We start from the raw sequence: 51566 nt of genomic DNA on the forward strand, positions 1-51566 counted from the left end.
CATGCTTAGCGAGGAGCCTGACACGGGGCTTGATCCCATGACCTGAGCTGTAATCAACAGTCAGACTTCAACTGACTGAGCCACCCAGGCGCCCCATCAGGTTGGGAATTTTATTTTATTTTATTTTTTTTAATTTTTTTTTCAACGTTTTTTATTTATTTTTGGGACAGAGAGAGACAGAGCATGAACGGGGGAGGGGCAGAGAGAGAGGGAGACACAGAATCGGAAACAGGCTCCAGGCTCCGAGCCATCAGCCCAGAGCCTGACGCGGGGCTCGAACTCACGGACCGCGAGATCGTGACCTGGCTGAAGTCGGACGCTTAACCAACCGCGCCACCCAGGCGCCCCAGGTTGGGAATTTTAAACAACTATGATGACTATGCTAATGGCTCTAATGGAAAAAGTGGACAATATGAAAGAATTGATAGATAATGTAAGCAAAGAGATGTAAACTCTAAGAAGGTAAAGGAAATGTGTGAAATCAAGAACGCTGTAACACAAGTGAAGAATGCCTTTGATGGGCTTATCAGCCGACTGGGCAAGGCCAAGGCAAGAATCAATGAGCTTGAAGTTATGTCAAGAGAAACTTCCAAAACTGAAATATGAAGAGAAGGATGAATGAAAATGACAGAACAGAATATCCACAAATCCCGTGACTGTTTCAAAAGGTGTAACATATGTAGAGTGAGAAGACCGGAAGGAGGAGAGAGAAAGGAACAAAAAATATTTACAGCAATAACGACTGATAATTTCAAAAATTAACGAAAGACAACAAATCACAGATCCAGGAAGCTCAGGGAACACCAGGCAGGAGAAACACGCACAAAAAATCTCCTCCTGGGCATATCACATTCTCATTGGAGAAAATTAAAGACAAAGGGAAAATCTGGAAAGAAACCAGAGGAGGAAAAAAGAAAAAGAGCTTTCATAGTAAGAAGTAAAGATAGAATCACATCGGATTTCTCCTCAGAAACCACGCAAGCAAGAGAGTGAAGAGAGATATTCATGTTGAAAGAAAAAAGCCACAAACTTAGAGTACTGTATCTAGCTACATTTTCCTTCAAAAGTAAAGAAGAAATAATAAAGACCTTCTCAGACAAACAAAAATTGAGGAACTTCGTTGCCAGTAGCCCTGCTTTGTGAGAAATGTTAAAAGAAATTCTTCAGAAAGAAGAAAAATGACATAGGTCAGACACTAAGATCTACATTAAGAAAAGAGCATTAGAGAAGGAATAAATAACGGTAAAAAAAAATTGCTGTTTCATATTCTTAAAACTTAAAAAAATTGTGGGGCTTGAACTCACAACCCCAAGATAAAGAGTCACATGCTCCACCGACTGAATCAGCCAGGCACCCCTTCTTTTTCATATTCTTGTTTTTAAGTTTATTTATCTATTTTGAGAGAGAGGGAGAGAAAAGTGCAGGAGGGGCAGAGAGAGGGGGAGAGAGAGAATCCCAAGCAGGTTCTGCACTGTCAGCGCAGAGCCCCATGTGGGGCTCAAACTCACAAACCGTGAGATCATGACCTGAGCCAAAATCCAGAGTTGGATGTTTAACCGACTAAGCCACCCAGGCGCCCCATCATATTCTTAATTAATCTTACAGATAACAGTTTGTTTAAAATAACCATAGCAAAAAATAATAATCATCATAGCAACAATGCATTTGGTAATTATAGTTTATCAATAAGTGAATGACAGCAATGCTATCAGAGATGGGAGGGAGAAATCAGAAATATTCTAAGGTGAGGTGCTATGGTGTTATTCTAAAGAGAACTTGGATTCACTGTAAGTGTACACTCAAGGGCAAACACTTAAAATAATTTTAAATCAAAAGTATAATTGATATGCTAAGAGAAGAGAGAAATGGGATAATATAAAAGGTTCAGTTAAAGGGGTGCCTGGCTGGCTCAGTCAGAAGAGCATGCAACTCCTAATCTTGTTGGGATTGGGAGCTCAAGCCCCACGTAGAGATTACTGAAAAATAAACAAACTTAAAAAAAAAAAAGTCTGAGTTAAAGCCAGACAAGGTGGGAAAAGAGTGGAAGACAAAAAGAGAAACAAAGAGCAATAAATAGAAAACAGTAACAGGGGCGCCTGGGTGGCTCAGTCAGTTGAGCATCCGACTTCAGCTCAGGTCACGATCTTGCAGTTCGTGAGTTCGAGCCCCACGTCGGGCTCTGTGCTGACAGCTCAGAGCCTGGAGCCTGCTTCAGATTCTGTGTCTCCCTCTCTCTCTGCCCCTCCCCTGCTCATGCTCTCAAAAATGAATAAATGTAAAAAAAAAAAAAATGGTGTCAGGAACCTGAGAAAAATCACTTCTTACTGAAGCAACATCACAGTTGACTGTTTAACATTACAGTTTTTTGACAAGGCAAAAGGAAAAGTCACTGTGGAATAGAGTTTTCATTCTCTGGCAAAGGAAATATGTACATTCTTCAGAAACAAATTTCTTTGGGACCCATATGGAGGGATTGAGCATTTTGGTGGCTTGGATACGAAACATTGAGTAGAATGGATGATGTTTTCTAGAATACTTTCCCATAGTGGCTGGGTGGCTCAGTCGGTTAAGTGTCTGATGACTCTTGATGTCAGTCCAGGTCATGATCTTGCAGTTAGTGAGTTTGAGCCCCACATGGGGCTCCGTGCTGATGGAGTGGAGCCTACTTGGGATTCTGTCTCTCCTTCTCTCTGCCCCTCCCCCACTGGTGCCTGCGTGCTCTCTCTCTCAAAATAAACATGAAAAAATGTCAAAAGAATAGGAAAAGAATACTTTCCTTAAGAGACAGGCAAGTCAGATGGATATTCATTTTATCATTTTTCCTTTTAAGTGTATATATTCCTTTAATAAAATTAAGAGATAATGAAGATCTTTTAAAATCTACTGTTACAGAAAGATTTCAGTCTTCGCTGCCACTATTCACAACGCCCCAGACATGAATACTACATATTGGGGCTCTTTTTTCTAGTAGTTACCTCCATAGCTTTCGGTGATGTGCTTTTGCTACGATTTTTTGAAGTTTATTTATTTTGAGAGAGAGAGAGAGAGACAGAGAGAATCCTAAGCAGGCTCTATGCTGTCAGCACAGAGCCCAATGTGGGGCTCGATCTCAGGAACTGTGAGATCATGACCTGAGCTGAAATCAAGAGTCAGCCACTTAACCGACTGAGCCACCCAGGCACCTTTACTATTTCTTGATTTACCAAAATGAGCCACACCCACCGGCTTCCTTTCCTGTTCTAATGAGTGAGGGTTTAACTCACTTCTATCACCAGTCCCACATTCTAATACAGTCCCATTATTATTCTTAGCTCCTCTCTTATTTATATTTGTAATCTTACATCTTTAGTTTTGGTTTTACCTCATTTTACAGCAAGCGAAGTGTGGCCGTGGGCTCGCGAAACCATGATGTTGTCAGTGCCTCTGTCTGGAACTCACCGGTCCTACTGTATTTCCCATCACCCTGAAGGACGGCGGGATGGACTTTTGAAGATTTGCTTCTGGTTTCAGCTGGGTGAAATCACTTGGTGGAGCTAGCGTAATGTCCCGGGAGATGCGGGATGTGCTTTGAAGCAGCCACTAATGTGTAGTGAAGTTTCTTTCCCCGAGGCAAAGATATCCAAAGACTTCAGGAATCAAGGGGTAGAAGTGGGAGGAGCTTGTTTCACTGTTACTGTTCTAATGACCTACCAGTAAAGTTTCAACTTCCCACCCCCACAGCTTTGGGTTCTGCTGGCTTAGAGGTCTTGCTTGGTTGCCACAGGTGGCAAGGGACACGCTGGTTCCACTGAACAGGAAGCTGAGACTGCCACCTGGTGACTTTGTCAGGCAAAAAGGGGGTTGCTGTACTGGTTGGGTGGCTGGGCTTGATTATCAAGCGTAAATCGGTTTGCTACTCCAGAATGGGGGCAAGGAGGAACACCTGCAACCCAGGAGATTCTCTTGGTAATCTTACCTAGGGCTCCCACGTTCTGTGGTAAAAATGACGGAAAACTATAGCAACCTAAAACAGGCAGGACTAAGGGGCGACTGGGTGGCTCAGTCGGTTAAGCGTCCGATCCTTGGTTTTGGCTCAGGTCATGATCTTTCGGTTCAGGGGTTCTAGTCCCTCATTGGGCTCTGCGCTGGGAGCCTGCACACTCTCGCGCGCGCGCAAAATAAATAAGCCTGCTAGGAATTTACCCAAGGGATACGGGAGTGCTGATGCATAGGGGCACTCGTACCCCAATGTTTATAGCCGCACTTTCAACAATACCCAAATTACGGAAAGAGCCCAAATGTCCATCAACTGACAAATGGATAAAGAAGATGTGGTTTATATATACAATGGAATACTACTTGGCAATGAGAAAGAATGAAATCTGGCCATTTGTAGCAACATGGATGTAACTGGAGAGTGTTATGCTAACTGAAATAAGTCATACAGAGAAACACAGATACCGTATGTTTTCACTCATATGTGGATCCTGAGAAACTTAACAGAAGACAGTGGGGAGGGGAAGGGGGAAAAAAAGGTTGCAGAGAGGGAAGGAGGCAAACCATAAGAGACTTAAAAACTGCGAACAGGGGCGCCTGGGTGGCTCAGTCGGTTAAGCGGCTGACTTCGGCTCAGGTCATGATCTCACAGTCCGTGAGTTCGAGCCCCGCGTCGGGCTCTGTGCTGACAGCTCAGAGCCTGGAGCCCGTTTCAGATTCTGTGTCTCCCTCTCTCTCTGCCCCTCCCCTGTTCATGCTCTGTCTCTCTCTGTCTCAAAGATAAATAAACGTTAATTAAAAAAAAAACAAAACTGCGAACAGCGGCGCCTGGGTGGCTCAGTCAGTTAAGTGTCAGACTTGGGCTCAGGTCATGATCTCGTGGTTCGTGAGTTCGAGCCCCACGTCGGGCTCTGTGCTGACAGCTCGGAGCCTGAAGCCTGCTTCGGATTCTGTGTCTCCGTCTCTCTCTGCCCGTCCCCCACTTGTGCATTGTCTCTCTATCAAAAATAAATACAATGTAAAAAAAAATTTAAAAACAACAACAACAAACTGAGGGTTGATGGGGGTGGAGGAGAGGGGAAAGTGGGTGATGGGCATTGAGGAGGGCACCTGTTGGGATGAGCACTGGGTGTTGTATGGAAACCAATCTGACAATAAATTATATATTTAAAAAAAGTATATTTCAGAAAACACTGAATTTATAAAAACAAATAAATAATAAAACAGGCAGAACCATTTAAAGCACAAAAACTTCCAGAATAAAGGGGCACCTGGGTGGCTCAGTGGGTTGAGCATCTAACTTCGGTTCAGGTCATGTTCTTGTGGCTCGTGAGTTCAAGCCCCACATCGGGCTCTCAGGCTCTTGGGCTCTCTGCTGTCAGTGCAGAGTCACTTTGGATCCTCTGTCCTCCTTTCGCTGCCCCTCCCCCGCTGAGCGCATGTGCGCTTTCTCCCACGCTCTCTCTCCCCAAAATAAATAAACATTAAAAAATTTTTTTTCAAGGATAAAGATCTAGGTCACCCCACCAGATTACCCGCCCCCCCCCCCCCCCAGTATGACTGGCTGAGGTGCTTGCTGGGGACAAAGAGAAAGGGTGGTGGAAGAACACTCATCTTGTCATGTGACCAATCACAGCCGCGAGCACAGTTGTGGCCAAAGATGTCCTGTGTCTTACTTTGATATGGACTTTTGTACCTCATACTTATCTTTTTCTCCTCTCTCATTCTCATGCTACCAGGAAGTATTAATGTATAAATCATGGCTATTTCTGTAACTCAATATTAGGCTACAGGATAGCAGAATCCGAATCAGGAAACAAAGGCACATTTATTCAGAGATGGACAAGGGGGAACTTTGGGTTTCTTCTTTCGGTTCGGCTGTCGGAAGGATAGCTGAATCATACAATGTGAAAGCATGGTGCTCCGAATACCTTTACTTGGAAGTTAAATGTTGAAAAGGAGGTGTTTGGATGCAAAGCTGAGCTGACCAAGGGGTAGATTGTGCTGCGCTGGTTGTGGTTAACCCGGCGCCAGCACCATTCATTTTTAAGGCTGAGAACTCTATTTTCCAGAATCCCCTTTCCCTTAGGGTTTTGGGATAGAGCCAGCCAGAGAGAGAAAGTTGTAGGAGGTTTGGAAGATGGAGGTGAATCAGTCACAGTCAAGTATGTGGGTAAACAAGAGATCCACACTGGCTTCCTGGAGCACTACCCCTTTCATCACTGAATTCTGAGATGGTCTGTGGAAGCTTCTTGGAGAATCTTGAGACCCACCCACCTTGGTGCTTCAGGCTGAGGTCTTTAGCATGAGCTTCTTTGCTCTTGCAGATAGCTTCCATTACCTCTGTTCTTTTGGCTCTTCCCACACTCACGGAAGTCCCTGATTCTTTTTTTTTTTTTTTTAAGTTTATTTACTTATTGAGAGAGAGAGAGAGGGAGGGAGGGAGAGAATCCCAAGCAGGCTCCGTGCTGACACTGCAATGCAGGGCTTGATCCCATGAACCACGAGATCATGACCTGAGCTGAAATTAAGAGTCGGATGCTCAGCCAACCGAGTCACCCAGGTGCCCCTGATTGTAACAATTTTTTACACAACTTTTTTAGTTTTTAAGTAATCTCCACACCTAATATGGGGCTCAAATCCATGACCCCAAGATCAAGAGTCAAACACTCTTTCAGCTGAGCCACCCAGGTACCCCTACAATGTAATTTTAGAACTTTTTTGTTCTTTTAAAAGAAACCCTGTACCCATTAATGGTCACTCCTCACTGCCTCTCTTGGCCCCAGTCCTAAGCAACCAATAATCTACTTTCTGTCTCCATAGGTCTGCCTGTTCTGGACATTTCGTAGCAATAGAATTCACAATATGTGATCTTTTGCAAATGGCTTCTTTCACTTAATATAATGTTCTCAAGATTTACTCTTGGGCACCTGGCTGGCTCAGTCGGTAGAACATGTGACTCTTGATCTCGAGTTTGTGAGTTCAAGCCCCATTCTGGGCATAGAGTTTCCTAAATAAACAAGCAACCCAGTAAATAAATAGCTTTTAAAAAGATTTACTCATATTGTAAATATGAGTAATTGTAATTTACTCATATTGTAAATACTTCGTTCCTTTTTATGGCCAAATAGTATTCCATTGCATGGACATACAGCATTTGGTTTATCCCTTCATCACGTGGTGGACATTTGGGTTATTTCTACTTTGGGGCTATTGTAAATAATGCTGCCACGAACATTTGTGTATCTGTTTTTGTGTGGGCCTATGTTTTCAAAATTAAAAAATATTTTGTACTGAAAAACGATACTTTCCAAATGAAAAGACAATCTACAGAATGGGAGAAAATATTTCCAAGTCACATATTTGATAAAGTGCTTACATCTAGAATATGCAAAGAGTTCTTACAATTCAATGATAAAAAAGTTAATAATCCAAATTAAAAATGGGTGAAGGCCAGGGCACCTTGGTGGCTCAGTCGGTTAGGCATCCGACTTTGGCTCAGGTCATGATCTCGCAGCTTGTGAGTTCAAGCCCTGCATCAGGCTGTCTGCTATCAACACAGAGACTTCTTGGAATTCTCTGTCCCCCTCTCTCTGCCCCTCCTCCTCTCATGCTCTCTCTCTCTCAAAAATAAACATTTTTAAAAAATAAAAATGGATGAATGGATAAAGAAGTTGTGGTTTATATACACGATGGAATACTGCTTGGCAATGAGAAAGAATGAAATATGGCCATTTGTAGCAACGTGGATGGAACTGGAGAGTGTGATGCTAAGTGAAATAAGCCATACAGAGAAAGACAGATACCATATGTTTTCACTCTTATGCGGATCCTGAGAAACTTAACAGAAGACCAGGGGGGAGTGGCAGGGGAAGCAGAAGTTACAGAGAGAGAAGGAGGCAGACCATAATAGACTCTTAAATACTGAGAAGAAACTGAGGGTTGATGGGGGCTGGGAGGGAGGGGAAAGGGGGTGATGGGCATTGAGGAGGGCACCTGTTGGGATGAGCACTGGGTGTTGTATGGAAACCAATCTGACAATAAATTTCATATTCAAAAAATAATAAAAAAAACAAAAAATAATAAAAATAAAAATGGGTGAAGGAGTTCAACAGACATTTCTCCAAAGAAGATACACAAATGACCAATAAGCACAAGAAAAGATACTCAGCACCTGTTAGTAATCAGGGAAACGCAAACCAAAACCACAATAAGATACCGTTTCACAGTCACCAGGATGGCTGTCGCCAAAAAGACAAACACTACTAAGAGTTCATGATATGAGGCAGAGCTGGAACCCTCACAGGTTGCTGGTGAGAATGTAAAATGTTGCAACAGTGTTTGGCAATTCCTCAAAAAGTAAAGAGAAGGCTCAGCAATTCTGCTCCTAGGTACATAACCCAAGAGAATTGAAAATATAGGTTCCAGGGGAGCCTGGGAAGCTCAGTTAAGGGTCCAGCTCTTGATTTTCGCTCAGGTCATGATCTCACAGTCCGTGGGTTCGAGTCCCACACTGGGCTCTGTGCTGACAGTGCAGAGCCTGCTTGGGATTCTCTCTCTCCTTCTCTCTCTGCCCCTCCCCCTGACTCTCTCTCTCTCACACACACAAAATAAACAAACATTAAAAAAAGAAATAAATGGGGCACCTAGGTGGCCCCGTCAATTACGCGTTTTACTTTGACTCAGGTCATGTGGTTCGTGGGTTCAAGCCCCACATCGGGCTCTCTGCTGTCAGCATGGAGCCCGCTTCGGATCCTCTGTCCCCTTCTCTCTGCCTGCCCTCCCCCCCCCCCCCCCCCGCTCTCTCTCTCTCAACAATAAATAAAAAACATAGTTCCATACAAAATGGATACATAAATGTTCATGGCAGCATTATTCACAATAAATAGCCCCAAAGGAGAAATAACCCAAGTGTCCACCAAGTGGTGAATGGATAAATAAAATGTAGTATATCCACACAATGGAATATTATTTGGCCATAAAACGGAACGAAGCACTCATATACACCACGATATGAGTAAATCCACTCTCCCTATTTTTTCTTTTGGCATTTGTACTTTGGGTGTCATACCTAAAACACTATTAACTAATGCAAAGTTATAAAGATTATTCCTCTGTTTTCTCCTAACAGGTTTTGTTTTTGTTTTTTTTTTTTTTTTTGAGAGAGGGTACAAGCGAGTGAGGGACAAAGAGAGAGGGAGAGAGAGAATCCCACGAGGAACAGAGAAAGAGAGAGAGAAGCAGGGCTCACCCAAAGCGGGGCTCAAACTGACGACCTAAGAGATCATGACCTGAGCCACAGTCCGATCGATGTTTAACTGACTGAGCCACCCAGGCGCCGCTCTCCTCTTTTATACTTTCAGCTCCTCTATCTGGGTCTTTGATCCTCTCTCTGGCTCTAAGTTTTTGGACAGGACCCTTCCAGTGCAGTGATCGTGTTTTTCCCCCAGTGATTTTTGTTCAACCTTAGGCTGAAAAGCCCCTTCCCTGACCTCGATCCTTTCTACTCATGTACAAATTAACTTATCCAAGGCATTCATATTGTGATTCCTGAGGTGTTAGGGGCTGGATGTGTATATAATAGGTACAGTATTTGTCAAACAATCGTATTTATTGGGCAGCTGCTGTGTGCTTGCACGATGCCAGAGCTAGAAAGGTGAGTAAAATATGATAGTTGTCCTCAAGGAGCAAACACACAAGCTGGAGATTCATGCAGAAGTATTTATTTATTCAGTACTTTGTTTTATTTTAAGTAGGCTCCATGTCCAATGTGGGACTTGAACTCAGGACCCTGAGATTAAGAATCACATGCTCAGGGCGCCTGGGTGGCTCAGTCGGTTAAGGACCTGACTTCGGCTCAGGTCATGATCTCGTGGTCCGTGAGTTCAAGCCCCACATCGGGCTCCGTGCTGACAGCTCAGAGCCTGGAGCCTGCTTTGGATTCTGTGTCTCCCTCTCTCTCTGCCCCTCCCCCGCTTACACTCTGTCTCTCTCTCAAAAATAAACAAACATAAAAAAAAAAAAAAAAAAGTCATGTGCTCTACCGACTGAGCCAGCCAGGAGCCTCTGTTCAGCACCTTGAAGTGCCCAGCACCAAGCAAATAAGACATCCCTCTTTACTTTTATTTGCTGAATGGTGGCAATGAGTGCACAGGAGGGCACTAAATCCAGTCCAGGAGGAGGGGAAGTGGAGGAGGCAAGGTCTCTTAGAGGAAGTGATGACTGGCGGTCTTCCAGGATGGGTGGCAGTCGGCTGCTGAGGAAGGAAGGAGGCTAAGCCGACCTTCAGAGACGTGGCCCGAGGAGCAGAATGTACACTTCCTCAGTGGGCACCAAGCTGTGCGTGGGGAAAACAGCGCTCCTTCCACCCAGAGAGGGAGGGTGGAGGAAGCAAGTTCCGGGCCGTCTGAAGCCATCCCAGGCAGAAGGCTCGCTTCACCCACTTTACTGCATTGCCTAGAACACAGACCCTTAAATAATAAGACGTCAGATGCACAAACTCAGAGCCTCCCGGATGGTGTTCTGTACAGCAGAAGATGCAGACGTTCATTGTGGGAAGTCCACCGTTCTCCAGATGGTTTGGGGAGCTTTTCACCTGAGCATCACAAGAAATAAATTGAGTGCATGCCGGGAAATGCCATGTCTGCTGCACTCAGGCTGTGGGGGTGCTGCGTGGCAGGTCCTATAGGTCCAATTCTCCCTGAAGCGGCTGCTCTCCAGAAGCTGAACACAGCTAAAGGCAGGCTAAGGGAGGTGGCTGCAGATGTATAATGGTGCGGAGACCCAAAAGGGACGGTGAAAGCAGTTGAACGGTTGACAACTTCACCTTCCCCTACCGCCTGGTGCAGTAAGAGCTTGGCGCCCCCAAGGGCCCACCTTACTCTATGGCTGGAAGGCATTTGCTCCCTTCTCTGGCTTCTTTGCATTTTTCTGACCTCTTGGGGCAGCGGTGACTCACATGGATGTTAAAGTCAGTGGCTGTTCTCACAGCTGGAATATTGGTTGAGAGGGAGTAGGACTTCTTGATGGGGAGAGGAGAGGTTGGGAAACAATTTGATCTATTTCGGTCCGTAGATGTTTGAGAAACTTATGCTAGGAATTCTGGTTTGCAGAGTCCAAAAAAAAAAAAAAAAAAAAAAAAAGCTAGCGAAGTTTTTAAAGTGAAAGCTACCCGAGTCACGTATCATCTGAGGGCTGCTCATGCAGAAGGTCTGATCTACTCTTCGACATCAGAGGGGAAGTACAGGTTCCTCCCAATTCCAGAGCCTCTGTCCTACGTCACCTATACCGAGCAATCAGAGCCTGAGTGAGCCACCTGGGGTCAGCGGTGGGGCCGGGTGAAGCCTCGGTGTCTGATGGATTTGGTCTTGAAAGGCAGTGGGGCCAGCATGGGCTCCTGGGAACAATGTCACCTGAGGGCTTGGCAAGTCTGAGGCGCGGGAGGCAGAGCAGAGCCTCCAGAGATCGTGCACCTGTGCTTCCTGTGCTGAATGCCACCAGAAGGGGTCGTGAGCTCTGAGGTGTCTGGATTTGGCCCTTTGGCAGCATTTGGGGTGGTGGTGGCTGGTGGCGGAGGCGTGAGGAATTGGAGGGCCAGGCCAGTTAGCAGGATGGGAAGCTCCAGGAGGCGGGAATGAATGGGCGGCGGGAAGCCCGTCTGAGCCCGAGCCAGGCCCTGCAGCCTCTGCCCTTGGATGTCACCTACCCTTCCAGTGTGCTGTGGACAGAACTGCTGCGGGCACTGCCCACCCGCGGTCCCCATTCCCCCAACTGTGACTCCAGGGCTCCTCCGCCTGTACCTCTGCCTCTGCTCTCATCCCATGGCCCTTTCTCAACGCTGCAGCTCAGAGCTCTTTGTAAAGTAGCTTGGGGTCACAGTGAGGGTAAGGTCCCGTTGCCCTCACCTGGAGCAGCAGCCACGCCGGACCCCACTCTGCTCCCGCTCCTGAGGCGGGAGCCACCGAACGCTGTGGGCTGTCTGACCACGTGCCGCTGCTCCCCAGACCCCGACCGTTGGAACCATTCCCTTCCTTGACCTCACTGTTCGTTATGACTTCCGGACTCTGCATCTACTGAGTCCCAGGGAAACGGAGGGTCCTGTCTGTTCTCTCTGGGGAACACAGCGCCCACCCGGCACAGCGCAGGGTATACACAGCAGGTGGCTGTTTTACAGCTCATGGGTGAACGGGTGGAGTGTCTTGTTTTCGCATTTTAGGGTGTTGGAGAATGTTTTCAGGTGAAAGAAGGGCACAAGAGAAATGTGGATGAGGAAAGCCATGGGAAAGTGAAGGGTCACGGGGACACCCATCCTTGTGGGCAGGGTGGACACCGTCAGGGGGAGCTATGAGGGAGGTGTGCCGGGGAAACGGCGCCACTGAGATCTGACCCCACACCATCATCTCCGTGTGCTCGTATCGCTTTCCTTGACTGAATGAGTCTGGGAAAAAAAGTCACTCACTCATCTGTTCACGTCCAACTTGTAGAAATACGATCTTACTTCCATCGAATTTGACAAAAGTAACAATCCTGCCCAGGGACAGGAGGACATTAACACTCACGCCTGGCCAAGCACCCCAGAGGCACTCATGTGGGGCCGGAAGGTGCACGGTTCGGTTCCCAGCTGCACACACAACCCTCGGAGCTTCCGGGAGTCACAGGAAATTTGACTCACATCCTGGGGTTGCCAGCTTTTTGTATTAAGGCCACCCCTGGCGTGCTGAGTAGAAGGCAAAATTCTCCCAGCATAGGGGCCTCTGCGTGGCTCAGTTAAGTGACCCACTCTTGATTTTGGCTCAGGTCATGATCTCGTGGTTCGTGGGTTCGAGCCCCACGTGGGGCTCTGTGCTGACAGCGTGGAGCCTGTTTGGGATTCTACTAAGTAAAAACTTAAAAAAAAATTCTCCCAGCTTAGATACAGTTCAGGGCCCATGCTGGCTGAGGCCAACTCTGGGCCTGGTTCCCGGAGCTCTCGGAGGCCTGCCCTCTCCCGTCATGGCCACTTAGGGGTTTATGGCTGCCTTGGTCTGTTGCTGCTGTAAACAAACCCACCGTCCCCCTGGGAAGGACAATGGTGCCCTCAGTGGTCTCTGCCAACCCCAGCTGTTTGGGAGACCTGCGTGGAGGCTGAGCCCCGGGACCACAAGACTCGGGAGCAAAAACAGCTTTATTCAGATCTGTGGTCAGTTACAAACTTGGTTTGTTTTTTGGTCACAGGCCCCAGAATGCCATTATTCTGAGTTCACATCAAAACACAAAGCTCAACATTTAGTTTGGAAACTTAAAAAAAACCCAAAACACCCAAAACAAAGGTTTGGTTTCAAATCGTCGTTGAGATGTTCTCTCTGGTGCGTCCCCTGTAAGATGAATGCATGTGCTTGAGACCCTGTGGGGACGACTTTCGACAGAGAACATGAAATTGTTGTGTAGTATGAACATTCACATGTCATCAAAAAGTTAGTGTCTTTGCACTCGATTTTACCGAAGGTACAAACAATGCCTTTGACCATCTTTGGTTGCAGCACCAGACGATGCCCAACTCCCATGGCCCAGCCACATCCCCTCTGCCCATGGGACAGGCGAGCCTGTCCCGGATGAGGCAGTGACGCTGGGCTGCCACCAAGCAACGTGCTTAATGGCTTGGGGGCCAGGAGGGAGCCGGAGGTGAAGCACTGTCCCACTGAGCATCTGTGCTCCTGGAGGATCTTTTCTTCTAGAAAGTGGAGCTGTAGGGCCCAGCCCCAGAATTGCTGGCAATGCGTGAAGAATGACCCTCACTTTGCCAAATGCGATGGCAAAATCTAGGTTTAGAGTTAGGAATCAGAGAACCATCCTCTAACTTTCTCAGGAACCTCTAGGGTTTTGGAATCTTCTCTGGAACCAGACACTGAGGGACCGTCCCGCTGTCGGCAGGGAGAGGAAAGGCACACCACCTTGCCAACCTTAAGGATGGCGAGGCCCCTCCTGGGCAGCACTGCCTCCCAGGCCTCACACAGCTAGACCCTGGGGCGTCAGGTTGGAGAAAGGCCTGGAGGCCCATTTCACTGCAGGGCCTGTGGCTGAGGGAAGCAGGGAGGACCGAGTGGCTGGGTCCGGCCCCGTCCTGTGACACTAACAGGCCCTTTGATGTCACTCCCTTCCTTGCCAAGTCTGGACCACACCCTTCCGGTTTCATCTCCTCTTACGCGTCGCATGGCTCCGTGGCTGCAGGAAAGTGGCCCCCTAGCTCGGAGGTGGCCTCTCAGGCTCGAGGGAGAGGCTGTGTGGCCCTCTTGCTGGCGGCCCTGCATCGGCACCCGGCCTGAGGTCAGAGATGGTGCAGCTTGCTGCGCTCGGTGAGCAGCGTCATGGCCACAGCGTAGAGGAGGTAGCCCAGCACGAGGAGCAGGGCGCAAGGGAGGGGCCCGATACAGAACAGGGAGGCCACGAAGAAGGCCAGAAGCAGCGAGAGCAGCGTCCGGTAGCTGCCCAGGAAGCGCAGGCTGAGCCGAGGGCCCCGGGGACGGCGGGCCGCACACCCTCGTGCCACCGGGCTCAGCAGGTGCCTGTCCGCCAGCCCAGGCTCCGTGAGGTGGTATCGACAAAAGCTGCCGAGGAAGTCGGCACGGGAACACAGGGCTGCCATCGGGCCTGCAAACTGGGCAGAGACAGAGGCACAGGGAGTGGGCGCGGGCAGGGCCGCACGCTGCCCCGGCCTCTCCCCGAGGGTGGCAGGACCAGAGGCGGGGGCGGCCCTCCCGCGTGCACTCACCCTGCGGTTGATGGCGGAGGACAGCCGGAAGAGCACGCGGACCAGGCTGGCGATCTCATAGCTCCGGATGGGCTGCAGCTCTGAGTCACCCTGGTACTCGATGTCAAACCTTCGCAGCCCATTGATGATCTAGAAGCAGCAAAGGAGGCGAGCCCCGGGTGAAACCTGGGCCGCGCGAGCAGCCCTGCCAACACACCTCTGCGACGCCTCCCAAGTGCGGTCTCCGCTGCCGGGCCTGCCGGGGCAACAGGGCTCGGAGGCTCGGCCAGCGGGAGCCACGGCCACGCCGCCAGGAGAGCGGAGCCCTCCGGGGTGTGGCCCTTACCTGGTACCGGCCCAGGGGCGTGAGGATGAGCCCGTCCTCCCCCACGACACAGTCTGGGAGCTGCTTCTTCCCATTCTCATCTTGAGTTGTCCCCAAGGCAAGCGTGAGCTGGGTGAGCTGAGCCTCGCTGAGCTGTGAGGGAGGAAGCCCCGTGAGGAGGCAGTGCCGCTTCCTGCTACCTGCCTTCACTCTTGGGGTGAAGGGAGGAGACTGGCCCCCCTGGGCCTCTAACGGCGACAGCAAGGGGACCCAGACGTGACATTGTGGGCACGGGCTGTATCTCCCACGGGCTGGGCAGGGGATGAGGGCCGCGGGACCGAACGCCAGGAAGGGGACAGCTCCCCCGGCTCGTACTCGGAACATCTGGCACAGGTACTCCAGGGCCTTCTCCAGGTACTCGTCTGTCTTGCGGACACTGTCCTGCCCCATCTCGTCCAGGTCGTTGGCTGCGTAGGAGCCGTTCGTGTCTGTGGAGCAGAAGCCCAGCCACGACAGAAAGGGGCGGCCGGCCGTGCTCTCCCCGCACTGGTCAGAGATGGACTTGGCAGTCTGCTTGGCCTGCGTGATGAGCTGAGCCAGGCGCAAGACCTGCGGGGCATGGGGGCAGGTCAGCCAGCTCGGGTGGTGCCACCGGACGCCACCCAGCCACCAACAGGCTGGCAGGCAGACCTGGGGGCCCCCAGCAGGCCAGGAGGAGGCCAGGGTCTTTCAAGACTAAGACGTGCATATTCTACATTTGTGTGTGTGTGTGTGTGTGTGTGTGTGTGTGTTTATTTCCTGTGGAGAGACACAGAGGCAGACTGTGAGCAGGGAAGGGGCAGAGAGAGAGGGAGACACAGAATCCAAAGCAGGCTCCGGGCTCCAGTTGTCAGCACAGAGCCCGATGTGGGGCTCGAACTCAGGAGCCCTGAGATCATGACCTGAATGAACCAAAGTCAGACACTTAACTCACTGAGCCACCAGGTGCCCCCAAGACGCCCATATTCTAAATGTGAAAACTTTCTAGCAAGTGCTGCCTTTATCATCAGAAAAAACGTAGACCGCACTGAAAAAAGAAAAAAAGCCAAGGTACAGCAGCGTCCACCAACACCCAACCTTCCTCCTTCCGTACAACACGTGTGCTCTCCCTGGCCCTGCTGTTGCCACGGCTTCGGGACGGCCGTGCGGCCTGGGGGAGCCCCAACTCACCAGCGTCCGGACCTCGGGCCCAAACATTGGGGTGTACTTGCAGTCCTGGCCCTCCAGGCTGTAAACGTGGCTCTTCACCTTGAAGGAGGCGTCTGTGACGGCTGGGGGCCACGAGGACAGGAAGCTGCCGGTGAAAGTGGGAGCTGTGAAGAGTCGGTGCTGGCGGTGTGGGATGACGAGTTCTGGCTCCAGGAACAGCTGTTCCCCTGGAAAGCAGAACCCGACTCTGGCTTCAGCTTCCATGGCACCAAACAGCCAGCAGCCGCTGGCTGGCTTCCTGGGTGCCGCTGAGGCTTCCGAGGGATAGGGACCGAGTGGCACAGGGGCCCAACTCCTAATGTTCCTGGAGCCCCCACCAGTCTCAACAGGAAGGCCGACATGCACAAAAGAAAACCAGAGAAGCTAACACCCGATAAAGCCATCTAAGACACGACACGGGCCAAGACTGCTTTCTGATGCCACCAAGAGTCACCAGGGAGACACAGCTCTGAGCTCTGCTTCCCCCGCCCAGCACCCCCGCAGCTCCTGCCCGGCACGCGTGCCACAGGGAAGGCAGGATGCCGCTAGGCTCCGACGTCCACCCCGCCACCGTGTACCAGGAGTCCCCGTGGCACCTCTGCCAGCCCACCCCGAGCCCATGAGGCACATGCAGCGTCCGTGGGTCCCTCTCTAAGTGCTGCTTCCCTCTGGCTAAGGGCTTACCTTTCTGGATCATTTCAGCCAGGTTGGGCTGGGCAAAGACTTTGGCCACTCGGAATACCATGAGCGCGTTCTTGGGGCTGACCAGGTCGGTGCGGAGCGCGCGGCTCAGGAAGCCCACAAAAAGCTTGGTGTACATCAGCAGATTCTCCTGCACAAAGGGTGCCCTGGGGACCAGGCAGCGCATCAGGGCCCAGAACTCCCACTGGAGGCAGGACCACACCAGTCTATGCCCCCGCCTCACTAGCGCTCTCTTCCTTGGGTTCCAGGTTCTCCCCTGCCACGACCTCATCGTGGCTGAGGGACCAGGGGTGGGGGCGAGGGAGGAGGCACAAGGGAGGCAGGGAAGACCTAGGCCTCCTATAGACGGCACAATCCTCTGTAGGATGCGGCCCTTCCCGAGAGGGCCAAAGCCTCCGCAGCAGAGGCTGGCCTGGGCACCAGAAGGAGCACAAGGAAGGCAGTCGTGGAGAGCAGGCGCTGGCGGAGGCTGGGGGGTTGGCCGTGAGGGGGGGAGGGGAGGCGGTGGTGGCTGCTATGCAGAACGCTAGTAAAGACGGGTCGAGGGGTGCTTGGGGGCGAGTGCAAACATACATCTGAGGGGAGACAGTCAACGGCAAGGGGACAGCACAGAGGAGTCACCAGCTGTTTCTGTGGGAGATCAAGCCCAGGGCCCAGACAACAAAGCACAGTCAAGGAGGGAGGGGCCTGTGCCCCACCTGGAAGCAGGTCCCCCTAGGGAGGACAACGGGCCGGGGCTCACCATCTCTCCGACACACACCGGGCCTGGCAGTCGCTGCTCTGAGCCTGCTTCTCAGGTGCATACCTCCAGGGCTGTAGGTAGCTCAGCCACATCTCCAGGACCTGGTGGGACACGTGTGCCCTGAGGGCCTGGAGGCTGGCATTCTGCTGGGCTGTGGGGCTGGGGCTTTGGTCCAGATCCTTGGGTGGCCTGGAGCTCGGCTCCCGGCAGGCAGCTCAGGTGAGGAGGGGGTGATCCTAACCGTGGGACTTCGGTTCTCCTGGAGGCGTTACCACGTTCTCTTCCCACCCGCCACTCCGAGAGGGAGCAGGAGGGAACTCCGCATCCCCTATGATGTTTCTTTTTTCATCTTTAATTAAAATGATTTTTTTAATCTGCAGATAGCTGACACACAACGTTACATGAGTTTTAACCCTTGTGCCAGCCCTTCGGAAGCGAGTGTGGAACGTGTGGAACACAGGAGTGCTTTCCCCAGCTGAGGGAGCCTGTGCGGCTCAGTGGGGCTGGGAACCCACCCAGCGTGGACCCACTGGGTTCCAGGTCAGGGCAGACAGCTTTTCTGTACCTGGGGGTTGGCTCTGAAAACTCAAATGAGCAGAACAATGTGACCCACCAATGTGACCCTCTGCGGCAATAGCTGATTCCTTCCTGCATCCGCCCCACGGGACCTCCCTCATCAAGCACAGAGGGCAAAGACAAAGAAAGCAAGATGGGGCTGACACTCACGGCTCTGAAGGACGCATCCAGGGGCCAGTGGCCAAAGCAGTGCTGCAGGAAAAGGTAGAGTTTCTGCTGGACAAACCTCGGGACGGCGGCCCTGCAGGGGAGGGGAGGTGAGGAGAGGGTCCCCTCATAGGTGAGCCAAGTGGCTCCCGGTTCCAAGGGCCAGCTCTGCCGGGGTGAACACTGGGCACCCCTGAAGGTAAGGCCTCCTATTTTGGGCCCCATTTTTCACAAAGAAACCAAAGTTCAGAGAGATTAGGGAATGTCCCAAGGACACACAGCACACAAGCGGTTGACCTAGTATGGCTCCTGTGACCACCTCTGCTTGGGTCACCACACACAAGTCACCTGCTCTGCTGGACCCAGTTGGCCTAGGAGTCAGGCCACCATCCTGGCCCTTTTGACAGAAGGACTGGCGGAGCAGAGAGGAAGAGGAGGGGGAGGGTGCAGCATAGAGCTCAGTCTCCCATGACAAATGAGCCACTTTGCAGTGAAGGCACTCCCAGCCCATCGGCTTTCCTGGGCATTCTGAGTGCGGTCAATGTAGATCTTCCACTCTGCCCACACTGGGGAGGGGACAAGACAGGGCAACAAGATGGGGCCTCTTTCTGGCCAGCCTGGCTCTTTCTACTGAAGACGGCAGGCCTGGAAGGAAAGGCCGTGGCAGCCAGGCAGCCCCCACCCGCCTGTGGAGCCAGAGGAGGGGTCGGGAAACAGACCCCGGAGGGGTCAAGGTGATTTCCCACCTGCCCCACCCTGCAGACGCCTCACAGGCCGACCCCATGCCCTAAGGATAGGTTACTGTGGGCAACGAGTATGTGCAGTAGGAGGCAGTGGCAGCCAGGGACACGGGAGCCCTGTGCATGCCCTGTACCCACCGTTTGAACTCCTCCAGGGGACTGGTGGCGTGAGAGTGGGTGGAGGGAGAGACCTGCTCAGGCTTCAGGCTGTTGGAAAAGGCGTGCAGATGCTTTAGCAGCAGGCGCACCACCAACACGTGCTCCTCCGTGGGTGTGAACGACTCCTGAGGTTGAGGGGGAGCTGTGTCAGGACCCAGACTGGTCCCAGGGTGCGGCCCCCAGGCCTGGCCATGTATGTCCCGCCCAGGACCACTTCTCCCCGACAGGATGTGTGGGCCACCCACAGGGCCCTCCCTGGGCCTGGCACGCAGCAGATAGGCCTCGCATGCCAGCTCTGAGACCTGCTAAGAGCACGCAAGACAGGGCGGGACGGCTTTGCTAAAGCAGACCTGAATGCTTCCCTGTGTGCTTCCAACCCCTTCTTTTACCCTCTGTGGTTGACTCGGGTCATTGCTGCCCGGCCAAGTCCTCAGGGGTCCCCCCCAACTCCTGGCCAGCCAGAGGAGGAGCAGGGGGCGAGGCAGGCCAGTATCCCACCCTGGATCCGGACGCAGGGTCTCCTGCCTGCCTCCCAGGTATATAAAGACAGCTCGCTGGGGCCCATGGCTTCCCTTTTCAGGGAGAAACACTCCCAAATTCCTTCTCCTGCTGTAACCCTCACCCTTCCATCCACTTCCTGTCCTGGACACAGCCAGCTGGGGGCTTGGCGCAGGGTGGCCCTTCCTCCATTGCTAACAGCCCTGCCGTCAGCACAAGACAAGAGCGCTTTCTATCTTGTCAGGTGAAATTCTCATTCACAAGATTCAGGTAGGATCTTTAAGACCCAGCCCCGAGAGGAAAGCCTGTCTGCTGGCTCTTCTGTGACGGAATACAGGATGGAGTCTCCAGAGTGGCAGAGGATGGCACCGGCAGGATACGCTGCCTCCGGCTCCCAGCTCTGGGGTGCCCAGACGCGCTCCTCTCCCCACACTCACCCCCCAGGCCTCTGGGACCTCCACAACCTCGACAGAGCTTTTGGCAGCCTAGTCCAAATCCTGAGCAATGTTGAGGCTGGCACAAGCCGTGCCTCCTGGCACAGCCCGGGCACCCAGTCACAGCCCCACCACTGCCCGCGGCACTGCCTTCTCCGCTCTCCTTGCCATGGATCTGTCTCCACAGGCCTAGGCAACACACCACACGACTCGATATGACTGCGGGGGAAGCTACGGGGCTTCAGGAGGAGATTTTCTTCTGCTTATCTGTAAGCTTAAGCGATGAACTTGCATCATTTGAACAACAAAAAAAACGTAAGATATTTTCACAGTAACGGAGGATCAGAGGGCACTGTTGCCAGGCTGTAACTCCCCCCAGGAGCCTCCCCCTTTCTCATTCCTGGCCCCTCGCCGACCCACCCACCATCTCCCTAGCGGAGGACAGAGCGTTTGCACTGAACCGGGAAGCTCCTTGGGCTATCTTCCCTCTGGACAGAAGCCAAACCTTTCTTCTCACTGCCCCCCCCCCCCCCCCCCCCCACCTCGAGAGCCAAATCCCCACAGGAATCCAGCCACCGCTGCTGTAAGTGGGCCTCCTCCACCCGCATGGCCGTTAGGGACACTTTCCCAAAGCCAGTGGCATTTCTCACTGGGCCCAGCCCTTCTCAGCTCAGCAACCCTTCCCATGGTGGGTGGGGGGAGGGCTCTTACCCCTCCTGCTGTGCACATTTCTCCAGGGACGCTGCTCTTGGCCAAGTGAGCCCTTCCCCAACACATGCTGGAGTGGTACCATTTCTGTGCTAAACCCGCCCCTGCTGGCCCTTCTGGATCATTCTCTTCCCTCTTCTCTGTGGCTGCTGCTTCTGAGTGGGAACCCTGTGTGCACTCACCACCCCATCCCAGCAAACGTGATTTCTTACCGTGTGCTCAAATATCAGGTTAAATGTGGTGTGCTCCCACTGAGGGGGAACTGGACAGAACCCTGGCCTCGGGCATGGGATCTAGATGCATGCTTTCTGCCCAAACTTCCTGACATTCATCTCATGAATCCATGAACTACCAGACTCCATCTGCCCTCTAACAGCCTGTAGTCCTGCACTCCATCTACCGACCTCAAGACTTCAAATCCGTCCACACTGATCATCTCTGCCTAAAGCAGACCAGTCTCCGTGAGGCCCTCTCTGGCTCTCGCCTACCTCTGTGGGAGCACAAAAGTCCACAAGAGGCCAGGCCCCAGCATGCTCAAGGACCAACAGCCTCTCCAGGCTAGGGGACGAAGCCCTCGTCCTCCCTGCCCCTTGGCCTCACACAGGCTTGGGATTGACAGACCATGCCACCATGAGCCTTGGGCTTCCCTGGGCTCAGTCAGTTCCTAGGTACCAGGCCCGCAAAGCCAGGTGAGTCAGGCCACTGCGAAGGCCACACTGTTTCCGCTCCCTCAACCCAGGGCCAAGCACAGAAGCCACCAACTCCCAAGAGCCTACCACATTCCAACTGGCTTGGGGCTTGGCCAGGCAGATCTGGTGGCCCCACACCCCAAACCCGGGCTAGTCTACCAAGCTGAGGGCTGAGCCAGGCTAAAGACGGATGCCTGCCACCATCCCCAACACACACTGGCCTCACTCTGCTTGGAATTGGCCTGAATCACCCCAGTGGGTCCCCGGCCGGACCCTCGCTTTACCACTGCACTGCCATGCGCTCCATGGCTCACACCACAGGGCAGGGGTGAAACAAAACAATATGAGAGCGGCCAGTACTTGGTAGGCGTGGAGGGCCTGGAGGCTGGGTTGGGCAGGGCTGTGGAGGGCGCTGGAGACACTGAGTCGGTAGTGCAGAACCTCCAGCTGAGAGACAACAAAACAGAGAAGCCAAGAACAGGCAGGGAGGGCAGAGGACAGGGCAGGGGACAGGAGGGGAGAGACCGGGGAGGGGACAGCAGGGAGAGAAAGACAAAAGTGAGCCCAGAAGTAAGGAGAGAAAACAAAAAACAAAAACAAAAACAAAAGCACGTCAGTGACAATCCAAACAATCACAGCCCAGCAGCCTCAGACCAATGGGACACCACCCTCTCAGCCGCCCAGACGGAGCCCTTCCTGGTGGGCAGACTAGAGCCAGGCCCAAGGGGTGCTCTTCCACCTGCCAGGCAGAGGGACAGACAGACCCTCAAGGTCACTTGGGCAGCCTCCTTCATGTCTCTGGGGCCTGAAGTTCTCTCCAGCTCCCTGAGGTCAGCCTGACTCACTTTCCTTCCAGAGGGTCCTGCCCTCCCCCAACCCTGAATGCTCCGTGTGCAGTGTGTGCACACTGGAGCCCACCAGGATCCCAGGAGTCTTGCTGGGACACACTGATGGCCACCGAGGCCCTGAAGGCCCTGAGGCTCAGAAGAGAAATTTTTGAGGAGCTAGTTCCAGATGGAGACCTCTTTGCTCAAGAAAGAAAAATTTGTAACTTATTGGACTTCTCTGTGTTGTCCCAAGAAGAAATTTACCAAACTGATATATGATGAGATCAGTTCCTAGGTGTCAAAGATCCAATCAGCGACCCCTCCTGAATGGGGCTGATTCCCAGGGTGGCACAGAGGCAAGCAAGGTTTAGCTCACCAGGCCTGACACCTTCCACATCCCACATTCCCGAAATCGTTAAAGGTAACGTGAACACTCATGGGTTCGAATCCTGGGAGACCCACCTCTCGTACCTCACCAGGACTCCCCGACTCCAGACACACAGAGCCCTCCGTCAGTCCCGACGGGCCCCAGGAATCTGGTCATGGCCACACACACCCAGAGGCAGCTGGAACCCTGAGGCTGGGACAGCCTGGGCCATGGGGGATGACAGCAGAGCTGGCTTAAGCTGTCCACCCCCACCCCACCTCTGCCCTGCCCCGCTGCAGCGACAAGGCCTGCTAAAGCAGTCCCCTTTAGCCATGCACAACCCAGAGCCGGCCCTGGCACACATCCTGCCCTGGGAGGGCCATGCCTCCCACCGCGTACCATGCTTCACACGGGAGAGGTCAGAACGCATGTGCCAGACCTTGAGGAGACAGGCACAGCCACAGACGCGCAGAGCAGGGGCAGGAAGCAGCACAGCAAGGAGGTGTCTGCCCTTCATGGCCTTCCTCTGGGCCAGACCCGGGCTCAGCGACAGCTCTCAGTGAGGAATCAGGGAGCACACGGTTCCCCTGTTGGGGGTCTGCCCAGCCTGCAGGAACACAGTGCAGGCCCCACAGTGTCCTGCAGGAATATGCGGTCTTTACCGACCATCTGACTCTCCTGAAGCCCTCCCTGCCCAGTAAGCTGAGGCAGAGCAGAGGCCCGGGCTGTAAGGAGCGAGCATACACTCTGGACCCAGGCTAGGCATGGAAGCACCATGGGACCTCTCAGAGCTGCGTTTCCTGCATCTTTCACATCAGGAAAACTGACCCCAAGGCTAGGATTTCCAAACGGCACAGCACAGGCCTGGGCAAATGGTAAGGAGCCTCAGGTGAAGCAGACCTCCATGGCTGTCCTTCTCCCCTTCCCACACACCAGGTTTTCTTAGGTTTTGCTTTCAGCCTCAATGGGAGGCAAAGACAAATAGGAAACAAAACAAAACAAAACAAAACACCTCAATGGGTACCTGGTGGGGGCTTCCCAGTCGCCCCCTGACTACCAGTCATTCTGAGCAGCTCTCCCCCGCCCTGTGATCTGGCCAAGAGGAAGCAAACGTGAGGAAGAAGGGGAAGGCTCCCCTGCTCCGGCAGGGACGGCCCACCCTCCTCCCTCGTATAGGGCTCGGGATCCTCACAGGAGACAACCTAGAGGACCTCTGTGACTGGCAGATCTGCTAAAAATGACAGTGAATGTGCTCCCACTGGCTCAGAAGACAGAACGAGCAGATGGGAAGGCAATGCAGCAAAGCAGCCCCTGCCTCTGCAAAAGCCACATGCACAGGGGCTGAGTGAGCCCCCAGGGCCCTAGCGGGAAGCCTGGCCCCTGACCCCCGTGCACCAGCCAGGAACATGCAGCCAGTCCACTGTGGAAGCAGCAATGGCAGTGCAAGCACTTAGTAACGCGAGAGGCCCAAGACAGAGTTCTGGCTTTCCCTCTGTTCCCTGTGATGTCAAGGAGAGATTTGGGTCACTCTGCACTTTAAGAGAGCAGTGGTTGGGGGCTGCTCCCCAAATGGGTACTCAGAAGGGCAGCAGGGAAGCAGAACTGGTTGCCAACACTTTGCAGAACCACCACCACTTGCTGGAATCACAGAGGGAAGGTCACAGGCCACTCTCATGAATTTTAGCCTATAGAGTGTTAATTCGTAAGGAATCTCTCAAGAATTCTGTCTGGCGTTGACAAAAGCAAAGTCTGAGGAGCAAACACAGAAGTGCACAGAAGCCACAGATCACACAGTTGGTTACAGGCCCCAGTTCGCACGTTTCAGGCTGTTTCATGGAGCGTGAACCTAGGTGCCCACCCTGCCTAATAAGAGGCGAACAGAGCTGTTGTACTCTGACGAGTCCAGTAGGCTGCCGGCCCTGGGAACGTCCCAGGGACACAGCTGCCTCCACGCCTCTGCAAATGAGCATGCTGCCCTGTGAGGGAAGAGAAGGGAAGAAGAGGAGGAGACAGGCCAGGCTGCATGCAGGGAGGCATCAGCTCCCACCCACTGCAGAAAGGGCTGCCTGCCAATGCTCTGGGGGAGGTGGAAGGCAGTATGGGCACCAAGGTGAGCGAAGTCGGCCGGGTGCCACCTCAGCAGGAAAGCAGGACACGCTGTGACAGCAGAGGGAACAGGCCCGGATGTGACTCCCAGAGGCATCCGCAGCTCTCCTGGCCCCAGAGCACGAGCACCACAACCTCAGCCATTCCGGCTGCCAGGGAGGGGGCTCTGGAAGTAGCATGGGGAGGACCCCAGAGAGGACAGGCCTCCAGCCCGCAGGGTGCAAGCCCACCACAGAATGAAACCCACCTGCCGTCCGGCATCAGAGTAAGGGGTGATGGTGAGTTTCTGCTTCCCACCATCCAGCCCTTGACAACGAGCTGAGATCAAGGACAAGAAGCAGCAGGTGGACCAGGCACACCAGGGCCAGAGCAGAGGGGATGAAAAAGTGTGGAACCTACCTTGGCATGAGGGGACTGCATTTTTTGGTACATCTCCAAGGAATAATGATGAAGCCACATTTCAACAAAAACCTGCAAGAGAGCACTGGATGGTCAAATGGTTTCCATCTAAGGTATCACAGCCATTCCAAGGGCAGTTCTTTTCAACCAACAGTGTTGGGAAAACTGGATATCTACACGCAAAAGAATAAAGCTGGACCTTTACTTCACACCACGAATAATAAATAACTCAGAACGGATGAAAGGCATACATGTAAGAGCTAAGACTTAAAACTCTTAGCAAAAACTGTGGGCAGAAAGCTTCAGGACACTGGACTGGGCTATGATTTCTAGCTCTAAAAGCACAGGCAACAAAAGAAACCAGACAAATTGGACTTCATGAAAATTCAAAAATATTTTGCACGTCAGAAGACATTATCCACAGAAAAAGGTCACCCACAGGATGGGGGAAAGTATTTCCAAATCGTGTATGTGATAAACAACGGATACCCGGAATATAAAGACAACTCCTAAAACTCAACCACAAAAAAATAAAGCCACTCAATTAAAAAATGGGCAAAGGACTTGAATAGACACTTCGCCAAAGACGTACCAATGGCCGATAAGGACATGAATAGATACTCAAATCATCAACCATGAGGGAGGTGCAAATCAAAACCACAGGGAGACACCACCTCACATCCATGAGGATGGCTATACTAAAAGACAGAAAATGATGGGCCTTGGTAAGGTCGTGCACCGCTGACAGGAATATAAAATGGTACAGCCACTGTGGAAAATGGTATGGCGGCTCCTTAAAGTATTAAATAGAACTATCATATGACCCAGCAATTCCCCTTCAGGATATATACCCCAAAGAACCGAAATCAGAGTCTCCAAGAGATATTTGTACATCCATGTAGAAACAGCTATTCACCATAGCTAAAATGTGCTAACAACCCAAGTGGCCATCCATAGATGAACAGAAACACAAAAAGGGGAATATCCACATGACAGAACATTATTGAACTTTGGGGCACCTGTGTGGCTCAGTTGGTTAAGCATTGGACTCTTGATTTCGGCTCAGGTCATGATCTCACGAATCATGAGATCAAGCCCTGTGTCAGGCTCTGCGCTGAGAACGGGGCCTGCTTAAGATTCTCTCTTGCGCCCCCTCTGCCCCTTTCCCCTGCTCGTGTGCATGCGCTCTCTCCCTAAAATAAAACAAACAAACAAAACCAAACAACAACAACAAAAACGCTACTGGGGCAGGGGTTTAATATCCAAATGATGGTGATCACAGGAAACATCTCCAGCAACGTGGGAACAGGTTGAAAATGTCGAAGGCGGGGAAAGCTTTTACACGGATCCAATGGAAACTGAGCAGTGCTCATATTACCATGAGAAAGACAAAAGTCTTTGGAAAGGGGACGCTGGGAGGAAAAATACTGCCAATGACATACAGGTTAGACACATGGGCACGTTTCTTCTAGTCTGATTTCCCACACGCCACAGCAGGAGAACACCAACAATTCAGAACCACTTTCAGGCTGAGGACAGTCTTTAGGCCTCTGCCCCTGGGGGTGGAAGGTGGCCAGGCAGTTTATTTTGAAACAGAAGATGAGAAGAGCCTCCTCGCGCTCACCTGAAGCAGAGTTTCTGACCTCCAGATCTCATGGGAGGCAGGGTCTGCATTCACAGATGTCTGATGAGAGATGTGTCGCTTTAGGAGGCTGGTGTGGTGGAGGCCATAAGAAGCGAAGGGCATGGTTGGTGTTCTGAGGGAGACACAGGAAAAGGCCTTCGTTAGGGGATCCTGCTGGCACAACCGGGGGCAATCTCAACATCAACATCACTGGCAACAGTAACCATTACCACTTGTTGAATCATAGAACGACCCCCAAATCCATACAAATCCATATCGATACACACAATCAACAGACAGGAAGAAAAGTCTTTCCTACCACAGAATGCCCACTGATAACTATAGGATGAAACCAGACAGCTATCATCTGGCAACCAACCAATTAATAACTGATTTGGCTGACGATTGTCAAGGGACACGAACACCACTGATAATTACAGAGTCTCAGTAGATCTTCCCAACAAATCCCTTTTGCTAATTAATTTAGGCACAAAGGACCCATTTAATTTTATGGTAGGAAAACCTGGCCAACACGCCCTTGGCCCAGCGATCAAGACAATGTTGCAAGCACACAGACTCCACGGGCTGCTGGGTCTAATCACTAGGAAATACCAGAGAACTTAAGATAAGGGCATTCTGCACACCTCCAGGCTGCACGCTTCAAAGGTGTTGAGGTCAGGAAACAGGGAAAGACTGAGAGAGTGTTCCAGACTGGAGGGGGACCAGAGCCAACCACACACAGAGAGTGACCCTCCCCCAGATCCCAGCCAGGTAGCAAACATTAGTGGGGTAGACAGTGCAGCCCGAATGGGGTTTGAGAATTAGATGGCAGCCGGGTAGCAATATTAATTCCCTGACTTGGATAGAAGTGCAGGAGGCTGTGTAGGAGAATGCACTGGCTCTTAGGAAATACACTCCAAAACATTAAGAGGGAACAGGCATTGTATTTATAACTTACTCAAATGGCTCAGAAAAAACACATACAGATAAAGAATGAAATGATTCAGAAACGTAGGTGAAGGACTTAAAAGTTTTTTGTTATTGTGGCAAGTTTTCTGTAAGTCGGAAATTCTATGTTAAAACAAGCCAACAAAATCGGGCCCAGAGAACAGCTGGGCAGCTGAAACCTGCCTCTGAGAGGGTGTGAACCTGGCCAGCCCTGGTCCTTCTTGGCCGCAGCATTACTGATGCCGGGGCAGCCTCTCCCCACCTCCGTGCCCCCACCTCCTCTTTTCAATCCCCCCTCCTTGGGCACATCTGTGCACACATGTGAGTTCTGGGTCACAGCACGGCACATGTCAGCAGATGTGGGGTGGGCCTGAACCTGCCTCCCAGGGAAGAAGGTACACCAGCAAGACTGAGGAGGGTGAGGAGCACAGCTGGCAGCTCCCAGGTCAGGAGCGTCTCCTGGGGAGAGGCGGCCAATGAGCCACTGGCTAAATGCACCCCGCCAAGGCCTCAGTTCACCCTCGAGTTGAGGCTGGCTCTACACTCCCGTCCTGCACGGTCTAGCCACAGCCCAGCCTTGGACTGGCACGAAAGGCTTTTTGCCCCAGGGCCTCTGGCTCAGGCCAAGACCTGGTCCTGCAGCCTACACACATTCTTCCTGTTCTTATTCCTCCACACGTCAGCCCTGCTGTGGCCTGCCCACAGCCCCTTTCTCTCCAGCACCACCTGCCTAGTGCCATCAATCGGCCCTGGCAACACACCGCTTCGGTGTGGGGCTTGGATGCACATGTGGGGAGGGCTGCTGTGGGCAGAACACAGCCCACTCCCAGACCAAAGCCAGCCCTCGTCCTTGTGGCCACAGGACCTAATCACTGAAAACCCACACAGATGTCCTCCTTTACCCTCCTCTCCAGTCTGGGCTAGGGTAGCTGGGGTTGAGATCTCAGGCATAAGAAAAGTTGGGACACCATGAACAAAGAGTGGCACTACTGTCCCTATGAGCAATGCCTGCTGACCAGACCACCCCCTCATGGAAGAACCAGGCCTTAAAGGCTAGCCACAGGGCTGGGCCACCCCAGGCCAAGGGCCAGGGCAACCAGAGAGCCTTACCTGGGAGCGGGTGAGGGGTTGGGCCCCCCAGGACTGGAGGAGAGTGCGGGGAGCACACTGCCTTCTGTGGGCAGGAACCATGACAGGTATCTGTCCACGAGGATGAAATAGGCACAGTCTGAAGTTCGTATGTGGAGAGTCCCAGGGAGTGGCTGGAAAAGCAAATCTGCATTGGTGTGTAGCTCTGGGTGCCACCCTGGCTGCTAACCCCAGCAACCGCAGGGCTCAAATCACTGCACATGAGCCCTGGGACATGGGCCATATCCCAAGGGCCCGAACGCAAGCACCGTGGGCAGTGCCAGGAGCAAAGTTCCCACCACAGGGGGCTAGACCCCACAGTCCTTTTCGGCACATGGGAAGATGAGGTACAGCAAACTTCCTGGGCACCTCTGCCCTGCGCCCATGCCCAGTAAGCACTTCCTGTGGGAAGCCTTCCCGACTACCACTCGAGGCACCCAGGTCACCCCACATGACCTGTCAAATCCGCCCACCAGCCTGTCATCCTCACTAAGTGAGAATGGCCTGAAGGGCGAAGGCTGGAGGAGGATGCAAAGGAGGAGCTGGAGAAATGAGGTGGAGAGGGAAGAGAAAGAAAGTCCTAGGCCACAGCCCCCACCCTTCATGGGGGCTTTGGTAAAGAGCTGCTTAGGGGCATCCCTTTCGTACCTTTTGAGTGATGAGGCTCAAAGCAAAGAAGAACATGTAGTACTCGAACGGATCTGATGGCAGTGTCAGGGGGCAAACAGGCAGGGGTTGTTGGACCACCCTCAGCATTACGTCTTGGCCACCCATGGCCTCCCCACCCCTGGGGGACTGACAAAGGATACTGAGGGCCAGGTTCAGGCCGAGGCCCCCCGTCGGGGGGAACTGGACCTTGTTGTGGTACAGGGGGCTGTCGGGGAGCACGCGCTCCTGGATGGATGCCTTCACGGGGCCCTGCGGAGAGAGCGTGTTGGGCTTGTGGACAGGCTCTGGCAGGGCGCCCCATGCAGTGCAGCCTTTGGGAGGGGTGCGGTGGAGGCCACAGGCACTCAGACCCTGCCTGGGGGAGTGGTGCCGTCCTCTGGGTAGCACCAGAGCAAGAGGGCCTCCACTCAGAATTGTTCACGCCATCCTCAGGAACACCCGCAAACAGCAAGGGCAGCAGCTGTTTGAGTTTCTGAGCCTTGTCAAGCACTTGACGTTCCCCGTCTTCTTTGCTCCTCAAACCCCCGGAACAAGTCATCCCTTAATTCTGCCCCCTGGACCGGAGACTCAGAAAAACAGCAACTGGTCACAAGGCCCTGCCTGCCACTCAGCCAGGTACAAACCAGGAGTGTGGCGCCTTCCCCATGGGCAGAGTTTGGAATGATCTTTAAAAAAAGTAACCACTGAAGTTCTATGTGCCACGCCCCCTGGGCCCTGAGCAGACACCATGGTGCCGTGCCCACTGACGCAGCCCCTCAAGCCCTGCCCGCCTCCCCCACGGCCGCAGCCGCTGTGCAGGGTGCTCTGCCCGAGCACGGCTCTCACCCCACGGCTTACTTACAGGCAGGTAGGAAACCGGAAAGTCAAACTTATAGTCTTCGGCCTGGAGCTTATAAACCAACTTCATCATTGGGCCACTGGAGATGAAATTAAAACAACAAAAACAGGGCAATGAACTGCAAACCATCTTGCTTTGACGGTTTCTGAGTTTTGAGAAATTCAGTGCTTCAAGAATGGGACCACCATGAGAAAACACCCGGCCCCTCTCAGGTGACAAACCTACCTACCCGGGGTCTAGAAACTCCATTGCAATGCTGTACTCCACAGGGCTCACTCGCCCCTGTAAGCAGCGGAGGTTCCAGCCAACGAGGACACCGTCCAGGCTGCCGAAAATGCTCTCTACCAGCCACGGGAAGATGGCGTGCAGCTCCTGAAATGGGTGTGCAGGGGAGGCTGCGGGCAGGCTTGCTGAGGACCGGTGCCCACTGCCGGGCTCCATGCCACGTGAGCCTCCCACCCAGACCAGCCCCGTGCCACAAACTGCCACCTTGTTCATGGAGCGTGAACACATGAACTGGAAATTTCTGGAGTGACTGACCACCCCTGATGACATTCCTGTGATCATCGGTGAGAATCCCTGTCCAGGTCAGCTGCCTGGGCTTACGCTACTATTTGATAATTCTGGGTGTGATTTAAATGTATCTTTTCAGTATTTTCATCAGGGTTTCTCAACCTTTTTGAACTGGATGCTTCCTTGTTGGGGCGGGGTTTGTCCTGTGCATTTGGGGATACTTATTAGCACACTTGGTCCCTACCCACTTGATGCCAGTAGCACCCTCCCCTGTGTGACAATCAAAAATGTCTCCAGACGGTGCTAAGAATCCCATGCAGGACAGAAGCACCTGTGGCTGAGAACCCCTGGCCTACATGCTGACATGTTTAAATGTGTCCATACACGCGACACTTACGATACTGGGTCAAGCCTCTGTCCAGGGCAATGCTCAGAGGTAGGAATCAGGGGCTTATATAAGAACATTTTTCAGGGGTGCCTGGTGGCTCAGTCGGTTAGGCATCTGGCTCTTGATTTCCACTCAGGTCATGATCTCACAGTTCACAGGATCAAGCCCTGCACAGGGCTCTGCCTGGACAGCACAGAGTCTGCTTGGGATATTCTTTCTGTCTCTCTGTCTCTCTCTCTCTCTCTCAAAATAAATAAATAAACTTAAAAAAAAAAAAGTTTTTCAACGAGTAGGAGACATGCCCCAAGGAGATGCTAGCAGAGCTGTACCTTTGCTGGAAAATCCTCAATGACTTTAGCCAAGTCTTGGCACCGCTGTGCAAAAGGCTTATTTACAGAGTCAGCTTTCAGGCTAGCCTAGAAGATAGAACAAACCAAAAAGATCATGAGCATATTCACTTGGTGGCTTTTGCAGTTATCCTGGCTCGAATCAAAACAGAAATCCAAATGATAGGTAGGAGTCAGACATACCACCGGCCTGGTTCCCCGGCACCTCGTGCCTGTGTCAGTGGCCTAAAGGACACGACTAGGAGACGCCTTGGCTCTCTACATCGCCAACTCTCAGGCTTCTTCCCTGCACCCTCTGTCAGGCATCCCCACTTATAGCAGAGAACTGCACATTTGCATGACCGAAGTGACTTCCACACAATCCATAAGCAGGGGGTCAGCTCCAGGGTCAGTCCCACAACCAGAAGAGGATGCTTATGCATAGGACACCCCTCAGAGACCACAGGGTACTCACTGAGTGTATACACGTGAACTGGAAATTTCCCATGTGATGACCCTCTGTGATGACCCCACTGTGATCATCAGTGAGGATGCCCAGCAAAATGAGAGTGACAGAAGGCCTCTTAACCAAGCTACCCTTTATTCAGTAGGTAACAAACCAACTAAACTCACTACCTTAAGAAACAAGGCAGGCAGGTGAGAAATGATAGCTTTAACCAAATGTTGACACTAATCATGAAGGTGATGGACAGGCTAGGAAACTCAGGACAAGAATGAAGGAAATCTACCCAAGGTCATGGGGTATGGATTCAGATCAGGAGAAAATATCAGAATGTGAACCAAGAGGGCTTTGCCCAAGGATACCTAAGGCCTTAGCCACCTCTAAATGAGGGTGGTGTCTCAGTCAGAGGTGGAAACCTGGGCTGTTGCAGCCACGCAGGGTGGGTAGGTTAGCAGCATGCCTGGTCTCTACCCAATCGATGCCAGAGGCACTGCATCTGTTGGCTCTAGAGGGTGCACCATGGAAGGATGTCCTTCTGAATAAATGTTTACGAGAAGTATCTTCTGGGACCTGAAATTAGGAATCCTCACCACTGATATCTGCCTCACACCTAACTTCTTGGTGTCATGTTTAATACTTAGAGTACAGTCCTGGTTGCCCCCAGCACAGCAGGGTCCCTGTCCCTCCATTATCCAGGGATGACAGTACGATTATTAGAATATCCCAGAAGTGTGTAAAGGTTTATAAGACATGAAAATTCTGATGTATATCCTTTCCCGTGCTCCTCCCCAGACCTCAGGAAGCAGTAAAAATGGCATGTGAATCAGCTTATCTTGTAGGTAAGAAGCTCCTCTTGTAGATAAGAAAAACAGGGCTCAGAGGTTGAGTAAACCCAAGGTCCTACACCATTAGGGGGCAGAGCCAAGTCTAAGGGTTCTAATCCCAAGTCCAACGTTCTTTTCCTCACATGCCCCTCAGAAAACCACCAGTGCAAAGTTCAAGTCAGTGGATAGGACTCTCAAGTCCCTCAGCTGTAGAACCATCATCTCACTGACCCTCACGTGGGCAACTGACACTTACCAGGAGGAAGCTGGGCTGCTGCAGGTGAGGGAACGCCATAGCAGCCTCCTGGGGAACGTTGAAAACGGCCACCTGAGGAAACCACTGTGAAAAAACCAAGGCGAAATCTCAACATCTGCCACACGACACTATACTACAGCACAGCCTGTGCTGCCAAGTTTCACGTTTTACAAAAACGCTGTTCTGATGCAGTACGTGGTGGCCAGCTTCAGAGCCAGGTTCGCAGTGGCGAATCTGTAAAGCTTGTACAGCACTTGCTGTGTGGCACGCCTGGTTCTAAGGACCCTCCACGCGTTTCCTCATTTAATACTCAGTGGTAGGCAGAATTTTAAAGATAGCCCTCCAAGAATCAACCAAATGCTCATGCAGGTCCTGTGAAGGAATTCTGCAGATACAATTGAAGTCTCAAGTGGGCGGACCCTAAGCAGTTCCCATTGCCAGCCAATAAGGAAATGGGGACCTTAGTTCTGCAGCCCGAAGGAAGTGGATTCTGCCAGCAACTTGAAGAAGCTTGGAAAGATTTTTCCTGAGAGCCTCTAGGTAACAGCAAAGCCAACCAACACCTTGATTTCAGTCTTGTGATATCCTAAGCACAGAATCCAGCCAAGCCCTCCTGGACTTGACTATAGAACTGTGAGATAATAAACGGACGCAGTCTTAAGCTGCTAAGTTTGTTAAGCAAGAACAGACTATACTTCCTCACAACAATCTGCTGGGCCAATACAGATAAAGAACTAGCAGCAGAGAGGAGGTAACTCACTTGCCCTCACTCAGCAGAGCCAAGACTCTAATATACTCATCTCCTAACACATCTCCCACAGAGACAGGTGGGTGAATCTCCCGAATGTCACCTGTGCTCTATGAGAATGAATGGAGGGGATGAGCAAGCTGGAGGAAGCTTTCAAACAAGCCATCAGAAAATCAGGAGCAACTCTTTAGATTCCCTTCTCTCTGACCACCCAGGTCAGAAACTGAAAATATCCAGACTTGAACAGGAAGGGAGCCTGCCGAGTCCCACTGATGATGGCTTTCCTGGCACAGCTGTGCCCACAGCAAGAGTAAAGGTGCTGAGGTGGCAAATGAAAGTGTATGTGGATGGAGGAAGACTAGATGCAAGGAGGCTGTGAGGCAGTGGAGTTGAAGGGAGATGTGCATCTCTGCTTCTTGGCAATATAAGCATCTTCCAGGTTTTCTTCAATTCTTGATATTAGCTATCAAATTCAGGTGTCTTTTTTAAATGGTTATTTATTTATTTAGAGAGAGCACATGAGCAGAGGAGGGGCAGAGAGAGAGAGAGAGAGAGAGAATCCCAAGCAAGCTCTGCACTTGAACCCATGAACAGCAAGACCGTGACCAGAGCCAAAACCACGAGTGATCAATCAATCAAGCCCAACCGAGCCATCCAGGCACCCGCTATCAAATTCAGTTTCAAGGAAAATGTAAACACTTTGCTCCTGAACCAAGTGGCCAGGAGAACACTGATTAAGATGACCAAAGCAGAAGGATCAAAGCAGCATAAAATCTTGGCCTGTTTGCAAAGGGCAGAGCTTTAGAGATGATGGGGTGGAAGCACCTCCTTCTTAGACGAAGCCTGCATAGGCAGCAGCTTAAGAACTGAGGCCCAGAGGCACCAAAACAAGGAGTATTTCCAAGAGAGGGCAGTGTCTCGTCTGCTCTGTTCTCTAACGCTGCCACAGCCTGGCTGATCCATCACACCCTTGTCCGCTGTGTACCAAGTGTTCCCTTCATCCGCCACTTTACACCCACTTTCTTCAATGGCTGCTTCGGATCCTGTTGGAGTTTCTTCTCAGAGAGGCATCGCCAGTCATTCCAAGCGAATCACACTACTGCCAAGGCCTCCCTTTGGTTGCGCTCTGAGAAGCAGAGTATGTTCCCAGAGTATGCTCACAAGTATCCTGTTAAGTGAGCATGGGAGCTCCATATTACAGAAGACGAAACTGAGGCTCACAAAGGTCGGTCCACACAGGGAGGAAGAGTCAGGCGAGAATCCACACCCGGCTCTTCCTCCCACACAGCCTGTGGAGCCCAAGGCTCAACTTTCACTTGAACCTCTCCTTCCGCCAACCCGTCAACGAACGTTAACCAAGCACCCACCAGGACCGGGTGTGCGAGGCGCGCGAGAAGGTGGCACGAGTGCGCAGCCCAGGAAGACGGCATGAGCGCACAGCCGAGCCCTTGGCTTCCCAGCCTGCCCGCCCGGCCGGGGGCAGAGCTACCGGCGCCGGGCCTAAGGCCTGCGGCTCGCGTAGAAACGGAAATGACTTAGGCGGAGGTCCGGAAGGGGGGGGGGGCGGAACGCGGGGGCCGTCCCGCACGCGGCCCCAACCACTCACCTGTGGGACCCATAAAGTCGCCCGCCTAAGGGACGGAGACCGCCATTCGGCTACCCGGCGCCGAAATGTCGTCATCAAGCTGCGCTTGGCGTCACGCCTCCCCTGGCCTGGCGGGAAACGCACCGCTACCTCTGCGAGCAGTTACCTCAAAGGGCGCGTGCGCAGAGTGAAGGCCGGCGGGGTTTATGGGTTACACCTCCGGATGCGCGTGTGCAGCGGGGGCAGCTGTGTCCCTTAGCCCAGAGTTCCGTGTGCCCTGGAAGGAGCGCGCGTGCGCCTGCTAAAGAGAAGCCGTTTATTAAGGTCCTGGAAGCGCGCCCTCTAATGGGGAACTGGAGCGGAAAAATCATACACTGTGCATTGACTGACCTTCTTACGATAGACGTTTATTGAGCGCCTTCAATATGCCAGGCACTGCCCTGGGTGCTGCTGCCCAAGCGAGAACGACCAATGCGGCCCGACCCTGATGGCCCAGAAACGGGTTTCTGAGGTCCGCCACGGCATCCCCTACGCCTAACACGTCTCCCTGTTGTGGGATCATTGAGTGCGACCCTCAAAAAAGAATTCTTGAGGTGATCCGTGCAACTTAGTAAGTTCATTTAGGTAGCACGATACAGGACTTTGTGGGCCGAAAGAGCTGCATTTTTGCTGTATGAAGCTAGTGGTTATATGCTTAGTGTTCAGGGGGGAGAGGACGTGCAGGCAGTATAGATCATAAATGTCTTCTTGCAATTTCTACTCCTAAAACTACTGTCACAAGATTTCTCTGGTGCTTATCATTCAGTTCGGTATTAACTATCGATGAGACATACAGGCAGTCATGAGACCCTTTAAGAATGTAGCAACCAGTACTTATTTGATCCTTATCAAAACTATGCAGGCTATCAGCTTTCTGAGCTAAAGATGAACATTTTTCTGCTTTTATCCCTCATCATCCCGCAGGTAAATTCTGCGGATCGAACGACGGAGAGGAGACAAACCGGTTTGCGCCCTCTGCTGTAGGGCTGCGGGGCAGGCCAGGCGGTAGCGCTGCAGGGAGAGAAGCGACCGGCGGAGCCAGTAGAAGGCGCTGTGGGAGCTGCCGGAGGGGCCCGGCGGAGGCGGGGTCAGAGGAGGGAGCGCGGCGGGGCGGGGCGGGGCGGGGCGCTCGTCTTCCCGCTAGCCGGGTACATGGCGGCCCCGGGCGCGGGCCCCGGGCCGGGAGCACCCCCGGGGCTGGAGGCGGCCCTGCAGAAGCTCGCGCTGCGGCGGAAGAAGGTGCTGAGCGCCGAGGAGATGGAACTTTACGAGTTGGCGCAGGCGGCGGGTGGCGCCATAGACCCCGACGTGTTCAAGTGAGCGCGCGCGGGTGGGGAGTGCGCGCTCATCCTACCCCCCCAGACACCCCTGCTCCCCCGCCCGGGCCTCTGATCTGGAGGAGCCCCCCACCCCCACCCCGCCCTTTTCGGACCCCTTTGAGCGCCCAGAGTAGAGTTGGGGTCTTGAGGGAAGTGGCCTTCCTGAGCCTGGGCGAGGAAGGCTCACTGGCCACCGCGTGTGTTCTCTCCAGGATCCTGGTGGACCTGCTGAAGCTGAACGTGGCGCCCCTCGCTGTCTTCCAGATGCTCAAGTCCATGTGTGCTGGGCAGAGGCTGGCGAGCGAGCCCCAGGACCCTGTGGCCGTGTCTCTGCCCACATCGAGCGTCCCGGAGACCCGAGGTCAGAGCTGGGCCCGGTGCTCCCTGCCCCTGTGACTCAGGAGGCGGGTGGCAGGGGAGGCACGTGGGCGGTGCCAGACACAAGGTGGGCTTGGTCCTGAGTGGCCTGGCCTTACTGTGCGTCTTGTCCCAGGACCCACAGGGACTGCCCAAGGGCTCGCCTTTTGGTTTCCAGTCCCCAGTTTCGTTTCTTTGCTACCCTTTGCTACATATGCAAGTCCAGATCAGGTGGTCGCAAAGTGGGTGTCCAGGGTGGCCAGCAGGCTAAGCCTCATGTGGGATTCTGCCTCCTTCCTTGGGTAGAAATGCTTTCATTCCACAAACACGGGAACAAGGTGGCTTTGGTTCCTGTTCTCACGGTGTGTACAGCCTCCAGGAAAGTGTTCAGGGAGCGGGGCAGGCAGAGGTCTTACTGCCACCCCTTAGCCTATACCCCATCTGGGCCCAGGTGCTGCCCAGGAGTCTAGCCAGCTGAGCGTTCTTCCTCGGATTGCAGGACGGGTCATCATGGCAGCCCCTGGCTGCCCTAGACACGCAGGGTGCAGAGGCCTGAGTGGGCACCGCACTGGGCTCAAGTTTGAGGGGCCTCCTCACTCTCGAGAGGCATGACTGGGGGATAAGCAGGTGCCCATGACAAAGGTGTCACAGTGGAGCTCCAGCTGCATCCTCCTGGTGTGTCGCATCTGCTCCCAGTTTCAGAAACAACCTGAATGCTTGGCCAGAAGCATTCGGGCACTCACAGACATCCTGAGAAGGGGCCGATGTTCAGGTGGGGGGCAGGCTGGGTCCCTGTGGGAGGGAGTGCCAGGGCCCTGGGTACCCACGCCCCCTTTCCTGAGAGGCCCTGGGCACTGGAGCGCAGGCTTCCTTACTGATCCACGCTCTGTCTGCTCTCTTTGTGTCTCTCTCTGACCTCCAGAGGCCTCCTTTCTCTCTGCCAAGAGCTGTAGTCCCCCTGCAAGGCCCTCCTTTTCCTCGGCCCCGCGGCCTGCGGCCTCTCCGGTTCTGCTCCACGGCCCAGCTGCCACGCACTCGCCTCTCTCTCCAGGGCCCCCCGGTTCCCTCCGGTTCTCTTGCTGCCTGTTCTCTCCTTTTGCAGGTTGCGTTTACTGGTTTATCTCTGGGGGTTGGTGCTCTTTCTTGTTTCTGTGGAAACTGCTGTGGCCCCTATTCGAGAGTCAGAGCAACTTGGAGATGAACTGCCAGGGCAGGACCCTATGGGCCATCCCTGTTACACAGCTTAGGGATTGGGGACACAATTTCAGATCTTGGTTTATTAGAGACCACTTGCAGTACTGCTGGAATGGGACCAACGCCCCCTGCCCCCAGAGGCCAATTCTGCCAGGTGTGACTTGTGCTCTGTAGAGGTGCCCTCACCCCGAGAGGAGGGCAACAGGCCGAGGGGCAGGAGAGCCTTTACTTTGCTGTAGAGAGGGAAGCCTTAGGTGTGAGAAACACCTTGGTTGCTTAGATGCTGTCACCTGACAGGTAGCCTAGAGGGTAAGATGTGATTGTCCTTTCCTGCCTGTTTCCTGAGCTGAGGGTACCTTCCAGGCATTGCCCGGTGTGGTGAGGCTGGAGGCCCAGAGCCAGGGGCGTGTGAGGGCCTGAGATCCCACAGATGCCCTGGCTGTGCTCTCCGTATCCTTTCCCACATCACCTACCTCGCTGTTCTAGGTGCCACCTGAAACTCGGCATGGGGAAGGGCCAAGGGGCAGGTCAGGGTAGAGCCAGTAGACTACAAGGCTGAGTTGAGGAATCAGTGGGGAGAGGGAGGGAGAAACTGGGAATGGAGCCCTCCTCTTTCAAGGGGGTGTTGCTGCTTGCTCACCCAGTGACTGGGTGCCAGGCTGGCTCTCAGCGCTGAGGGCTCAGGGGGGCTGTGAGATGGACAGGTCCCCCTTCCAGTTTGGGAGATGGCTAGATACACCAATGGTGACAGAGACAGGAGGAAGCCAGTGTAGCCAGCCTTGCTGGAGCAGCGAGGGTTACGCAGGCTCAGAGTCCTGTTGCCCTGCAGCCCTTTGAGGTAGGAGTAGTGGGGAGCGCTCCAGCCTGAGATGCGGGCCCAGGTCACTGGTGGGAGCAGGCCTGAGCTTGGAGGGGAGAGGTGGGAAAGGGAGGGCGGAGAGCCCAGAGGTGGAGTGGGTTTGCTTTGGTGCTCAGAGCACTGACATAGAGGGGCTCGGAGAGAGGTGGGGAAGAAGCCCCAAGCATAGGGACAGGAGTGGCGTGGAGTGCTGGGCCCCACAGGGTTTTCTCAAGTGCTTATGCCTTGGGTCTGCTGGGTTGGGCAGCCAGTGGCCAGGATATGAGGACATAGAGGTCCTGGGGAGATGCCCAGTGAGGGTAGAGGGCAGCCTGGAGAGGGGGTTGGTGGGGAGGCAGTGGAGGGGAGTGGGGCACATGAGGGGCCATGCCAGGAGTGTGCTGTGGCCAAGAGGCAGAGGCCATCAGAGATCAAGAGCTCTGAGGCCACATGTTGCAGAATCTGTCTGTCCACACAGACCTTGGGCAGAATCTGAGGTAGAAAAAAATGAGGAGAGTTGTCAGAGTGATCAGTTGGGGGACTGTGGTGGCCTAGGATCATGATGGGGGTTTGGGGCTGTTAGGGCTCGCTGGCCTTAGGTTTCCCACAGAATTGGGGTGGCAGCTGCTGCAGACCAGGGGCTGGAGGCCCGCCCAGGAGTTTGATCTGGTAAGCTGCAGCATGCACAGCATCCAGGTGGCCTGTGGGGACTGTCACTGACAAGCTCATCCATTCCTGGCTCTACTAGGCAGAACACGGGGAAACAGAAGACCCTAAGAGCACAAAGAGGGTAAATGCTTGTCATGATGAGGGTGTGGTCACCAAGGAAAAATAAAATTCGGTCGAGTGTTCTCTGCTGAGGTTTAGGGAAACTGTATGCTTTAAAAAGATGTTCCTCTGGAATGTGTAAGATGAAGTTTGGTATGCAGAAGCTGTGAGCCCTACACAGCTGCGCTGTCCAATACAGGAGCCATGGGCCCCCCAGGGCTTGCGGCTGAGACTCACTGCAAGTTTAAGTATACACCAGACACCCAGATGCCAGAGAACTGGAACAAAAAGAATACCTCACAAGTAATTTTCATATCGATTACATGCTGAAATGGTAATATTGCACATTTTAGGTTAATTAAAATACATGATTTACATTAGTTTCCTGTTTCTTTTTACTTTTTTTTTTTTTTTTAACATTTATTTATTTTTGAGAGAGAGAGAGACAGAGCTCAACTGGGGGAGGGGCAGAGAGAGAGGGGGACACAGAATCCAAAGCAGGCTCCAGGCTCTGAGCTGTCAGCACAGAGCCCAACACAGGGCTCCACCCCCCAAACCATGAGATCATGACCCGAGCCGAAGTCGGACACCTAACTGACTGAGCCCACCCGGCCCCTCCCCCACTTTTTACTTTTTAATGTTGCTACTGGAAAATGAGTTACATGTGGTTCACATCATATTTCTGTTGGGACAGCGCTGCTCCAGAACAATTGTACTTTGCCTGAAACACTGAGTCAGGGCTGTATGTACCGCATGTGTGCAGGAGAGGGTCACATCTCCTAAGAAGCACAGGCCCAGTTAAGGGTCAAAAGTGCATGTATGCATGTCCATGGTGCACATCAGTCTTTGTCATTATGTCTGTATGTGTTCTGGAAGCACTGATTAAGCCACTCCTGTGTGCTCAGCCAGAGAGGGCGGCAGGACTGGCTGGTGGGTGTAGACCTTCTGGTGGGCTCTCGAGTAGCAGTGATAGGTGGTCCTGGCTGCACGCTCACCCTGGCCACCAGACCTTGCCAGCCAGCCTTGAGGATATCAGGGCACTTGCTATGCTGCCTCACCCCCTTGTTCTTTTCCTTCCTCACACACACATCCAGTGTCCGCTTACGGCCCCTCACTAATATTTGACCGCAGGGGCCCCACCGGCCCATTTGAGCACGAGGGAGTGCTCCCACCATGCAGGAGAAAGGCCACTCCCGGGGAACATGGGCAAGATGGGAGCAGCTTCTCACATTCTGGGCTTTTTGTCAACCCTTGATCCCCCCGCACCTCTGCCAACAGAGCTTGCAGGGGATGGGGAGTTGGGATCACATGGGCCACACCAGAGTTAAATGGTTCAGTGGGTCCCGCTGGGGCGGGCCAGCTCCCCAGCTGCAGGGGGTGTGTTTAGGGTTGCCTTTGGGGTTTTGCTTCATCTGGGGTTGGGGGCGGTTCGGGCAGGTATTAGGGGTAGGAGGAGCACCAACTTTTTAACACCGTGAGCCAGGCTGTTTTTAACCTTCAGTGCTCATTGTCTTTGACACCCGTGAGGGCTCCTCAGGCATCGGGCCTGGGGGCATGTCACTGCCACCCACCCTAGCCTATAATCACCCTTGGCTCAGTCCTGCCCTCCAATCCATCGGACCCTAACTACCCCATTGCAGGGAGCTGGGGCAGGTAAGACCGGTTGCAGAAAGTCCCCTGCTGTGTCCAGGACAGAGCAGGTCTGTCCACTGACAGGCCCTCACACCATTCTCCTCAGACCAGAATGCCTCCCCAGCTCTGCAGGAGGCCTAAGTGGGTCTCTCCACTAACTGAGAGCATGTGATTCCTGAAGGTTCCAAGAATTGCAGAGCTCGATAAACGGTTAGATGGTTTTCTTAATGGCTCAAATTTACATTGGTGTCTTATTTCCAGGGTTTGTCAGCCTCATCAAGGTTAAAAATGAACATTATTTGCTATTTTCTCCTTTCCTCTCGTCCTGGAGTTTCCAGAAGGGCCCTGGTCATTATACTGAGGGGGAGAGGAAATTCAGATATATGGCAGGGTGAAGAAAAGCTGCATTCAGACCCGGGCCCACGTCTGAGACCCACACTGCCATTTTGAGGGTGGCCTATGCTTGAGCTATATTTTCAGGTCCTTCAGGGGCCCTGGGCCTAGTCTGTAGGATGCCTAAGCATGCAGGGGTAGGCCAGGTGCTACAGATGAGTTATGCCAGTCTGGCCAGGCCTGGAGAGGGACATGGCCTCATAGCTGACCAGCAGGTTGGGAGCTGTAGAGTGGCGGGGCTCGTGCACTCACAGGAGACAGGATCCTTGCCCACTGACCAGTCAGCGGGAACCAGAATATCAGAATGTGTAACCGGAAAAAGGAAATGTGTGGTGACGGTTCTCTACTTTTGTTTTTTCCATGAACCACTGGCGGGCTGAGTTGGCCCAGCTTCACCCCACCACATGCCCTTGGCCCTCTGTAACGTGTTATTACATCTCCATTGAATCAAACCTGTGCAAGCCCAGGGAGGCAGGGCAGGGGAAAATCTGAGCTGTGGAATTCCAAGCAGTGGCACCATGGTAACCCTTTCCACCCCACTAGGCAGCAAAGACCCCCTGTTGTTCCCTGGGGAGGAGCTGTTCAGAAATGCTCTTAGGAAGGGCTGTCCTATCTCTAGGAGTCCTGGGGAGAAAGTAGTGTCAGAGAGGATGGAAAGGGAGTCTGATGTCTTGAAGAAGCCAGGATCTGCAGTGTCACAAATGTAGGTGCCTCCCCTTGTTCCAGGTGACAAATGGTGAACCAGGAGTGACTCAACATGCCCCCAAGAAATTCATGGTGTCTTTTCTCCAAAAACCCACATGTCCCCATTGCAGGCTGTTTATTTGACTAAGAACTGACATTAAGGTTGAGGGTCAAACATGGGACGCATCCCCTGGTCAGAGTCTGCAGGATGGACCCTGCCAGGCTGGAGCAGAGAGGAGCCCTGGCTGGGGAAGGCCCAGTGGGGAGGGACTGTGACCCAGGGGGTGAGCCTGCTCCCTGGGCGCATTTTGTGCCTCCTGGTGTCCTCTCAGTCTTGTGAATGCTGTCAACATCCTGAATTCCTTTAGAATAAAGTTTGGCCCAAGTGTGATTACAGATCTTCCGGTCTTCACAGAAAGAGGGGAAGGTAAGTAAATTACAAGTCAAGGGATATCTGCACCAGTGGTCTCCATCTGAATGTGACTACCTGTGGTCAGGGCAAGCTTCCTCTGAGCAGTCAAGCCTCAGCATGAAGCCAGTCACAGGATCCTGGAGCTGAACTTGAGAGCAAGAGGCTTGACCAGCGAAAGTTTGCAAAATACTTTGAGGTAGTCAGGGAAACGCCTGAGGGAAAGATTCCAAGGTCCAAATGCAAAAGCCTGACTTCCATTCTTGATGGATGTGCTTCCAGCAGTTCAGCTGTGGGTGATCTGGAGCAGGGAGCGCCAGGGGAGGCTTCAAAGTGGTGGCCCTGGTGGCGAGCCCTCCTGTGCTGCTGGTGGTCGGGCGATTCCTTACACTCTCCAGGGCAGGAGTCAACCGGCTGAGCTCACCTTTCCCTAAATGGGCCTTGCGGACTTTCCCCATTGTTCCTCGTGCTGCTTCTGTCCTAGGACCTATGCTCCAGGGCCTCTTGCACTCTGTCGAGGACTTCTCTTGGATGTGCCCTCTCCAGGTGGTCCTCAGCCTCAGGGCTCAGAGCTGAGAGGATCCCTGGCTGAAAGGTCGGACAGAGATGTACCAGACGTAATGTGCAAGGAACACAAATGTAGTAGGTGTGCCGACTGTGGAGTTTGCCCTGGTTCCTAACAATTGTGTTCTGCGTCCGCTCAGGGAGAAACAAAGGCAGCACGGCTCTGGGTGGAGGCCCAGCACTGGCAGAACGTGGCGGCCGGGAAGGATCCAGCCAAAGAATGCCCCGACAACCCAGTGCTACCAGGCTGCCGAAGGGGGGCGGGCCGGGGAAGAGCCCCACTCGGAGCAGCACCTGAGACGGGCAGACTTCTCACGCCACCCAGCTGTGGGCTCCACCAGCCTCCTAGCAGAGGCTACGTGTGGTTTCCTCCGGTTGGTAATAAAGCTTTGTGAAAAACCGAGGGTCCATCCAAGCTGTTTTCTATCACCTTTTGAATACATTAAGGCTCAAAGATTGAGAATCAGTTTTGCATTGTGGGCCTAGATGTACTGCAGCTGAACGTAACAACCAACTGACCTAAACCAGTGGTTTCACCCTACTATACCTTATTTTCAGGTCATACAGAAAAATCTCTGTATGGTTGGCCCATGAACAAATGGGGGTCAGGGGCACCAACCCCTGCATAGTTGAAAATCCCAGCGTAACTTTTGACTCCCCAGAACTTAACTACCAACAGCCTACTGTTAGTAGGAAGCCTTACTGTTAATATACAGTCAACTAACACATCTTTTACGTATGTATTATAGACTGTATACATACACTATATATATCATATACTATTATATACTGTATTATACTCTAGGAAACTGGAGAAAAGAAAATCGTAAGAGAAATACATTCACAGTACCATGCTGTAAAAAATCCACATAGAAGTGACCTGCACAGTTCAAACTCTTGTTACTAAAACTTTTTTTTTTTTATTATTTTTTTTAACGTTTATTTATTTTTGAGACAGAGAGAGACAGAGCATGAATGGGGGAGGGTCAGAGAGAGAGGGAGACACAGAATCTGAAATAGGCTCCAGGCTCTGAGTGGTCAGCACAGAGCCTGACGCGGGGCTCGAACTCACGGACCGTGAGATCATGACCTGAGCTGAAGTCCGACGCTCAACCGACTGAGCCACCCAGGCGCCCCTACTAAAACTTTTATAAATGCACGTCAACATGTTTCGCTAAAGAGAAAGGTGCAGTGCTTTTGCCGAGACCATTCCCAGGGTAGAGCTGCAAGGGTCTGAGGGTGGAGTGGAAATGCTGTCTTACAGGTTACGTGCACAGTAAAGTCAAAGATGAACCGTAATCTAGAGCTCACCCTGTGACTGTGAATGCCATGGACAATCCAATAAAACTCCAACACCCCCCCCCCCCGCCCCTGCCGAATGTCCTCACCCTACACATTTGACCCACAGCATTAAGGACTTTGTGGACAGCCCCCTTCCATGGACCTCAGGTGTTCAAACTCCAGTTCCAAACTTACACATTAGTCACCATGTGCCATCAACAGAGAAACCTGAAAAATTGCAAATTCAATTGAAAGCCTAACTCAGTTTCGCTAGAATCTAGGAAATCTTTGTGCTTTGGAACCTCAATTTGGAAATAACTGTTTTCCCCAGGTCATGCAGATCATGTCAAGTATGCACTGGCTCCCTACAGATGTAGGTAGTGCTGTACACAACTCACAGTGCAGCCCAGGACAGCTTTCCACACGGCCTGACAGGCCTTGGGGTCCCACCCATCTGTGCAGTCGCATGAGTGCATCCCAAAGGGGCATCACAACAGACCGAAGTTTCATACAGAAACTTTAATTGGAAACAACTGAAAACCACCTGTGCTGCAGGGTGGCAAGAGAGAGAGGGAGAGAGGAATGCCTGCCAGCCATGTCCCCATTCAGTATTCTTCCCCTTCTTCAGCCTCTGCTTCCACGGAATCCACACCCACCTCTTCATAATCTTTCTCCAGAGCTGCCAGGTCCTCCCGCGCCTCGGAGAACTCCCCTTCCTCCATGCCTTCCCCCACGTACCAGTGCACAAAGGCTCGCTTTGCATACATGAGGTCAAACTTATGGTCTAGGCGGGCCCAGGCCTCGGCAATGGCGGTAGTGTTGCTCAGCATGCACACGGCCCGCTGCACCCTGGCCAGGTCCCCTCCGGGAACGACAGTCGGGGGTTGGTAGTTGATGCCCACCTGCCAGAGAAGGGGAAGAAAACAGTCTGTGAAACTTGTGTCAAACCCAGAAGTGGTAGCTGCTTTCATGGAAACAAAAGACATGCAGGTGCCTTCTTTGTGCCCGGCAAGGTGTCAGGTGAGCAGGGTGCTGGTTTCCAGACCAGCAAAACTGGGGAAAGGAGCCCTGGCTCCCGGCTCAGTCCCAAGTTGCTTGAAGGGCTGTGTCCCAGCAACTGAGACATGTGACAGGTGCTCAGGCAACAGGGCTGTTTCTTCTAAAAAGGGGACACTGCTTTGTATTCCTCATGTTATTTTCCCCATAGGCTTCTACAAGATGGGGATTCATTTCTGGAGCTGAAACCTTTTCCACTCGATTCAGAGTACTATGGTTGTTATCACCAGGGGAGATCGTACCCCCGCGGTCTCCTACCAAATGAGCCAGCCTGTGCATAACAGGGCGACAGGCACACCCTCAGGTCCTAGGACTGTTGCTACTACTGCAACAGGAGGTGGCCTATGTGTGTGCTAAGTAGGAGAAAGGGGGTGATATTCGAGGCGCTGGGTCCAAAAGGGGAGGCATTCTAAGTTTCCAAACCAGGAGACAACACGACCAGAGGTTTGGGCAGGGATACACAGGGTCAGTTAGAGCTGGGGTCGGCAAACTTTGTCTATAAAGAGCAAGACAGGGACGCCTGGGTGGCTCAGTTGGTTAAGGTGTGCAACTTCAGCTCAGGTCGTGATCTCACGGCCTGAGTTCGAGCCCCGCGTCGGGCTCTGTGCTGACAGCTCGGAACCTGGAGCCTGTTTCAGATTCTGTGTCTCCCTCTCGCTCTGACCCTCCCCCCGTTCATGCTCTGTCTCTCTCTGTCTCAACAATAAAAATAAACGTTAACAAAAAAAAGAGCAAGACAGCACATATTCTAGGCTGGGTGGGCCACATGGTCTCTGTCACAATTGCTTAATTCTCTCTTTGGAGCACAAAAGCAGCCACAACGAGACACCAATGAACAGGTGTGGGTGTGTCCACATAAAACTCTACATGGCTGGTCTGCCAACTGTGCCGATCCCTGAACCCAGAATAGGAAGGGCTAGTGAAGGACCCGCTGCAGCAAGCCCACCAGAAGCAGTAAGGTCTGAGCCAGCTAGGCGGCATGGAAAGCATAGGCAGAGGGAAGCACATTTTCCCAGATGGAAAGCATCGACAGTTTAGCGTCCAAGTACTGGACAAAGCTGAAGAGCTACAGCAAGTTTCCTATTCTGTATCAGATGAGGGAAGACTGGCACAAACTGTGTTGGAGGCAGCCTCTGTCCAAACTTGCCAATCTTACTAACAGAGAAATGAGTATGTTGCCATTTCTTCCGAAAACATCCATGACCATTTTTCGTTAAATCAAATGCTGCATGGGACATTTAGGTTTGGTTTTAATTTCCTTATGCCTGAAGAATGACGTGGGATTTAGGAACACTGATGTTTATAGTGATACCCCGATTTCATATATCCACATAAATTGTCAAAATGCCCCTTGAAAATTGCTACATTTCTAAGTCCAAACTATTTTTCCCACACTAATTCTTTCACCCAGAAGCGGCAACAAAAATCCTTCCCCAAACTTTCTGTTCTGTTAAAAAAGAAAATTCTCACACAGATACACAATGTGATAACTCAGGAAGGGAGTTCAAATGGCACCACTGAATAAATTATCACTCTGGCTCACTAATTTGTGACCAAGGGGCTGGCTGCCATGGAACAGGGCATCCCCTACAAAGGGCATGCTGTGCTTGGTCGGCTGCCTGCTGACCGGGAACACCACTCAACATCACCCAGTCCTACCTTAAATCCAGTCGGGCACCAATCCACAAACTGGATGGTGCGCTTGGTCTTGATGGTGGCGATGGCTGCGTTGACATCTTTCGGGACCACGTCCCCCCTGTACAACATGCAGCAGGCCATATACTTGCCGTGCCGAGGGTCACACTTGACCATCTGGTTAGCCGGCTCAAAACAGGCATTGGTGATCTCGGCCACAGACAGCTGCTCGTGGTACGCCTTCTCCGCTGAGATGACCGGGGCGTAGGTGGCCAGGGGGAAGTGGATGCGGGGGTAGGGGACCAGGTTGGTCTGGAATTCCGTCAAGTCCACGTTCAGGGCCCCATCGAATCGCAGGGAGGCCGTGATGGAGGACACGATCTGCCCGATCAGGCGATTAAGGTTGGTGTACGTGGGCCGCTCGATATCCAGGTTGCGCCGGCATATGTCGTAGATGGCTTCGTTGTCCACCATGAAGGCACAGTCAGAATGCTCCAGGGTCGTGTGGGTGGTCAGGATGGAGTTGTAGGGCTCCACCACGGCCGTGGACACCTGGGGGGCCGGGTAGATGGCAAACTCCAGCTTGGACTTCTTGCCGTAGTCCACCGACAGCCGCTCCATGAGCAGGGACGCAAACCCAGAGCCGGTGCCGCCCCCGAAACTGTGGAAGATGAGGAAGCCCTGCAGCCCCGTGCACAGATCCACCTGAGAGAAACCAGAGACCGCGAGTCAGTGCCCGCGGAAGCCACACCGCCGACCTCCAACAAGCCACGCTCACTTCTTTGCCTCTGCGGGATGATCACACATTCAAATCGTCCACAGTGCACGTGCAGGACGCTCAGGAGCAAAGCAAGGCAGACGTTAGAGATGTACGGACGCACTGAAGCCACACGTGAAGGGAAACGTGGACTCAAGATTCTGGCCTGGGGTTTTGCCAGAGCGACCTCCTGGTCGCAATCCCTGCATACCCTCCCGTCCGGGGCAACGTCCACAGGAAGCCTTCTCGGCACCCCCTTACCAGTTTTCGGATCCGGTCCAGGACCAGGTCGACGATCTCCCTGCCGATGGTATAATGGCCTCTGGCGTAATTGTTGGCTGCGTCCTCCTACCCGGTGATCAGCTGCTCTGGGTGGAAGAGCTGCCTGTAGGTCCCTGTGCGCACCTCATCTACAAAGAGGACACGTGGGCCGCAGGGCTTCAAGCCCGTTGTTAACTCACCAGGAGGGGTGGGTTTGGGGACCGTCGGGATCTACCAAGCACGTGCCGTTCCTCGCGGTCGGCAGCATCAGGGTCTCGTAGAAAACGTCTCTGCGTAACACGCAGACCACAACAGCAATCTATGGCTCAGCAGGTAAAGTCAAGTGGAGGTACAAAGTCCAATCTGACTGGTCCTCAAAGGAGGGAAACCACTCACACCCGCACACACGGTGACTCTGCACGTGCATACATATGTCCTCCTACCCACAGCTACCTCAAAGAGTGTAACTAAAAAATCGCTTACATGCTAGACAGTCACCAGGTCAGCATGACTTTGGCCGGCCAGTCCCATCAGGGCACCCTCTGTGGCCTGCCTCTCACAGGCTTTAGGGTGACATCCTGTCTTCCCCTGGGTGGCCACTGAAAGGTGCTCTCTCCTTGCAGCTCTCCCTGGCAACCACTTCAGCCTTCTAATCTGGAGGAAGCCAACGAATGTTCTCTACTTACCTTTCTGTCAGATGCAGGTCAAGATTCTCACGCAGCAGCATCTTGGTGTGCGCAGCGTTAAGGAGGGACCAGTGCCTGGGCACCCCGCAGGTGGAGTCTACACAACCACCTGCCTGGGGCTGAGGCGGCCACGAGTGAATCTATTACCAGCCTATGTTTTTCCTGTACGTTAGGTTCTCCTAACTTAGGAGCCTCAGTTTCTCACCCGATGTAGCCACAGGCGTGTACTTGTACACCCCGTCCTTTCTGCAGAAAGGATTCAAAGGAGCACAGGGGGCATGGAGGGGGCTTCAGGGAGGCTCTCCCACTCTCCCGGGAAAGCCGCCCAAGTGCCCGAGCACCTACCGACCACGGTGGGCTCCAGGTCCACAAACACCGCTCTGGGCACATGCTTGCCAGCCCCAGTCTCGCTGAAGAACGTGTTGAACGAGTCATCCCCACCACCGATGGTTTTGTCACTTGGCATCTGACCATCGGGCTGAATTCCATGTTCAAGGCAGTACAGTTCCCAGCAGGCATTGCCGATCTGGACACCTGCCTGCCCCACGTGGATAGAGATGCACTCGCGCTGGGAACCAGAACACAAACGTTGAGATCCCCTTGTCTTCAAGGGAACCAACACTATACGGCATGGAAACCATATTAACACACACATCTATATGTACTTCACATTGTCTATGGCTTTCCCAGACCTTTCCCAGAAGGCTTATGTGACCCTTTTCAAGTCCCTATGAAAACTGAGGTGCTCTAAACCACCCGAGCTACTAAGTGCCGGACTTAGCCCCTACACAAAAGCGTTTGCTACCATACACGTAATGTCAATGGTAAACGCCACACCGTACAGTCACATACAGCCACAGTCACCATACAGCCACAGTTATTTTCTAAAGAATATAGCTACTAGTTTCTGATGGTGTCCTGTCCAAAGAGAATGTAACAACTAATAGATCAGGGAAGGAAGAGTGGACTTGGACACAGGTCACCATGGCCCAGGTGCCAGTGGTCACCATATGTGTGTCATCCATCTACCCATCTACAGCTACCCTCTATTTTCTCCACCCAGGGCTGTGCTCAGGGAGGCTGACCCATCTGGACTGCATGAAAGGGGCTTCCTTGCACCTGGCTTCTGGTTGCATTAGCCAAGGCAGGCATCAGCAAGAGACTGCGAGGTTAGAGGACAGTGTGGTCAGGGTGCTCACTTCCTGGCTCCCACCCTGCCGGACTGCCATGGGCTCCCTGAGTGTGTTTATCAAGGCCACAAACTTTCAGCAGTCAGTGTTCTTTATAAAGCCACCTTCTCAACTTCTAGTAACCACTCCCTTCACCTCAAGGCTAGGAGTTAATGGCAACCAGGCATCACAAATGGTAGGACACTACACTGTCCTTTGGTGGTTTCCTTAGACTCAAAGTACCTATTTTTTGACTGTATCATATCTTTCCCGCCATAAACATAACTGTACAGTCATTAATCATTTGTTCTATTTTAGACACCGTATCCTCACAAATACATAGAGGAGATCAAATAAAATTCAAGGTGTCCCACCTACCCTAAATCCTAATATACAATACCAAGAACTTGAAGTCCTGTTTTTAAGTTTGGCAGGTAATTTTTTTTTCTTATTTTTAAGGTCTGTTTATTATGGAGAGACAGCACAAGCAGGGGAGGGACAGAGAGAGGAGGAGACAGAATCCGAAGGAGGCTCCAGGCTCTGAGCTGTCAGCACAGAGTCCGACACGGGGCTCGAACCACAGACCGTGAGATCATGACCCGAGCTGAAGTCGGACGCTTAACCGCCTGAGCCAGGTGCCCCTGAAGTCCCGTTTTTTTTTTTTTTTTTTAATTTTTTTTTTTTTTGGGACAGAGAGAGACAGAGCATGAACGGGGGAGGGGCAGAGAGAGAGGGAGACACAGATTCGGAAACAGGCTCCAGGCTCCGAGCCATCAGCCCAGAGCCTGACGCGGGGCTCGAACTCACGCACCGCGAGATCGTGACCTGGCTGAAGTCGGACGCTTAACCGACTGCGCCACCCAGGCG

At 52.8% G+C, this 51566-nt stretch overlaps 2 protein-coding genes and 1 pseudogene across 9 annotated transcripts; 1 reads left to right on the forward strand and 2 right to left on the reverse strand.

Annotated features, from left to right (window-relative positions):
* Positions 1 to 13120: 13120 nt before the first annotated feature.
* Positions 13121 to 35853, reverse strand: LOC122203197 (sphingomyelin phosphodiesterase 4). Of its 7 annotated transcripts, none has more exons than XM_042909754.1 (20): positions 35679 to 35853; positions 33325 to 33408; positions 31785 to 31871; positions 30784 to 30926; positions 30558 to 30633; positions 29857 to 29965; positions 29696 to 29748; positions 29030 to 29181; positions 26972 to 27104; positions 25348 to 25419; positions 22009 to 22095; positions 19299 to 19444; positions 18424 to 18514; positions 17698 to 17798; positions 16938 to 17101; positions 16236 to 16441; positions 15402 to 15635; positions 15048 to 15179; positions 14723 to 14851; positions 13121 to 14608 (listed from the first exon to the last, which is right to left on the reverse strand). In XM_042909754.1, exons 1-20 carry the CDS (start codon positions 35751 to 35753, stop codon positions 14279 to 14281), a joined length of 2604 nt encoding a protein of 867 aa, XP_042765688.1. In that variant the 5' UTR covers positions 35754 to 35853; the 3' UTR covers positions 13121 to 14278. The 7 variants fall into 7 exon arrangements, with proteins under 7 accessions (XP_042765688.1, XP_042765689.1, XP_042765691.1 ...); XM_042909755.1 differs by lacking the exon at positions 35679 to 35853 and adding an exon at positions 35440 to 35585; XM_042909757.1 differs by lacking the exon at positions 35679 to 35853 and adding an exon at positions 35092 to 35420.
* A 941-nt stretch (positions 35854 to 36794) lies between these two features.
* On the forward strand, positions 36795 to 44257 carry LOC122203198 (mitotic-spindle organizing protein 2B). Of its 2 annotated transcripts, XM_042909762.1 has the most exons (4): positions 36812 to 37012; positions 37228 to 37376; positions 38295 to 38474; positions 43995 to 44257. In XM_042909762.1, exons 1-4 carry the CDS (start codon positions 36849 to 36851, stop codon positions 44150 to 44152), a joined length of 651 nt encoding a protein of 216 aa, XP_042765696.1. In that variant the 5' UTR covers positions 36812 to 36848; the 3' UTR covers positions 44153 to 44257. The 2 variants fall into 2 exon arrangements, with proteins under 2 accessions (XP_042765695.1, XP_042765696.1); XM_042909761.1 differs by lacking the exon at positions 38295 to 38474 and having other exon boundaries at positions 36795 to 37012.
* Positions 44258 to 45639: 1382 nt separating this feature from the next.
* LOC122203461 lies at positions 45640 to 50123 on the reverse strand (annotated as a pseudogene).
* Between the last annotated feature and the right edge of the window lie 1443 nt (positions 50124 to 51566).

Source organism: Panthera leo, chromosome D3, assembly GCF_018350215.1.
Source record: "Panthera leo isolate Ple1 chromosome D3, P.leo_Ple1_pat1.1, whole genome shotgun sequence".
NCBI lineage: Eukaryota > Metazoa > Chordata > Mammalia > Carnivora > Felidae > Panthera > Panthera leo.

What these genes read in the sequence shown, in the direction of transcription:
- LOC122203197 (XM_042909754.1), bottom strand. Translation starts at nt 35,753, where the DNA reads ATGACGACATTTCGGCGCCGGGTAGCCGAATGGCGGTCTCCGTCCCTT. An exon ending in TTGAGGATTTTCCAGCAAAG is followed by an intron (nt 30,927 to 31,784) that starts GTACAGCTCTGC and finishes CACCCATTTCAG; the next exon opens with GAGCTGCACGCCATCTTCCC. An exon ending in GGCTGAAATGATCCAGAAAG is followed by an intron (nt 16,442 to 16,937) that starts GTAAGCCCTTAG and finishes TCTGCTTTCCAG; the next exon opens with GGGAACAGCTGTTCCTGGAG.
- LOC122203198 (XM_042909762.1), top strand. Translation starts at nt 36,849, where the DNA reads ATGGCGGCCCCGGGCGCGGGCCCCGGGCCGGGAGCACCCCCGGGGCTG. An exon ending in GAGCGTCCCGGAGACCCGAG is followed by an intron (nt 37,377 to 38,294) that starts GTCAGAGCTGGG and finishes TCTGACCTCCAG; the next exon opens with AGGCCTCCTTTCTCTCTGCC. An exon ending in CCTGTTCTCTCCTTTTGCAG is followed by an intron (nt 38,475 to 43,994) that starts GTTGCGTTTACT and finishes GCGTCCGCTCAG; the next exon opens with GGAGAAACAAAGGCAGCACG.